The sequence below is a fragment of the Anopheles gambiae genome, chromosome 3, assembly GCF_943734735.2.
Source record: "Anopheles gambiae chromosome 3, idAnoGambNW_F1_1, whole genome shotgun sequence".
NCBI classification, from domain to species: Eukaryota; Metazoa; Arthropoda; class Insecta; order Diptera; family Culicidae; genus Anopheles; species Anopheles gambiae.
Window position 1 is genome coordinate 71,597,906 of NC_064602.1, and position 72,089 is coordinate 71,669,994.

The window sequence follows — 72,089 nt, forward strand, 5'->3', positions numbered from 1 at the left end:
GGCCAGCGGACCGGCCGGTGCCCTATTTTCCATTGGACTTTAACTTACGATACGATACCAGACGGTATGTGTGTGTGTTACATAAATAATTGCTGATGGCTCTTCTCCGGCTCTTCTTTTTTGCTGCTGCAGTTTGCAAGATGCAAAACTGAAGCTTAATATTCGATACGAAATTAAACACCGTTTTGGTTATAAGGCAGCTTGTGCCACGCTAATGAATTAAGCCATAAATATGTGAATGTCATTAAATTAAACCGAAATTTAATTTCTACCACCAAACCTATCCACAGAGAGCTACCTTCCCGCATTATCTAGTTAATTTACGTATCCAAAATTACTAGATTATGCTGGAGAATGTAAATTTCATGGTTCAAGTTTTCGATGTCCTTTCGAGGTTGCATTTCATCATCCCGTTCAAGGTCAAACGTGCCAGCACACAGGCCGAGCTTTCCATAAACCGTCCGCGCGCTAATATTTTTTGGGGCGTGCATAATCATCAGTATGCGGCGAAGATTATCATACATAATTTGTATTCCAAGGCAAACTAAAACACACACCCCACATTATCAGAACGCCACACACACAGCAATGCAAAACTTGCTGCGAAAAGGGTAAACAATGGCAGCAGCATCGTTGTGGCCCAAGGATTCACTAGCTCAATCTCGTAATAGACTCACAGCAATGGTCCATCGTGTTATCGACGCCAAACGCACCTGAAACCGGGCGTGGTGGAAGCTTGAATTTGTATCAGTTTGTTGTACCGCTACGCAGAACCCGCCGTGGCAGCACGTGGCGACGTATCGCGCCATTAGGGCGCGCACGTACGCACCCTACAGAGGCCGCTGGGTAGGAAGATTCGTGACTTCAGGAAGAACTCATCATCAGCTTCGGTCGGCCTATCGGTCCTTGGCCTGTCGGTGGCTCCCAAGCTCATTGAGCCAGTACCGGCGGCCTAGCATTGCGTATCTAATCGGGCACCTCTTCCAAACGCATGCCCTACTCCCAGTGTCAGCCCGTCATGATGGGTCATGATGGGTGTTAATTAAAATGTACTGCCCCGTCTTGTGTGCGGCTTCGCGATGACCTACCCCCAGCGTGAAACAATAAACCGGCAAAGGGGGCGCATGTGTTTACATATTTGCAATATCTGGTGCGTTACACGATAAGAATTCGCTCGCGGATGAGGAGAACAACTGCGCGCGCACAGGCACCGCCGATCGTAGACAAGCAGCGGAACGAAGATGGACGGCTGGCTGACAGTTTGTTGCCTTCCACTTTCCGATTGCTTGTTTTTTTTTTATTTGGGATGGAGTGTGTATGTTATCATGCGTGTACATACACACATGCGCATATCGGACAGAGTGATACTTTCGGTAACGGTTTGCTTCTGATTGAGCATCTCCGAATGGGATTGCATCATTCGAATGTTGAATTGCTTTGCGTTGCTGTTAACATTTGAAAAAGAGCATGATTGCTCATTAAGTCTAGTTTGAGGAACAGTTGCAGATTTAGAAGTAAGATATTAATATCTCGAAACTCTAAAGTCAGAGTTCTTAGAGAGTCTTGGGATATTCAGAATTCATCATGTTTTGTATTCCAATTATCTGCTGGTATTCTTCAAAGCAGGAACTTGGATGAAAGAGATCGAAGTGTAAGGGATCTTAGCTGTTGGGATCTTAACTGTTGCAGAGACCGTAAGACTTCGGAGCATCTCTAAGGCTTGAACTTTGTACCTAGTTGTTAGTACAACGCAGAGGTCTTGTCTAGATGTGGCTAGTGTTGGAATTGTGATCTTAGCCTCTCTTAGACACTACCAATGAAACTGATTAACAGCCCTTTGACTCTCTTTACATTTGGAAGACATCTATGATGCGATCATGGGACGATGTCAGACATTATTAGTACCTCTGAGAGATAGTCGACTTGTGTTAATCCGACGAGATACTTTTCATAGCCCTGTAACCGAGCCAAACTAACTCGCTGATACGCAAAAAAAAACCTCGGGCGCAATAAGGAAATGCCAACGGAACTGCGCTTTCTTCAAGCTGACAGAGAGAAAAAGTTCATTGAAAAGTCTGAACTCTCACCCTCCTTGACTTCGGAGCCTTCTCCCCGTTACTGTTCCCCTTTCTACCCTCTTGCAACACACCAGATTGATAAGGAAACCCCTTCCCTCCTAGAGCTGCCCAGGCTGCCCCATCAGCTCACACCAGCAGCGCTGCCGCTATTGCGCTGCTGCCATTATGACCTGAAAATGTCCAGTACGCGCCTAGTCACGGCTGTTGTATAACAAGCGAGTTAATGACGCGACCCTCTGATAAGACGGACGCGCTCGCGCGCGTGTGTGTGTGTGTGTTTGATCTGCCTCAGTCATATCATGCCGGCAAAATGAGCGCTTGCCAGTGCCAAGGCTCTTCACACAACACCAACCAGCACCCCATGCCTCCCATACTCCGGGGAAGATAAGAACCGTTTGTTTAACTTTTGTAAACGTCAACGATTCCGAGCGATCCGAGAGACAGGGAGAGGGACAGGGCATCATCATGAGGCTCAGCGAACGCCACAATCAGCAACGCTCAGAGGCCACCAAAGGTTCTGCGCGACGGAATTTGGTTGCATGTTTTTTGTTATACTTTTGTGGCTGGGGATGGGATTTACTTAACATTTTGGTGCCGGTTTTTTGGTTTGGATGTCCGTTCTTCATCCGTGCTCAAGGAAGGTCAGGCCGTTTTTTGTTCGCCCGTCTCGGGGTCTAACCTTTCGTCTAAGTTAAAGCGGCTTCCTATTTGGAGATGGCGGTACAGAGACGTTGTGCTTCTTTTTTGCGTGTGTGTACAATTGGATTGAAACATGTGTCAAGTGGATTTTGGTTTTGAAAAGTTCGGCTTGCTGAAAGATAGGGAGATGGTAGAACCTCGCATGGGTCGGCTCGGTAGGTCAGCCGACGGAAATGGTCGATAGTGCAGCACGGGAAGAGCTGAGAGTGCATCGGAAGGTATTAATCATTTCATTTGCGTCATTTCACCAAACCGAACACTGTGGCATAGGGGTTTACTATCAGACACGGTGAACTACAGAAAAGTACTCTTAATCGAGTGAAATGATTCAATAAGACATCTGGAAGTACTGAAGCTAGACTAATTAAAAATCAAAACCAAAACCAACTACACTGTCGTCAAAATCGTCATCGCAAGCATTAAATACATAGCGATACGACCGAAGCGACTAACAAACACGTTCAATCACCCACAACCCATCTCTCTCTAAACCATCTTTTACTCCACTTTTACTACAACATAAAACCCAACACAACTGCTGGCCCATAAAATCCACCACTAATTAATTGTCTTTAACATAGCCCAACACCTAAAACAGATCAATTGCATGGCGGGTTTTATAGCCTGGGGCGGACTTTAATGGCGCTCTTTTGCAATCAATTATCTCTACACGTTCTCTACACGCCAAAACGCCCATGCTCCCGTGTCCCGCCAGTCGTTAATGTCGAAACTAGCACCAGCAGCAGCACCTTTCGCGAACAACAAATCAAAGCTTTGTCTAATTATTTAAACATCTTCCCCTTTCCCATTAGGGTAAGGGTGTGCCTTAGAGGGCCGTCTTGCCATCCCTCTTTGCGCATCTTTTTTTGTTTACAAAATCACCCGTAAGGACACGTTTTGGTTCCACGAAAACGTAAACACGACACGGAGAGACATAGTGGTTGCTGATCATCAGAAGGCGCAAGGTGTGCAGGGGGATGCGATTTCGAAAACAATGGCCCGTTTTTTTTTTGGGGGGAGAAGGTATAAGGGCTGTGGCCCTGTACTTTTCAAAACAAAGCAAAAAAAAGCCTGAACACAACAATCTCATCTCTATACAACATCAAATTCTGCGCATATAGATTAAGTTCCACCGAGCCCCCAAAACACAACCCTTCCGTAAGGGAAAAGGAAAAACAAAAACTACATGAATCAGATCGCACAGACCAGGGCTCCGCAGAAAAGAATCTCCAGCGTTGGTTGGGTTCTTCTCCGTTTCGCCCATCGAAATGCATAGTCCTCCCCCCCGCCCTCTCTTCTTCTGTGCAGGCCAAAACAGGACACGTCCACGCAAACAGGGAACGCGCAAACGTAAACGTAAAGCTGTGGAAGCTATCCACCAGCAGGGAAGGTAGTTGGCTGAAGAGAGCTGAAGGAATTATATAAACGAAACACGGCACACAGCCGAAAATACGATACAAACACACCAACCAAAAAAGCCAACTAACAAGCAAAGCTTGAAACAAGTTGCAGGAAGAAAGCAAACACACACATTTGGACAGAGCCTTAAGAACGGCGAAAGAAAACAGTGGACGAAACAAACAACCAAAGGAAAAAAGGAACATTTCAGAACCATAAAATCCTATACCTCTCCTGCCACAAACCTTGGTTCTCGGAGATGGTCGGCAGGGAGTGGATGAGTGAGGGTGTTGCCTCGCAGGACGATGGGAGAGAGAGGGTAGAAAAGAATCCTTTTTCCACTTTTTGAAAACTTGTTTCAATGCGAGTTTTGTGTGTGCTGCCGTTCCCCGTGTTCCGCCGTCCCATTCCGTGGTCCCCTGGTTTTTTCGGGACCGTTCCTTCCTTCGCCGCGGGTTTTCGATGGGTTCCGATTACATTGCGTCTCTCGCTTAATGGTAATGGTCCGCCATTGACTTTGGTTCTACAGGGATGTTTTTTTTTGTTTTGTTTTTTTTTTTACCAAGCTCTCCTCCTCTCTCCTTTCTACCCATTCTACTCACCCGTAATGGACCTGGCGTGTCATGAGTCCTGTTTGGGGGGAGGGGGGCGCACACAGGGCTGGATGGATGGTGGAATGCCAAAAAAAAGGAAGCCAATAACCGATCTTCGAACCGATCACCAACCGGATCACGAGAATGTGTGTGTATGTGTTGCTTTATTCCTCTTTTTTCATCCTAAAAACAAAAAAAAAACGTGCATAAGAAAGTTTTCGTGTTTCGGTTCGTTTTATGTAATCCACCATGCCAGTACCTTACGAGGGGGAAGTTTGTCAGCCCGGTTCGGGGATCATCTGATCTGACGCCTTTGCTCGTGCGTCACGGTTATGCAAACGAGCCAAAAGGATCATCAGGGCTTTTACTCCCAGTGGTTTGGAAGGTTTCCTCTGTGATTCTGCTCCCTCGGCAATGATTTTCTTCCAAGGTACCATCGTTTTCATTGTTATCCTGCGGGATACCTAAGCTAAAACGAAACAGGTAGAATTTTTGGAGTAAAAAAAAACTAATTTAAAGCTTTTTCGCTTTTGTGTTTTTGTGATAAAAAATTAACAATAATAACAGGGTAGAGTCCGTAAAAGACAGTGCCAGTACCTATACCACACGCCTACAAAACGACAAATGTCCTATTAGGTAATCTGCACTGCGTACTGCGTTGTGGAATGGGGTGGTGGTTCACAAGGCCCTCTTGGACCTAGCAGGTATGTAATAGGGACAAAGGGAACATACTCACAAGCAAAAGCACGGAAGGAAAATCGCTTACCTTACCAGTGTCGTGTACAAGGAATATGGCAAGTTGGCAAGACTTCTCTTTCTGCCAGTGCGGCCTCCATTTATCAGGTGTCAAAGGTAATAATTTAAAAAAAAATGTATCCTATTTCTATTACGATGGCACACAGGTACACACATCCACACACACACACACGCTCGTACCGAGGAGTGAAGAAATCGTTTCGACAGGGTGTCAATTAGTGGTGGGAGTCGGCTCCGGAATCGATTCCGGGATCGGAATCAGCTCCGTAATTAGAATCGGCTCCGGAATCGGAATCGACCTTAGAAACGCAATTCGCTCCGGCAACGGAATCAGGTTGGACTCCAGAAATGTAATTTGCTCCGGAATGAGAATCAGTTCTTGAATTGAAATACGAAGTTTCTGAAGCGAAACCAGTTCGGGCATCTCCAGGAGAATGGATCGTTTACAAATAAATTTTGATTCTTTGCAGTTATTAATACGTAGCATCATTGGACCCAAACGCCTATTCTTATGGATATGTCGAATCCGAATCCGTTTCGAAGACGATTCTGATTTCAGAGTCAATTACCATTCCGGAGCCGATTTCGATTCCGGAACCGAGTCTATTCTGGAGCCAATTCCGGAACCAAACCCGATTTCAATTCCAAAGCCGATTCTGATTCCGGAGCCGATTCCGATTCCGGACACAGATTCTGGGCCTACTATCCTTAATCTATTCCAGAAAACTGCAGAGCTAGCCGGAATCGATTCCGACGAAAACTTCATTTTTCCCAGTCACTAGTGTCCTTTTTTTTCTTGTAAATTAATTTCTTCTTCTTCTTGTTCTAATGGTATTCAACAATCAACAGCCTTCTTTTCCACTTCCTTGACGATGCTAATTATCACACCCTGCAGGTTTAGTAATACGCTTAGATAATACACACGCTCCAGTCTAGTCATCCGCGGAAAGCGTCCGCATAATCAATTTCGTTCCGAATTATCCACACATCCAAGTGGTGTGCGCAGACCAGGGAGGGGGGAAAGGGAGCAGTAGGGAAAGACGAAGAAAGGAAAGAGAAGTGAACAAAAAATCTGCACATAGCACCACACACGCGCACTCACACACACACACGTAAACAACCCGCACGCATTTCGATGGTCTCGCGATGAGAAAGAAAGAAAGAGAATGAAAGCACAGTGAGCGAGATGCAACAGCAAACAGGCTCGAACGGTTCCACAAAATCCAAACAAAGAGCTAAACTGGTACCAAAGCAAACACACACACACACACACCGATACGGCGCAGCTCGAAAGACGCACACGCATGCACGCACGCACGCACCCGTAGTCGAGTCTCGTTGATGGCAGGGGAAGTTGCCTACTCATGCATGCTGTACTGCTCCCGCACGCCCTGCACATACGATGCGGTTTGTTCTCTCTTTCACACGCGAGCGCGCGCCTGTGTTGGACACTTGTTTTGTTTGTAACGCGCCCTGTCGCACTGCTCATTTCGTTTTCATCGCAGTGTGTGTAGCGCTCTGCGTTTAACGGGTCGAGTTGAGTACTGCACTGTGTTGCGGAAGGGTAACAAAAGTGGTATAAATACATATAAAACGTATTGTTATTGCTGTTTTGACTTGTCTTACGTAAGCAAAAATGTTTGGTTATTAACTCTTATTTGATTTTATATCATTTTTCTAAGAAAATAACACTAAAGCAAGCTAAAGTACATCCATCACAAAGTCGGCTTGAAACGACGCACCGTTCGCCGTTCTCCACACAGCTGGTTTCGCACACACACACACACACCCGCAAGCGCGCAACTAGTACGCTGTTCCACACTCTCGCTCTTTCTCTCTCTCTCTCACACACACACTCCTTATCTCTGTCACCCCGTTGCACGAGCGCGCGCGCACACACTTTCCCTCTCGTTGTGTGCGTGCGTGTGCGCGAGCGCTCAACGCGCGCGTTAGTATTGGTGTGCGTGTCTGTCTCTTCCATCATCCGCTGGCAGGCGGCGCAGGCTAGTGCGATCGGGCTCAGCACACCACCGCACAGAACTGAAACGAGCGGCGTCCAGTGCAGATCGTAGCGGACCAAGCGGCAGCAGCAGCAGCAGCAGTACAACGATATAGACACACCGACACAAGAGAGCGAATCTACCACACGCGCCCGAGGCAGAGCAGTGTAAACGTTACGTTTTCGGTGTCCAGAGTCGAATACAGAGCGGCAGCAGCACGCACAACATCTCTTTCAGCCTGTGCCTGTGTTCTAAGTTCTTAGCCTCTGCACGCGATTCGCACAAGAAGTGTATTTTACAGTAAAGTAAAGGTGACACAACAAGCGAGCGAACTTTCCGTGAACAGCGCAGCCACAGCAGTTTTTTGCCGTTTTCTTCCGCGAGTTTGTGTTGTTTCGATTCGTTGTGATAATTACGCGCGCGCGCGGCCGACAACTTCCGCGAATTCTGGTTTTCGATTCGTCGCGTGGAAATATCACCAAGTGTTGTACGTGTGTGTGCAATTCTTTGCGAAGTTGGTGGAATCAACCATACAGCTAGAATATGTAAGTTAAATTTTGAGAGTTTTTTATTGGTGAAAATTACTTCACTCAACAATATTACATTACTTTACCTTTATAAATAACCAATGATTTTTTTCCTATTTTCTAATATTTTTTTTTTAATTTTTTCTCATCCTTTTTAGCGCACCCCCACACCAGCAAATCACTCTCCCTCACACTCAAACAGAAAAAAAACTGTCTCTTTCGTCCTAAGTGTGTGCGCGCGAGCGTCATCCGCCTAAGTAGGAAAAGTGAATTGTTTGTTCTAAGTGCGGTGCGGTGTGTGTGTGTGTTTAGTGCACGGAGGAATCCATTTTCCTGAAAGAGCCCCCCTTAGCACACACGCATTTCGTAAAGATCCTTTTTTTTGCGCACAGCGCCTACTAAGAGAGAGAGAAAACGAGAAAAAAAGCTCCGCACACTGGTACGAGCCCCCGGTTTCGAGAACTGCCATTTCAGTAAAGAAAAATTAATATTCGTGAAATATTCGTCCACTACGAAAGAAACGTGTTCACGACGACGCCGACGACGACGAAAAGTGTGTTATCCGAGTGTGAAAATCATTATTTGATGCGCCTTGAAAATAGTGCATTTTTACTAGTAAAAGCAAAAGCGTGCGAAAGAAAGTCGAGTTTAAACACACCACGAGCCTCTCTGCCTGCGCCATATTGCCAAATTTTTTTGTCGCCGTAAATAGTGTGTGTTTGTGAGCAAATCGCGATTGGAAGTGTGGTGCGATTTTTTATATATTAGGAGCAATTTTAAATTGAGTGACGAGTGTTCTTTATGCATCGCGGCTAAGTGAAAAAATAGCAGCTTCATTTGTGTGAGAGTGCACGCGCGAAAGGATAAAGGAGAGAGAGAGTCCTTTCACCTCTTTTGCATATCGCGCGACCGTCGTGAGTGTGTTATCTCGATCGTTGTTCGCCTCTACGAGAGTAGTGTGTGCTTCGTTTCGATACGAGTGTGTGCGCAATCGCTAATATCCTGTTCCTGCGCGCGCTCCTGTGTGATACATATCCGTGTGTGCGTTTGTGTGAAATTGGCAGCATCGGTAGAGGAGATCCATCCGCGGCAAAACGTGTTTTAGCAAGCAACCACCATGTCTACTGCGATAATGCACCACAGCACGTCACTGTACGACTTTGGAGAGTACCCACGCAAGGTAAGAGAGGATTACAATTCCAAACGCACACACACATACACACACAAGAATCGATCCTCCAGCAAGGAGGTGCCATTTTATCGCTCGAGTGTGGGGTCAAGCTTGAAATATTGAAATATGGCGCCCAACAATCGAAACACATCGAGCGCGCCATCGTTCGTGTTTTTACTTGTGAATTTTATAGCATCAGGCCCCTCGAAACATGGAAAAGTTTCTCTTACAGTGCGAAACACTCTTTTCGTGTGCGAAACCAAACCATTTTGATTCGATTTCGTGAAGCTCCCTTGTCCGAGAGGACGCAAAGAGGACAACCCCTGCACACAACACCTTCCCCCCACAATGTTTCCCTTGATCGATCAAACCTCCCAATTTGGCCCAGGGAATCGGGGTTCGGTGTGGAGGCGCAGACCGATACCGAGAGAGTGAGAGTGAAACTGTCATTTGCATAAGGTTTATAGTTTTACGTTATGTGCTTGACGGTTTTGCGGTTTTTTTTTCTTCTGTGGGTTATTTTTGCCATATTTTTAAAAGGCCCCGAGTTGGACCGGAAGCTTGTGCAGCCAGCTCCCCGCAGACCCATACCCAGTGTTCGGATCGATTTGGAGTCCCCCCAACTCCTCCCCACACAATAAGCAGCAGCAGCAATAGGCAGCAAATAAGTCATAACTTTCACTACCACCCCGAGAGCTGGGGGGGGGAGTCTGTGCCACTAGAGAGACCTCTTCGACTACTACCACCTACCACCATCGTCATCTGTTTTCTTCCCTCCCTTCGGCTTGGTTGAATGGGAATAAGGAATCCGCGGGTGCACTGGCATCTCTCCCATGTACAAACGGTCGAGGGCTCTGCTACCTGATCTTTTCCTCCTTTGCATTGGAGTGTGTAAAATGCGCTTGGTGTAGTGGTTGGCTTGAGACAGGAGGAGGAAGGTCTTTTTGTGGTGGCTGATTGCCTGCCAACCAAACCCAATCCGCACACCCATGCGGAACGAAGGGTCACAGAGCTCTCTCAGAGAATCAATTGTTTGGGAAGAAACAAACCGCTCGACCTGAAAATCCACATGAAGTTTGCAAGCTTTTATAAATGCAAAACTCTGAAGTTCATAAAGCGATCATTCTGCTGCAGGTTGGAAGTATAAATTGATAGGCATCTAAGGACTAAGCTTTCAAAAATTGAAGATCTTTGATGGGATCTACTGGAATTCTGGGTAAGGCTTAAGTTAACGAACTATTGGAGAATCTTCTATCTTTCATAAAATCCTAATAGTATCTTAAAATGAGAGACATATTACAATGTGTGGTATAGAGTTGATTGTTCTATGTTGATCTTAGATTCTACATCTTGTCAATAGCTATTGAGTTGATATTGAGACAATGATATCAATTTCTAAGCAAAGATCCTGTGAAATCTTTCACTCTCCAACCTTCAGAATATCAATTGGGAGATGTTCTTTCCATTTCTGTTCTAGCGGCAGGTTCTGACCACAAATTTCAAGGTGTACCATCACCAACCAAGAGCCCCCCTTGGTGAACATTTCAAAACCACGAATATTCAATCCCCCTTCCTCTAACTTTGATTGTGTCACTTGATATGTTTACATCGAGCCAGACATTACGTCGAGTTACGACACTAAGATCTTGATAGTGCTTTGGGGTTAGAATGGCCACTCCAAAAACCATATCTGCCGGTGGAATCAAACTCGCGGTGTGTTGTGTAGACATCTCCAAACTCTTCAATGTGTAATTTGTTGGGAAATTGGGACTGTTCCCTTGGACCACGGTGGACATCTTCGCAGAAGTTAGTGAAACATCTCTCATTCGGCATAGCCAGTGTTGAGTCTGTTCTGATAGAAGTTCCCAAAACATTGCCAACTGACACTCACACACACAGGGGCAGATCTAAAGAAGATGCCACATATTTTGTGCTTCGTTGGACGCTCCAATGTACGCGTTCTCAGTTGTGTAGCTGCTGCTCGGCTCCCCTGTATGTCACACAAATTGGCTTCAATGAGAAGAAATTGAATACAACCAATTGAGTCAGAGTGTAGTAGAAGAGAAACCCGCCAGCAGCAAGAAAGAGGATGCAATATTGCGAGGGGTAAGATTGGTAGTAGGGCCTTGCCTTTTTGTTGTTCGTCTCCATAAACAAATACACACAACAACAGTGCACGGGGGGCATCAACCATCTGGAAAGAGGGAGGATGAGGAACAGGTCATTCTCTTTCTCTCGCTGTATTTTAATTGCTCTTGATTTAAAATCACCACAAATCATTTTTCTTCGCTATGAACCACACCAGCTCTCTGTGCCTGGTCAGTTTTTCGGGGGGACTCTTGTGTGTACTATTGCTGAAAACCGCCTATTGCTTTTGGCGCCACGTCGTCGTCGCCCTTCTTCGAGCTGCGTGTTTGCGATGTGTCTTTAATTCAATCAAAATGTCTGTCCCGGTGTGTGTTTGTGTATTTGTGTCCTGTATTATGACACACAAGAACTCGCCAGAACACTGTGCTGCGCGATCGAACGTCATAAGGCAGTCGATAAAGAAAGAAGTGTGTTGGTGAGTTTGCTGTGTGTTGTTTGGTTCCGCGATTTCGCGCTCTTCATTAGCATTGATTAGATTTTTTTCGTTCAACACCTCTTCCTCCTTCTGAACAGTGTAGCCAACAACACTTCTTCTGCTCGATAAAGTTTGCTTCACTTCACACACAGGAGGGTTGTGCTCTTCGTCGCGTGTTGTTGCGCTTTGCGGAAGTTCCGTAGCGCGCATTCTTAATCGCGCAACTTTGCGCTTCATTTTTGTGCCGTTTTTAGTGTGCGTGTGTGTGCTTATAAAAATGCGTTAATGCTTTCATTAACGGGGAGCAGCAGCAAAGTAGAGAGAGGGGGATCAAGGGTTGATGTTTCTGTTGGGCAGGTGAATCATCGCACGCCACGGACCGATCCAAAGAACGGTGTCTCTTTTTTGTTCGTGTGTCTTTTTCGACCGATGAGTAATGAAATTTTAAATAATTCACTCACCACCTGTCACTCCTCACAAAGGCTGCGCAAAATTGTGATGGTAAAAACATGCCATGTGGATGGTGGCGGCTCCCCTGGCGCACAACAAGCATCTCTCCACCAAGTTCCCCTTGCTGGCTGCTTCATGCATCGGTGACTACTCAGCACACCCTGTTCGTTTTATTTTCTGCAAATAATTCTGGACGTTTTTCACGAAGGGGAAGGGAAGTCAAGGGCATGCAGAATTGCACTCCGATGCAGCTCCCTTTCTCCTACCGTCGTTTTCATTCTATATTTGGCTCTAAAAAAGTTGTATAGAACAACAAACGCTTGTAATACACACACACAAGGTCGTCACGGTCATCGGGGACGCTTTTCTTCCCTCTCTTTCTTTTTCTACTGGGTGCTTTGATGGCTTTCCGGTTCCGATAATGTTCCTTTCTCCCGACCACCCCTTCTTCCCCACATGGTTCTCATATGGGTCCATAAAATGTAGCAAAATGCATGGGAAGGAAAAACAAAGCGCATTTTCATGCGGGCTCCTAGAATTTGGCTTTTTCCCATAGCTTGTGAGGGGGTGATGGGGGAGGGGGACCCCATATTTAGGCCTGATGGGTGGAATTATGCTGTTATGCTGGTAGGGCGGGCTTGCCTAAAAGCAAGTCACAATACAATAACAACGCTCTGTTGCCTTTAAGTGCAGTTATTTTTCCCTTGTGACCATTGATTTTTTGTTTTGTTTTTGGTCGGTTGCATTTTCCCAACCCAAAAAGAGGGTTGGGTGTGTTTGACGGGTTTCCCCGCTCAGAAAATTCAAATGTAGAGGAAAAAGGGCTCGTTTTAACTAAAAATTGGGCGTAACAACATGATATCCATGCTGTCGTGTGTCGCCTGTGTGTCTGTCGTGATAAGGTGTGCCGGCTCTTGAGGGTCCCCTTTTGCAATAAACCCTGTTACGTCTTTTCGTGTGGGAAATTACGAAGGCTTCTTCCTCTCTCAATCTCCCCACACACACCCAACAACAAGTGGTTGTTGTTTGGTTACGTCAAAGTAGGCGCAACAGACTAGAAATGCCATGCGTGTGTGTGTGTGTGGGGCTAGTGGAAAAAATGTGGGTTAAATGGGTGGTGTCTGTCTGTCTGTGTTGTGGGCCGCCACCGGAAGAGAAGAAAGCAAGCGCGCAGTGCTTTCTCGCGTGCCCACCCATTTGGTGAATAGTTTTTCCCGCCACACATTTCCAAACGAAAGGAAAATTGTGCTACAACGAAGAGGAAGGAAAGAAGAAGCACCGAGAGGTGTTGCACAACTCCCGCTCATCTTCATCATCATCATCATCGTTATTATGAGGCCTTTTCTCCGGCGCCTCGGAAGCGGGGCACGGATTATCTAATCGCTTGGAAAAAGAGAGGAGAAGAAAGAGAGGAAGCGAAAGAGTGGGAATTTAATTTTTCTTCCTTTTGCTGCTGCGCTGCTGCGTCTTCGTTTTGAGGTGGGGTGGTATGTTCGAGACTTCCTGGATCCACAACCACCTGTCCCCGTTGTCTCCTATTGGGTATTGGGGATGGTTTTGTTTGCTACGAGGGGATTTCCAATCGGATTTTTTCGTTGGATTTTGGCAATGGATGTTTCGGCATTCCTTTCAAAGTGAACAAATTGCAATGGTTCATGGTTATGGGTGGTGGTGAGTGTTACGTCGGTCATTTTTGGGCAAACCCCACTTCCACACTTCCACTGTACCACACTCACTTTCTTAGTAAGACTTCCTTTTTGTGTTTTGTGCTGAAAAAAGTAAGAGTTTTTCTCACTTTGGATGTTGCTTTGTTCCTTCTTCATATCATTTTTTTCCCTCATTTGAATGCCTTGTATGAAGTTCTGTTTCTTGGGGTACACTATTGTGTGTTTGGATAAATTCTGAAGATGAAAGGGAAGGAGAAGAGCGTCCCGAAGAAGCCAAACAACGCTGCTAGAATAATTGCATAAATTAATTGTTGGTAATTTCGCGTTTTTTAGGTGTTCTCCTTTCCCTTTTTTTTTTTGTTTTGCCTTCAGGCACATACACACCCTTTCCAACATACTCCTTCCTTCGTTTGAATGAGTTATTTTCCCCCCTCATACCATTTCTTTACCAGCGACGAAAGACTGCCTGGTTTTAATTCTTGCGTTAATGTACGGCGCACGATAAGTGCGCTTTTTTCCACATGATCTTCCAGCATGAGGCAGAGGGGGTTGAGAGGGGTTGGGCGGGTAATATTTTAACCACTTTTTCCGCATGCACGCGTGCGCTCGCGCAAACGCACGTTGTTTTGTTATCATTCCGGCGCTCTCTGCGCAAGCCGCCATGAATGTTTGTGTGTGTATGTTGTTCCCGCTTTTGCATAAATAGCATAAAAGTAGTAAGCAGCAGTGCGCTTTTAAACAGTTTTTGTTTTGCGCGTTTTTATCATCCTTTCCCCCTGTTTTGGGGTTTGTGTTTTGCGTCACACATATATACGCAAGAGATACAGGGGGGGGGGGGGGGGGGGGGGGGGGGGATTTAGTTGAGTGACTTAAAGCACCCAATTAAAGTGTCTACTAAGGCTACCCTCTCCATCTAGTTTCCTGTCTGCCTTTTTTCGTTGCTGTTGTTGCTAAAGATGCTACCCAGTTTTCAACACACAACCCAACTTTGTTTCGAAACGATCTCACACACTACTGGTTGGGTGACTGTTTATGGACCTGTGTCCGAACGGTGGGGAGGGTACGGGCAACAACCACCCACCCCATGCTCGTAGAATTGTAGAATTCTCTAATTTTATGGACAACAATTTATGCGTTGTGTGTGTGTCTGGGGGTTTTGTTGCGTGCGTGTGCTTGTGTGTCCGACTCCAGCACGAAACGAAGCATGTCGTCGAATGAAGGGGGTGATATAAAGAGTTATAGAGCTGTGCCCATAAAGAAACTGAAAGGAAGAGTGTAGTGTGTAGAGCAGAGAGAACGCAAGAGTTGCTAACCACCACCACCATCATAAAGCACAGTTTGTTGTGTTGTTGGTGGTTCGTCGTCTGCCGATGTGTAACGCTTCTTTTTGTGGTAATAACAGCCCTCGAGCGGGATGAAACGCGCGCGTATTGCTAATTGTTCTTCAACCTGCTGCTACGTTTAGGGTCGGTTACACTTATATGTTTACTGACCCAAGAGTTTCACTTCTGAAGAGCAATACACCATAGTTTGGGTTTTACTGGACCATAATTTTGAAAATTAACACGGAACATCTTCTGAATTGGTGGTACATAAACAGTGGGGTTGTAAGATATCATGCAAATGCATCGTTTCATGATGTCAAAGTATAATAAACATGAAATTCACCTTCTGCAGGTTATTCGAGCAGTTTCGAGTAGTTTTCGAGCAGTTGATTTTTTGAGGATAACCATAATTTCCATACGAAAAGCGAACAAATATCATGAAACAGAGTGCAGAGACTCCAAGTACAGCAAATGAAACTGCTCGAATTGCATTTTGAACTACCAACAATCCAGATACACACAGCGTGTGATTGAAATGTAAGTTTCAACATATGACCTAAATCCTAGGCAACGTTGAAAGCAAACTGATGAATTGCACTTATTCATTTGATTAATGGTTAATGCGCGCATGCAAATGCTTCTTTTTAGCTTTGCACGCTTATTGACTGCCCACGTAATATAAAATCGAGAGGTTCCTGTTCGATGACTGCGTTGAAGTTACCCCCAGAACGTCGAAAGGCGCGCGCTCCCTTGAAATGTATGCAACAAGTCCAACCCACCGTACCTATTTTCTCTCTCAATTTTTTATTTTTATGCCTTCATTTTACCATCACACCATGACAGACGAAAAAAGCATCACACCCCACATTTCACGCTGATGATTATGCAGCATGTTAATAACACAACACCAAAAAAAAAAGGTTGTGGGGCGTTTAAGTTCCGCCTTGTGGCGCGCTGCTCTGTCTGTTGTGTTGGTGGTGGTAGTACTGGATGTATTATTGAACAGTCTTACTGCCATAAACGCTTACCCACTTCAGCAGCAAATCAGCTAAGAGTGTGTGCGAAACGATGAAAACTCCCCCATTTCCCCGCAACCCGTGAAACACACACACGCAGATACACACGGCCGCGTGATCTAATACCAATTCGGAACTACAGAGAAAGAAGAAAGAAGGTGGAAGTGTAAGTAGTACCAGCCAGCAGCATTACCAACACACCCCCACACGAATCGAGTTCCCTTTCCACCCAGTGTGGTGGCAAGTGCCTTTTCCGCCAATTACACAACTTTCCTTCTTCTCTTTCATCATCATCATCATCTTCACTATCATCGCGCGGCCCATTATTGGCGGGCGCTAAGCTACGAGCCCGCCGCATCGCGCCGCGCGTGTATTATTGAAAGCGAAATCACACCACGGCAAAGATGATGATGCTCCCATGCCTCTCTCTATTATGCTGTTGTGGGGGGATAGGGTGACCGTCACTACCACGTTACGAGTGCGGAACCACTCCCCAACCCCCATGTGGGTCCAAACGCAGGAAGAGCGAAACAAAAAATTGAACCACCATTGAACGCCAACCCAACACACAAACGAAGCATTATCTTCTTCCTTCCGAGAGACACACTCTCCATTCCGGGTCACTTCGGAGAAGGTTTTGTCTCATCGTTGTCTCATCGCCACGATCACGCGATCTTTGCTTGCCCGAGAGAAAGAGGGCAAGATCATGCGACGCGAGTCTGTGCGTCTCTGCGTGAAGTACGTCCGGGAGCACACACCCCGCGAAGGGCGAATGGTGTGAGATGGTGTGCAGCTTGTGCGAAACACTCTGCGTCTTTGCGTGTGCGTGTGTCATCTCGCGGCCCTGGAGTGGAGAGGTGCGCGTAGCTAACACGTTTTGTTATTCGACTGGGCTGCGTGCGTGCGTGTCTTTCCACGTCCTCAACCATACGCGCGACGTTGGTCGTAGATTTTCTGGGCGCTTCATTGAGTTATGACAGACCCGTCCACACTTCTTCCACCCGTGGTTGGGTGGTTGTGTAATAGTGCGTGCGCGGAGAGGAGCAGGGCAGGGATTACGTGTGCTTTTCTTTTCTTTTGGAGAAAATTTACACCACGACCTCCAAAGATTTTGAATATGTTTTGTATGAATAGATAGGTGAAACAACAACTTCACTTGAATTCACACAATTTTTTCATTAGTTATCGGAAATAGCAAAAATATGATATATTTTCAGAACTAAGATAAGAATTCCATGTTAAAAACTGTAAAACAATCGTTTCAGTTTATATCATAATCGATACAGTTGAGATCACATTCGATTCAGTTGATAACACAATCGATGCAGTTGATATCACATTCGATTCAGTTGATATCATAATCGATGCAGTTGATATCACATTCGATTCAGTTGATATCACAATCAATGCAGTTGATGTCACAAATTTGTTCCTTTGAATTCAAAATCCTTTTTGAATGTTCAATATTTTTCCAACCAATTATAATTAGATGAAGCCTTTTGTCCACTTCTCCTTCAAAAGTGTGTACACTTCGACTGTATCTGTGCCCACCTTTGCTTTCTTTTACACATTCATATTGCAAAACGCGTTCAATAGTTTTCTCTCTTGGCGCACTGCAAACACACACAGCCTCCTCTTTCCTCCTTCAGAGTGTCGTTGCTTCATTTCGCTTTGAAATCACTTGAAACAAACAAATCCCCATTGCGTGTGTGCGTGGGGCGAGGTTGTTGGGTGGCGCAAACCACTGTGTGGCGTGAAAAAAGGCGCGAAATCACCTCCCTCCTTGTGTTCGCGGAGGAGGAAGAGGGGAAGGAGATAGGATTGTATGATTTTTGCTCACTTTTGCCGGCCCGGATGTAAAGAGTGCTGCTTGGTGGTGTGTTGTGTGTTGCCCAATAACGAAAAAACCGGTCGTGCGATGACGGGCCGAGGGCGAGAGTTAAATTTGCCCTCAGCGGTGCGGGGGTGGTGGTGCGACTTTTACATAATCAAGTCGGGTTTTTTTTTGCGCGCGGGATATATTGTGTGTTTCTTTATCCTTTATCCCTGTTGTGTTTGCATTCCCTATTTGGACTTTTTTTTTTATACTTGCAAGAAGGTTAAAATCAATCGCGCGAGAGGAAGTTGTTTGTTTTTTCCCCCGCCTCTAGCCGAGAGAAATGTACAGAAGAAAGAAAGTGTGTGTAGTTTTGCTGTGGAGAGGTTGTACGAGGATTGTGTATGTTGCCCAAATTAGGTGACAGTTCGTGTGGAGCAGCAAAAAATAAATATAAAAATTAATATGTGCACATCCGGTTTGATCACTTACACAGCGCTGTCAATTAGCAGGGGAAAAAATAACTGGGGAAAGATTAGCTCATTAACAGCCACTTCCTTAAACTTCCACGGAGAGAGAGAGAGACGCACACGAAAGCTCGGCGGCGGCGGCGGCGTCGGAGTAATCAAACCGGAAGTGCAGCGCACGATTATCTCGGTTGCCCTCCGCGCTCTGTCTTTCGCTGTTTTGTCGCTGTGAGTAATCTCGGTGGAAAAACGAGCATCATGTCTCACCACACACACACACAGCTCCTCGTTGTTTGTCACATGCCAGAAATTGCATCTCTTCCACATTTCACACAACAGTAAAACCGTGTGTGGGAGGAGGCTCACACTCACAGTTTGTTCGCGGAAATGTGTGCACGAGCGGCGGATTTATTCCAGTTCATAATTAAGTGAAGCTGTGGCTGCCTGTTCCGGTGCCTGTTGGAGCCCTTCTGGTACGGCCCACGCCGTTTTTGGTTGAACTCTCGGCATTACACTTATGCTCCCTGCGTGCTTTCAACAAAACCCACACTACTCACACGCGACGGGGAGAGGACCGTAACGAGATGAAAATTTATCACAACGATTCAGTTGCAACTGTTGTGTGTACTCCTCTAAGAGCTAGTTGATCGCCTCTCGTCATGTGATACACAGGCGCGCGCGGCTGGGGGGGGGGGGGGGGGGGATTTCCTTTACTTTCTTCTCCGCGCGCAGATAATGTAGGCGTTTGCGCTGCTGCTGCTGCTGCTCTGTCAATGCACTCGCCGCCTGCCGCCAACGATTGCTTTCCTTGTCTTTCAGCACCAAAAGGGAGGGCTGCGTACGCCAAACACAAACATAGTTCCCTAATGTGTCAAAAAAAGAAGGTGGACACAATAGCAATGCGCTGCTCCTTCTTTTCCCGATGCCGGGCACGTCCGGCAAATAACTCAAGCCCTTGTACAGAGTGTGCGCAAATAATTAATTGAAATCTTAATGGACGAGAGTTGCTAATTTGAGACAATTAATTGTTGCTCAAGCTTCAAATGGAATCGTGTCCCGGTGGTGGTGGTGGTGTTGTTGTCCGCATGAGTGTGTAACGTTGCATTGTTCCATTGCTGTAACGTAACTCAAAAATTTCACTTTAATGCTACTTACAATTATTGAATTTGTATTAAGCTTTCCACAAATAATGTTGAAAGATGATCTTTTATATCAACATAATTTTGAACTATTGACATAATGTGCTCTTTCTAAAAAAAATGAATCAAAATAACGTGTAGAGCACTAGATTGTGATATCTCCCGATGATTGCTACTCAATGTGAGTGATCTACCATCTATACTACTCTCCGTTCGATGGTTGGATTCCAATTCACACAGGGCATACTGCTTCATCGGAGCCTTACGCTCTCCAAACCATCACTTCTCCAACTCCAATTCATATCATACTCTCCGGTCATCGTGGTCGTCATTTTGGCTAGTGTGTTATTCTTCCATTGTCCGTAGGGCCATAGCACCGACTCTGCTCCAACTTCACACTCTAGCTTCAAGTGCGTCTTGGAAGTGTAACTCCCTGCGCGAAATAATTATCCGTAGTCACGCAACCGGTGGTAAAAACCCCGCGCAACGTTGTCCCAAGTGACTACCGCACATGTGTGTGTCTACTACGTCCGACACCTTAAGTAAAAACCCAGCCGCTCTTGAGACACTTCGGTTGCAACAATGAATTATAGTGCGGCCTGCCTGCCCCTGGTGGCGGGCAGCACGTTTCATTGTTACTTTTTTGCAAGCGAAAGACGGCTGTGTAAGCTATTAGAGAGAGAGAAAGAGGATATTGAAGGGAGGAAATTAATTCGCGCGTTACTATTTTCGCACCACCCCCCAGGGTGATGTGTGGGTGTTGAAAGTGAATTTTTGCATTCCTTTTTGTTTTTGCCACCCTTAAGACACAGGACCGGGGCGGGGGAAGGCTTATCTAAATATCAAAAGATCACTTGATGTTAATGCTGCTACTATTTCACACAGAAATTCGCCTCGCACACACACACACAAACGACGGTGCACAATACGCAAGCGGAACTTAAGGCATAACGAGGGAAGGAGGGTCGCTGTGCCCCTCTTCGACATTATTTCCGCTCCGGTGTGCGCTCATTCATTATTCAGCAGTTAGCTAACGCGATCGCGATTAGCCGTCCTCCTTCTTCTCCTCCAGCTATCGTGGAAGCGAAAGAGGAAGTGATCGGTGGTGCAAGAGGTGTGTGGTGTCAGTGGCCTAAATCACCCAACTACCAGTACACCAACAATCGATTGCAGAAAGAGACACCACAACGACGCCGACGACTTTGTCTAGGTTATTTTTGGGTGGTGCGTGTGTGCCCCCGGTTGCTTGAAGTCTTTCTGCTTTTATAATAAACCTTCCCATGAAGGTGTGGAGATAGTTTCAGAGTCTTGAGACTTACGAATGTTGATGTGTGTGTGTGTTTGTACCAGAGTTGTCCCCACCGTTTAGTTTTTGGAGGTACTTTAAGCGTTTGACCTTGAGCTACTCCAAAGTAAAAGCGTATCAGAAGACGCGCGCTCGCGCGTACACACGGATCGAAAACGTCCGAAACCTTAATTCCACGTGCCTCTCTGACATTGACCAAAGTCGTCGCCAGTAATGGGGAATTAAAACAGTGTGAGTTCGCGGTCTCTACCAATGTGCCCGTAACTTCTGTGTGGAGACATCCAATGTTGAGGAATAGAGTCATTAGGTCATCTGGACTTCCTGGACACAACATTGAAACATGGATTGAAACGTGGACATAGAAATAGTCTTCACAAAAGCCTGATAGTGTCTTGGACTTCTTGAAGTATTTGTTCAGGGGTTTTGATTAGATCTGCTTGGAATATCGCTTCTCTGGTAATCAACAAGAGAGAGCCTATCAAAGGGAGGCACTGTCTGATCGCGAAATGTATCATTAACACTCCGCTCTCCACTCTTCCACCCTAACCACATCTAATTCAATTTAATCTAATCACCTTTTGAGGTGGGAAGGAGGACCCTGCCAACTACCTTCTCCGCCACACACACACACACCGGCTCTTGAAGTGGACACTTCGGAGCTGTAAGAGGCCCTCCACTTTACTGCTTCCGCTGATTAATAAGTGAAAATCCACCCGAAGCGAAATTGCCTTTTTGTGTGATAGTGCGCGATGTGCTGCTCTGTGCTGGTGGAGGGGGTGGCGTTGGTGCCCTTTAATTCACGCCTCATCTACTGGCGGGGGTGGGAAGTTGTGAGGAGCGCGAAGAAATTTACTGCAACCTCTCTTTATCGCCCGCACTCTGCTGCACGATGTGCTGTGCATGCCGCCTAACGCCCGACTTTAGTGCACTTGTTGAGCCATATTTTTGCTCCAGGAAGCGAGAAAGGGCGCACAAACGGGCGCGAGCGCGCACTCGATTTCTTTTGGAGCTGCCTCATCGGTCGTCCCACACACTCTCTGGCGGAGCTTTAATAGTTTTAGTGCTGCTCAGTCTAGCGCAAAAAGTGAAGGTAAGAAAAATCAATCTCCTGTCAAGAGGAGAGAGAGAGAGGTGGGAACGAGACTCGTGTAGTTTTGCACCTCAAAGACCCGGGCCATGCTATACACGGGGGATGTGTCACGAGAGACGAGACCCCTCTTTTCACTTTCGATTTCACTGCTCTACGGCTGACAGAGCGGGAATCATGTCGCTGCACCGCTTTTTTTAGTTCGCAAATCGCTAAAACTAGAGCTTGTTGCGCTCGTGGACACTGTCATGGCAGCAGGGGCTGGATTTGCATGGAAGAAATTATAAGTGAGTGCCTTCCCTTATCTTCTATTCGCCATCTCTCGTACACACGACGTAGGCGAGCGTTGCTATGCCCTAAAGCAAGAAAAAAACTGATTGCATTTGTAGAGCAGTGTACTAACAGCTCCGGGAGGCGATATACAGAGAGTAGCAGCAGGACCTCTGTTAGCCACTCTCCGTCATCATTTCAAAGGCCCCCGAGGAAGAGAGTGTTCCAAGTAAATTGCAGACCAGCAGAGTGTGCTGTAAATTGCATCTTCTGAGTGTGTCTCTATGTGTATGCACAAAACGCTCTTCTCCTCGGGCACAAAATTAATAGAAAAACAGCTCCACCACACACTACTTCCTTGTTTCTTCTCGGGACCACAAAGTGTTGCTGTTGTTGCGGTTTTTACTCACTCCTGCTCTCGTCTAAGATATCACAGATTACCCTGGAGCGCACGCTGCATGATGCTGTTGTGGTAGTAGTGCACCGAATGAAATGGAAAGGTGCGCCAATTATTAGCATGTTGGGGACGGGCGGGGTGGTAGTGCCTGCGTCCCTCGATCGGATTTGCCTTGATCGATTCGGTTCAAAGAGACCGGTTTGATGTTGTGTTGTGTTGGCTTTAGCTCTCTGATGTGTCTGCTTGGGTGTGGAGTTTCATTTGCACGATTTAACGGGCAACCGACAACTCGCCGCTAAATGTCTGAGGTACTGTTAGCGGTAGAGGGGCGACTGTTGGCATCGGTTCGTGCATCAAGGGTGTCTCTCTGTAACAGGAAAAGAACCCCGATAGCATCTCAAGGTGCCAGTTTGTTTCGAGACACAGCTAAGAGGTCGTAAAGTGTGAGGAACGTAAAAATAGACTCCAGAATTGTGGACGACCTCCCTGGAAATAGCTAACCTAGAACCCAGAGATATCAGATCACTCTACAGAAAATTCGCAACTGTGGCGCGCCTCACACAAACACGCGGAAAGAAACTGATATCTGAAATCGAACCGGTGTTGGAGGAGCCCCTTCTGAACTCCAACAAAAACACGTTCACTTTCGAAACGGAAGCTCTTTGGCGCGTTGGGTCGTGTTGGGTCTCTCGTGCGCCGGTACGGTACTGTGTACTGTATGTTTTTGCGGTAGTCGTCTCTGTCTACTTTACCACAAGTTCTTCATGCTGTGTGTCTGTCCGTTCAAGACATCAACACGAAAACGTACTTCCTCCCACTTGGTGTTACCATCTCCCACCATGATTGCTATGCTCGCAGAACCGGTTTTTGAAGAAACAACGGTGGATTTTTTCCTCCCCTTCTGGTGTAGTCTTCTATGCGCCACAGTGTGTACCACACACAGTTACGGAAAAAGGGTGTCTGATGACTCCTCACTCGCTAGCATCACCACCCTTTCGGTGCTCTAATCTCCTATCCACCACCCGCAAACCCTCCGGGGTTTAAAGCCGGTTTATCCGGCGCCTCAAGCACACAGTGACCTCCAACTGCGCGCTGTGTGACTTGGTGTGCTTGTTTGACGGTTGAATAAATCAAACATTGCGGGCTTCGCCAACAAGCATTACGGAAATCGCAACTCATACCAAGGCACAAACACATAGCGAGAGAGACGACGCGATCGGCTCTTGGAGTTGGTAGTGTTTAAGATCTTTAAATTCTCTAGTTTGTTTGTGTGCTCTATTGAACGTAAACGTATGATAATACTTCAACAGACGGAGGTCTCTCTGGGGAGGAGGACGCAGCAAAGCATGTACAGGAAACATCTATTGGCGTTATATGCTACACCAAAGTTTTGGAGGACACACACACCAAAGACAATGCAAACTCTTTGACTGACAACTTCCAGCTGCCTCAAAGTGTACTTCCCAAACCTTACGAGACTTGAGCGTAGGGCGCGCGTGGGAAATGCCACCGCCGGTGGTACACGACGCGCGCGCAACACACAATGCATCGAAGTTGACATTTTGCGCGCCTTGCCGTTTGTGCGTTGCTGAACAGCCTTACATTGTGAGGCCTCTCCGGGGTGGAAATGGAAAAACGTTTTTTTGGCTCCCACATTTAAGCCGCTCCCACCACCAGGTTTTGCAAAAGTTCCGTTCCGCGATGTCTTCATTCTTGGGACCTCATTCTGTGGGTTTGCGCTGCCCGTGTTTTCAGTGGGAAATTGTTTGCTAACAAAACACAATTTCTGTGTGGTGCTATTATTGTTGGCAACAACACCTGCGGATATCGTGAGGGTTCTTATTATCATGTGATATGCATGCCACCACCGTTGCTTACTTCTTGCTCGTTGGCGGAAGTTGGGTGGGAAGTCGTCGCACCGTTTTCCAAGTGTTTCCAAAATAATGTTATAACGCTTCAAAGTCAATAAATTGTCGAGAAATTCAAGAATACATAACAAACAGCCTGAAAATGATGCTATATATTCGAATATCTGAGAGACACATACTCCAACTCCAACAGTCCAACTCCAATGTCCTAATGTATCAAAATCATTGGTCCAGACATCTTCAATGCATATATTCCCAACATTCAATAAACATCTCTAAGTACCCAAGAGCTCTACGGACTGAGCACCACACCAACTCCCCAGACATGGGGAGGATTTTGTTTCGCTTTCATTTCTGGAATGAAACACTTCTTTTCTTCCCTGCTGGATTACACACCGTCGTCGCTCACGCAACCAACCACCGGACACACGGTGGAGAGCAGTGTGTTGTGCTGTAACGGTTTTTTTTCGGACCGCTTTTTCTGCTGTCTCTCTGCTGTTCGTTCCTTCGTCCACCTTTCCATTTCATTGGCCTTCCATCCAGAGATATGATGGTGGATACCCCACCGCTGCTGCTGCTGCACGTTGCATAATCGTAGACACCTTTTCTTGAGATCTCCTTACACGCACGTGTTGGCCCTCGGCTAGGAGAGAGAGCGAGAGAGAGAGCACCTCCTAGACACACACGAACTTCGATTATCGATGCTCTTGTGCTGTCTGGCCCTCTGCGTACGATTATGTGTTGCACCCGCGGGGTGGAAAGTATGTTATACGCCTCTGTGGTGTTGCGGCCCCCGATCTGCCAGACCGGCCACAATTCCGGTTTTTTTTGTTGTTGTTTCGATCTATCCGATCGGTAGCTATTTGGAAAGGAAGAAGAAAAACTGGCGCTCGCGCAACCGTTTGAGGTTGTTGTGTGTCATTGGTCTTCAATTATGAGGAAGAAAAGGAACGGGACTGATGTAAAAAACAAAATACATTCCCCAAACTTTTAGTGTCCAATGTGTGGCGCCCCGGCAATCCGCACAGACACAAAGTCGTCTGGTTTTTGTGTGTGTGTTGTGCTTCTGCTTCTTAACGACCGCGCGTGGCGACCACATTGGGCTGAGAAATTAGGACACTTTCACTTTCGCGTTGGATGCCATATGCAACAATTTACGCGAACTCCCTCTCCTTATGGCGGGTTGGTGTTTGGAGAAGCGGAGAAGAGGAGGAGAGAATTATGACACAACAAAAACTACCCCCAAAAAAACTGACCGTGCCTTCTACGGGGACCCCCGGAGTGTGTGTAAACCTGTCCTCTGGAGGAGGAGTTGTCTTGTGATCAAAACCATCAGAGCACTTGTAGGAGTTGTCTGGAGGTGTTTGGGGGAGAAAGAGAGGGTTTGTAATCAAAACACAACTCTCTCCCTCCAACTCCTCCACTAAAAATAATAAACCAACACCCCTCCTCCTCCTCACACGTGAAAGGGAGAAAACAATGCAAAACAATAATAAATACTGTCCATGTGTCATGTGCACGACGGATGTCCGACTCGTGCTGCGCGATCAGTCGGCAAGACGTCCTTCGGGCAAGGTTGTGAAAGTTGTGTCGTCTTGCATGGGAATATTTGGGCTTGTTGTTTGGTGTGTTGGGCCGTTTTTTTTTTCGGCTCACCCCATAAAACGGGATTCCCGGGGTGTCATTTTGGCGCGCACGCGAAAGCTGCAATTAATGTCAGGGCGCAAGGGAAGAAATGGGTAGTTACGGCGCCCAGGCTAACGTGTTATGCAACTGTAGGAGGAGCAAGGGTCCTAGGGCTGTGTCGGTTGGTGCTGTACTGCAATCTTCCATCTGTCCTTGTTTTTTAGTCTCGTAATTTCACGCTCAACGATGGTCACATTTCGATACACGCACACGCGGCGGCAGTCTTCTAGTCCGGGAGCATTTTTCCACATATCTGATGGAACTCCGTCCCCTTTTGTGGTGGCACGCATGTGGCGTGGTTTGGTGTGCCATTATCGATTCCCCCCGTTCACGACGAACTGGTGTGAACTGCCGGCAACATTCCGCGACAAGCTTTTGCACAAATTGTGTGTGTGTGTGTGCCTGTGCGACCGATAATATACAGGCAGGAGGGCAGAAGGGTACAAGGGTGAGATGCGAATATTTCTTTGCCACTCAACAACAACACACATCATCGGGCAGCGGTGGGGACGAGACACGTCAAGCAGCCAGTCCTGCCTGCTGTGGGTCTCTTATCTTTCCAACTGAGCGCATTTTCGCCCCGCCACGACTCGCTCGGGGTGGGAAAGCAGGGCGTTGTAAGGGTTCAAGTGAAGGGAGTGTGTTTGATAAGATAGACGACGCAGCAGAACATTTGCAACGGCTGTGTCGGTTGCCTCTCAACGTGTGTGTTCCCTAGGTTCGAGTGGGTTCTTTCATCCCCGCTCCACTCCGTCGGGTGTGTTTTGCAAAAGTATTATTTTTCCATCGCACAATGACGCGTAGATCAGTACAGTCATCAGAAAATACTGATCCAAACTAGGGATGGGTATTTCTGATTCAGATCTTTAAATGTGCGTTTATCTTCTGAGTGAATCAATGAACCTGAATTCAAATTTTGAAGATGCAAAGAATTACGAATCACAAAAGATTCGATAATGGAATATATACTCATCCAAACCCCAGAATTTTGGGTATCGCTGACTCTGAATTTAAGAATATAAACGAATCTAAATCTCAAATATTGTGATCGAAACATTCATGAATCGTGAAAGATTTAAGAACTACTAACGATTCCAAAATTGCCAAAGAATCGTGAATCGTGAAAGATTTAATAAAATTACAAATGATTCATAGTTCTCCAAAGAATCAAGAAGATGATTTAATCCTCATAATGAATCATTGAATCAATCAATCTGAATCAAATTTGTCTAGGAAGATTCATGTATATCCGAAGATGATTGATTCATGAATGGTTCAAGAGTCTCAAAGGAATCATGAGCCTCTTTTGCTACAGATTGTTTCTTCTTTTTCGCCTCGTCGGTTCCATTTATTACGCATACATAGTTTGAACTGATCTAAAATTCGCCTAAGCACTCGTATCTCACATCTACTCTTGCGATAAATACTGCAGATTCATATGAATACATGTTCTCTAAAATATTTATAAATCACCAAACTAATCAAAACTCCCCTTTTTTCTGTCTCTCCCCTCTCTCTCTCTCTCCAGAACCAAACCAACACTTCCCGAGGCAACACACAGGCGACCATTGGCAGTGGTGGTGTTGGCGCCGGTAACAACAACGTACACAACGGCGGTACCTCCAGCAGCAGCAGCAACAACAGCCAACAGATGCTGCTGTCGCAAAGTTTCAGCGTGGCCGCTGCGCTCGCTGCCACCTCCAACAACAGCAACGGCAGCAACGGTGGAAATTTGCTGAGCGCTCAGCAATCGCTTAGCGGCAGCAACCATCACATCCAGCATCAGCAGCAGCAGCTCCAGTACCAGCAGCAGCAGTACTCTTACAATCTGCAGAAAACTGGCGGTGCCTCCCAGCACAAGCACCACGGTGGGCATCATGCCGCACTGCATCGTACCGCGTCGCAACCGGCCGCCCGCCACATGGTGGAAAACATCCTGGAGATGTTCACGCTCAACAAGGCGATGGAGGACGCGGCCCTAGCCGGGCTGACCGGGACCACCGCCGCAACCGTCGCCGCCACGATCAGCTCGAGCAGCAGCAGCGCCAGCTCGATCAACAGCAACCACGGCAACAACGGTAGCCACAACCAGCAGCACGCCACTAGCAACACTTCCTCCTCCTCCGGTCACCGGAAGTTGGAACGAACGCAGTCCGAACCGCTGCCACAGCAAGTAAATACCTCGAGGTAGGTGTCGGCTTCACAATTTTCTATTGAATTTCCGTATTTCTTTAACGCTTTAGATAGGATTTTTGTTAATATTTGTGAAGTGTTAATCATTTATTTGTATCCTCTCCCTTTCCCCGCTACACAGATACAAAACCGAGCTCTGCCGACCGTACGAGGAGGCGGGAGAGTGCAAGTACGGCGACAAGTGCCAGTTCGCGCACGGCATGCAGGAGCTGCGCAACCTGCAGCGCCACCCGAAGTACAAGACGGAGCTGTGCCGCACGTTCCACAGCGTCGGCTTCTGTCCGTACGGGCCGCGCTGCCACTTTGTGCACAACGCGGAGGAGGCGCGCAACCACAACCGCAACGTGGCCGCCTACCACGCGCGGCTGGCAGCGGCAAATGCGGCTGCCGCCGCCGCCGCCGCCAACGGCAACTCATCCCAGTCAGCGCAGGGCGCGGCCAAGAGCAACCAAAACGGTCCCAGTATGATCGCCAGTAACAACAATTCGTCGCAGCAGCAGCACGGTCATCACCAGCAGCAGCAGCACAGTGCCCTAAAGTCACTGTCCGTCGCACAGCAGCTGCAAACGGCGGCCGCCGCCGCTGCCATTCTGCAGCAGCAGCAGCAGCTTCAGCATCATCACCACCAGCAGCAGCAGCATCAGCACTTGCATCAGCTGCCGCTCAGCCCGGCCCTGTCGATGTCGACCGGGTCTGATCGGGCCTCCCCGATCGGGTCGCTGTCCCTCAGCCCGACCACCTCGATGGCCAACTTCTTCCCGGAGGCGATCAGCCCGACGCTCCAGCAGGGCGGCGCCATCCCGCAGCCCTTCCTGTTCCCGAACAGCCCGCCGGCCAGCCCGATCGAGGGCCTGTCGCCGATGGCCAGCCCGCCGCCGTCGTCGCCCTCGCTTACCACCATGAAGCTGGGCGGTGGGGCGGCCGGTGGCTGCAATGGCGGTTCGGTCGAGGACCGGCTGCCCGTGTTCAACCGGCTCAGCTCCGCCCTGGAACCCTTCGTCGTCAATCTCAACCTGTAATCGGGGAAACTGCGGCGGCGGCGGTGGTGAGAGAAAGGGAGGGAGCGCTTACTTTATTCCGTTTGATGAGACGAGGGAAAAGAGAGATAAAGAGAGAGAGAGACAGTGGGACAAAGAGACGCTTCATTTGTGTCTTTTCACACCGAGCGCTTTTTCGTTGTGCTCTCGTGTAACACGCACAAGTAAGGATGAATTTGCCCAAACCGAGCGTTTTCTATGTTTATTTTTCCGGCTTCTTTTTGGGCTCATTTGTGTAAAGAATCTAAACCGAACTTGTGCCGCACTCGTTTCATCTGCAATAGTGTGTAGGGGGGGAGGGGACACCTGGGTGTGTTTGTGGGTCCTTTGGGAGGACATAGGGAAAGGGTAAGCGTCGTGCGTGTGTGTATGTGTGTGAGCGATTGATAATGGGAATTACTTTACTCTGAACTCTTCTGACATGTATTTATATTTAAATTAATTCGAACGAGAAAAGATTGCTTTTGTATACTTTTTTGTTTATTTTTGGATTTATCAATCTTGTACCTCACACACACACACACACACACACACACACGAACGCGCGCAAATACTTTAATGGATAGAAGGAAATATTTATTGATTTTTGCACTATAATATTTACAACACAACAACAAAACATCGTCATACACACTCACACACATACATAGAAACAGATGAAAACTCGCTGTTTCTCGTTGTGTTTGATTCAATTTCTCTTACATGTGATTTGCAAACAAACAAACAAACAAAAAATGCAAGAACTACTACGGTACGCGATAGTAATATTATTTGAATACTTTAATAATTATTCTTAGGTTGCGAGATGTGTAATTATCAATTTATTTACCTTTTTTCTTCGATGACTTCATTCGCTAACGGGCGAACGAATGAAGCGCGACACGAATTGAACATATAATGGGGCGAGGGAGCGGTGGTGTGGGTGACAACGATTAAAATAAAGCGATATAAAAGGGCCTGTAATCATCCTACACAACGGTTGTCTCAGACACTTGATAGAAACGCAATTCTCCTTCGGGAGAGAGAGAGAGAGAGACAGTTTGCCTCTTCCGAGGAAGTTGCGACGCGCTTGTTTTTGATCACTTAGGCACTGCAGATATATAGTAGAAGCAAATGCGCTTAGAATGTATGTTACGGGGCTTTCAATGGAGAGAAGAACGCCTCCCAGAGGAGTCTGTTTGCCAAATAGTAAGGATTGCGCTCTCCCAAACCCACCCAATCGACTGTGTTCTGTATGCCATCATGCGATCACTCTATTTCTTTACCTTCGAAAACCCCCTCCCTCCCAGTTCACTCTTTATTAACACCCTTTTTACACCCTGCTGTTCGTGCGGATATATGAACATATATGATATAGTCAGTTGAACTCAGTTGTTTATTTAATTATTTAATTTATTACATCCACACATAAGGCTCTCGCTCCAGGGTTTAGGTGTTTCATGAGCTTTTCTTTTTTCTTTCTTCTATTCTACCGCAAGTTGTTTGTGCGTACATTACTACACTAATCTTTTTTTGCATTATTATGGTTATTATTATTATTTGTACTTCCATTTTTACCGAACTGAAAAATGAATCATATATGCAACACCCCCCGATACGTTATTTATAAACTTTGTGAACTGTAGTTGTTATGAAGAAATAGCACAACATGCCAACTTATTAATTATTATTAGGATATGAAGAAGAAAGGGTTCGTCTCTTCCATCTCTATTTAATCTACAGCCACCACATGCACACCAGTTGTCTCTCTTTCTCTCACTCGCTCTTTCTCTCTCTCGCTCTACCGGTCTCTCCCTGTGCCCGTTCAACTTGGGAGTCTTATTGGTAACTGATTTCGTATTTTATACAACAATACAATTAATGTGCTATACATTTATATATATATATACATGCAACAACAAAAAAAAACACACATACACATTAATATATCTGCTGCGAGAATATTTTTGCTGCGTGTTTGAAAATATGGGTGATGATAAACGATATATATATTATATAATAGTGCATAGGGTTTACTTATATAGACAGCGTAAAGTGAAGCAAAACAGAACGAGCACAATATGTCCGCACCGATAGAAATGTCCCCTTTTTAATTTATTTTATTTATTCTCAAAACTCTCCTGTTAAAAGAAAAATGCACGCACGAAAGCGTTCAATACCGCACACAGCACAAATACTATGCACAATCAAACACCTTATGTGTGCTGCACTCATCAAAGTCGATCACTTGCCACCACCACCACCACCACCAAACAACAGTTTACTTTTTTTTTCTTGCGTAGATAGTCCACCGATTGGGAAACAAAGGAACTGAAAAATCTGACGTTAATTTGAACTCTTCCGCATCATGGTACAAACTGCTCTTAATATGTGTGTTTGAGGATTACGGATTACCATGAACCCCTCCCTCATCTCTCCTGAAACCACCCACCTAGACATTGCTTAGGATTATGCGAAAAATGAATCGAAGAAAAAAGACAAAGGGTGTAAAAGGTAATGCTTGTTTGGTGATGCCGATGAAAACCTAACGTACGTAATGTAATATTTTCAAATCCCACACAAACACCACTACTCGCCCCGTATATATCCCCCCTCTTTTATTATGTGTTTGCGCGGTAGGAGATTATTTATGTGAAATATGTGATGCCGAAGTAGAATGATGAGCTTTTCCTTTCATTTTTTTTTCGAAAACAAAAGATGAATTTAACTTATACGTACTTGTATGAACTGTTGCACAAAAAAAGACGAAACAAATATATGGGTAAAAATGCTGCACAAGTGGGATGCATGCAGGCGAACCCTGTACGTGTGTTTAGATGTTAAAAACGAGACAACGAAGTAAGGAAAAAAAGACGAGCGATCGATGTGAGGGGGTGTGCAGCAAAAGCGCGCGCGCGCAGCAAGTGAAAATCAAAACATACAAAATGCGATAATCTATAGTTCTTCCCTTTTTCGTATTTACGTCGAGTTAGTACACTGCAAAAAAAAAAAACAATGCGTACGCGAACGCTTTTACTATTTTTGTGTAATAACTACCTTACTACATGTGACTACTATTATTATTATATTATTATTATTATCTATTATCTTTATTATTTTATTATTATTATTATTTTATTATCATTCAATAATGCAAACGGATTTAACGATTAATTTTGCTACTTTGCGCGTGTGTGCGTGCGTGCGGCGCTCCTTTATTAAACGCTATTTCATTTGTACATTTGTAGTAATTTATATTTTTCCGTGATTTTTTTGCAAGCGAGTTCTTTTTTTTATACATATATTATATTATTTCCTATACTATACATAGCAAGCAAGCACACACACAAATCGAACTATACACCTCTTTTATGTACATGCATGTGTAATATTATAATTTTGGATTCACCAAGCGAGTGCCTTATTAAAAGAAATGGAATCAAAACAAATCGCACACACACGCGCACCACGTGCACATCTCATTATCGTTGCCCGTTGCATGCGAGTACTCGCGTAGCGTGTAAACCCACCCATGTAAATGCAAGCCACCTAGCACCGAGGGAGAGGTTGGTGGGTGGTGTATGATGTATCTGTCCTGTCCTTGGGGTGGAATTTGAGTTCTCTTTTCTGTCGCTGTTTTCTTCCATCATGCTCGGTACGTTGATTTTTCACTTGTGTCTTCCTTTGCTCTAACTACTACGAGCTTAACTCTCATGCTCTCATGCGTTTGAATTGAAGCACACGACGGTTCCGTTTAGTGTTGTTTCAATAAATGCACATGAGGCGAGTTTTTGCTTTAAAAAAAAGTGCTTCCAAAAAGTAAATCGTACCCAGCAGACTAGAGGGACAGATAAAGCGAATGCTCTCCACCAAAGGAAGACCAGACGCATAAATGCCTTTCCCCATTTGTCCCGCGCTTCATATCTTGCGGTGGCTGCGCTCACGTGGTTACGCTGCTGCTCTTCGCGGTTGCGTTTGAGTGCTGCGCTCGGCTGTGCTCTGTGTGTGTAGATAAGTTTTCCTATCCAACCAACCAACCCGCAACTGTTCATTGTGTAAAGAGTGCGTAAGCAAAACTTATATTCGTAAGGAAAGATGCAGCGCAGTAGAAGGAGCGCGTGTGTGTGTGAATGTAGGTGGGTGCAGTTGCACCTGAATAATGATATAAAAAAAAACAGCAGTAGCAGCAGCTGCGGTAATCATAATAGCGAGTTAAGCGTTTTGTCCGTTAAAAAGGAAAACAAAATAAAACAGTAATGATTGCTAGGAAAAGGGCAAGCATTAAAAAATAAGCAAAAAAAAACATATATAAAAAATAAAACCCAAAATCGTGATCATATAAATACTGCAAGACGTGTTAAAAACTGTAGTCCACAAACTGAACGCGCGCGCTCTCAGTGTGATGTGTGGCGACGTGTGGCGTGTTTGGTGCCTGCTCAGCGTGAAAAAGACGAACGGCAATGTTTAAACATTAAAATGAAAACGAAAGGAAAAATAATACACAAAACTATATTTAAAAAAAAATTGAATCCAATTGTCTACATATTTTATTTTCTAGTTTTGAGAGAAATAATCCTCCCGGTAGTAGATTTGATTTTGTTTAGGCGTCCTTTTGCATGGTCGATAATGGAAGATCGCGTTAATGTGATACTGCTCGTAAGAAGTACGAAATATGAGTGGAAGGTAAAACACTATTTTTGCACATTTATTTTTAATTGTTAATTTTTAATACTAATCACTGCTAAAGCCTAACAAAGAACACTGACTGATGGTCAGTGAAAAGGAACGATTAAAATTTGCCCTTCACCGATTGACACCTGGATCGATCGCTCGAGGAAGGAATAATTTAACCTCCTTACGCACGTAACATTTGAATGAATGATAACAAAGTAAACAGTAAACAAATAAGTACAATTCATATCTAATATACGCTATTAAAATGTTTCCAATCGCAAATAATCCTGGTACTTGCAAAAATTATTAAAAATAATGCAAAAAAGGGAAGAACACTGCAACACGACGATCTCCCACGCAGAAAGCAAATCTTTCCGATTGTCACTCAGTCTCTGGCTTCTGGCACTTAATTTATTCCCATTTTCTGCTATAAAATAACTTATTTTATTTATTAAAATAATAATAACATAAAGTCAAAAGACGAACACACACACACTCACTCACTCCGTTTGCGTACTTAGTTGCGCAAGAAGCGTTTGCAAAACCGTAAAATCACGTTTGCATTAAAGCCAAATACAGGGTTTCCCACGATTTATTGGTCAGTTCCCATGATTTTTTGGTGCGTTCCCACGATTTTTTGGTTGTATCCCATAGATTTTTGGTTCGATCCTATAATTTATTGGTATTTTCCGATTGGATATCAATACAATTAGACCAAAAAATTCTGGGAAACGACCAAAAAATCGTGGGAACGCACCAAAAAAATATGGGAATCCACCAAAAATTGATGGGAACCAACCAATATATCGTGGGAAACCCTGTAAAACAACTTCTTTTGGAGGTGCGGCAGATTATGGAACCACCACCACCCAACAAGCATACCAGGCATGCCTGCCTTGCTCTGTTGCTGCCTGTTCAAACAAACTAATATGCGACGATGTGTGGGATGTGAAGTGTTAACAGGCAAAGAGATGACAGCACAAATATCAATAAAACACTTCTTGCAATGCGTATAAAACCGCCTGAACCGTCGATAGTGCTCAAATCGTACATTTAAAATTGGAGGGTAAAAAAAGGTGTAAAGAGTTGTAAAACTCATCTTACCAAACAAGAAAAGAGAAGAGCGGCCGGGTGACGCGGCTCCGTTCGTGTTAAGGACAAACGAATCGAGGATGCGGTGAAGCGTGTGAAAAGGGATAAGCAAAAAAAAACGGATTGTGAAAAGTCAATTTAAATATTGCTAAGAACAAATAAAACAGTTTATGATGCAATTTCGTACCTAATGGAACCGTTCGCATCGTGTTTTCCTTCATTTATTTGGTTGGTTCACTGATTCCGAAACCGCTCAAACTTGTGTAAAAGTTTTGTATCGTAAAAATTTGCGTGTCTCATTGCCGGTGTGGAATAAATTTCAATACGAAGGCGTCTTGCCATAGTCTCCTTACCGGCTCCTTCCCACTACCAAAATACACAACCCAGTCTCATTACATCAAAGTCCCGTGGTCCGGGTTTGTTGAACACAGCAACACTTTCACAATCTGCTGGCGAGTGTCTGCTGTTGAGGTTCGTTGCGGTTTTTTAAGGTTATCACCGAAAAGCTCAACTTCCAACAACACACAACAGAGCGAGCAGTGCAGCGGCGCACAAGCCGCACGCGATCATTGTGTTGTGGGAATCCGGGCAATAGGTGGTAGGAGGATCAGCGGAGGTGCCCAGAAGTGAACGGCGGAACTACTCTAGTTCCGGTTTGGTGCTCCGTAGTGCTCCCACCGGGAAACGGGGGGGAGATGTCTCGTTTCGTTTTAGGGGGTGCGTGTGGGGTTTTTACCTCTTTGTGGGAGGGTTTGCGGGGGGTTTTGAATAGGTGTGCATGACGTTGCTTACTTTCTTCTTTGAAGTGTTCTTCCTAGGCGGATGAGCTTGCTGTTTTAGGTTCGATATTAAAAAAGAGTAATTAGAAGAAAATGTAATGAGATATCACAATTTAATCTGATATGCTGAGGTTATTTCCTTAATTCAAGTATGTTAAAGATCAGCTTACAAACTCTAGGTTCTAGTCTTCTGGATATGTGGACACGAGACATCTTTGAACGTTATGTTGACTCTAGCATGTCATGAGAATATCGAAGGTATCAAATTCTTCAAAAAAGGTAGCTCTTATTCTTATTTTCGAAATCGTTCTCCAGGATACTTAGCCCAAGAGAACATTGCTCCAATCCCAATATCCGATAGGTCCAGTCTCTACCTGATTTAGCCACCAATTCACCTTCTTGGTGAGTCATGAATTTTCCAATCTCTACCTTGGCCCCATCTAATATAGCTTATCGGCTTGTTCCCGAAATATTCTGAAGATCATTTGGCAAACATCGTAGTGGGCAGGTTTTCTTCAAGATTGCGTCTAGAGGGATAGATGATGTCATCTTCCAAAGTTACTATCATTCCAAAATAGTAGAACTCCTGCCCGACTTCCCGGTCGTCACCGTTAACTAATAGCAGCTATTTCCAAATAGTAATCCTCTTTAAACCCAAATCTAAGAATGCAGGCAAGAATGAAGAGTTGCAGCCTACAATAGAAAATCTTGAAGAATTATTCGCGTTATCCATATAAGAAGAGATCTTGATACAACTTGATCTTCCTCAGTATTGCTGACCTGGTGTTAATGTCTTCTAAAACATATAGTTCATATATTAGCGACCTTAGTCCCATAATCAATCGACCGATACACCATAATTCCAATCTCAAAGCCTTGTAGCGATTGCAGCCAATATGTGTTAATAGCTGCATTCCCAACAGCCAAAGAATGACCACTATCTGAGCGACTACAGTGTATACAAACCCTTTTGGGGCGGCCACCGATTAGTCACAGGCCGTACGTGTGCGTTCGCTTCAGCTATCCCCGCGTGCCACCGCGATGGCTCTCAATAAGGAGTTATGTTCTCTCCCTGATCTGGGCATGGCGTCCCACTCGCAGAGTATAGTTACCACCGCGGAATATCCACTGTATCACCTTAAAACGTGATCTTCCAGCCATCCTGCCAGCAGCAGTGCCGAGATCTGGAGTGGGAAGAGTAGGCACGTGAGCTGCTTGTGGCGTCTTGTGCCAAACGAATCGTACCATCGTACACCAGTGTGTGACACAATACGTAAGATATCGGGATGGACACCGCGTGGAGTTCTCGAGTTAGGCACGTACGCAGTAGTAGTGGTGCACTTAGCTTGTTGATTGTTTTGATGACTTTGCTTTGTCTCGGTGAGTCACTTGTCCGGTCTGCCAGCTTTGTGCCTGGGTGAAGAGGGGACCCCATTAAAGCAGCCCCTCTGTGTTCAGCTGGACAATTGTCGTCGGTGGTGGACTCTTGTAACGGTCCACAGGTACACCACTTGAGGTGTAAAGCCACTGCGTCATGCTTCCTGGTATGTGAGTTAGTGGCGATTGGGTAAAAGGTGGATTCCCTTTTGTTTTATAACTTATTGGCAGCTTGCTAGTTTGCATTTCAATGAAGCTTAGGACCGTTTGTAGTGAATTGAGTCACTACAATAGTTTCTGATTCAATATAAGTGTTTCAAAATAATGTAAAAAGGTTAATCAAAATACCGCATTGTAAACAGTTGATTGCTGTCAGGCAGAACAATAGTAGTAACAAAATCAGACAACAACAGAGTTGTTATCGTAGACACGGAAAATTCTAGATTGATCTATTAATTTCACATCGCGATCCACATTTTGTTGTATGCTCCTCATCGGAAGCATGTGCACGAGATTTGATGGGATGGCCTCCATGCACCATGGGGTAATGTAATTTGTATGAGGTGTCCAAGGTTGCATTAAGTAAAACAAAATGCCTCACAATGCTCACATGTTTGACTCGTAACATTAATTGATATTTCCTTCTTTTTGTTCATATTTTAAACCTAGTCAAGAAGGAAGTTACACGTTAGCTAAATAAATAAATTTCAATCAAATGAGCTAACATCTTTATGTACCTAAATCCATAATTCATTTGAAAAAAAAAACTCCAATGAAACTTCCTATTTCACAGCAAAAAGCATCGTTTTTTTCACACAATAGTTAAACTTTTTGCCCAACTGCAGCTTGTTAGCCTTGCCGTTTAGGAACCGATCGCGATCGTGTGTCGTCGAATTCAATAACTGAAGGGAATATGTATATGTCACAGCAGCACACATAAAAACGCCCCTTACCACACTCAAGGATTGAATTCATTACGCAATCTGTGCCGGGTTGCGCTGCCTGTGCCGAACCGTGCCGATCGTCCATCTGCCATAGCACAGGGCTAAACGATGGGGCCGAAATGGGGCTGCTAAATTGTTAGCTAAATAGATGGAACTGCACATCAGCGCCTCAGCTTTTGGCACCGGCTTTGGCCACCTCTTCTGAGAGAGAGAGCCATGGTGGGAAGGGGATTGGTGAGGAAGGTGTGCGCCACGCTCGTGTTGAGTAATCGAGCGTAAAAGGATGGTCCACGTTTGGAAGGGCTTCGCCGGTGTGAATGCATTTACCAATCGATCGATTGCGTGACGCACTGGGACGACGGCGGGGTTGGCGAGTGCTTCGCTGACCGCTACTGTGTGTACTGGGAAGCTTCTGTGCGCACTTCTTTTTTTTTTCGTTTGGGCAGAAGGCTCGTGTTTACAAAACGTTTACACCATCGCATCGGCCGGATCGGGTGGATCGGGGCGCAGAAGAAGAGAGTGATGGATGGTCGGCGAGTATATTCAATTTTATGTTTCTATTATTAAATGAATCTACACTTTTTTCCTACCGGTCATTAAAATGCGTTGCTCAATGCTGTGTAACGAGAAGCGCTTGAACTCGGTTCGTTGAAGCTTCAAGCTCGTTCGGTTGTGAAGGGTTGTTCATTTCCTGGCTTTATTTAGTTTTTTAATGTATAATTTTGTTCAAATCATTTGCGGCAGGGTTTTAAAATAGTATATTGGAAAAATAAACAATTATTTTAATATGATTAACGATCTTCACGAAATGTTGCTTATTTCTAATTACCAATTAATAATATTAGGTGTACAAAACAGTGCTAACCGATTTTCTCTCATATATCGTTCTTCTTACAACACGTCGTAGACTGACATTTAAGCTAAAATTGTAAACTCTGAGTGTCATATGAATTGGTTAGGTCGGCTTATAGGAAACGATCGCGTTCGTACTAGTGATGTGCTGTATGGAGCGCACCCACGGCTCCGATCCGACTCCGACTATTGTTAGTTCGATTCCGACTCCGGCAAAATGGAACCACTAGATCCGCCCGGAGTCGGAGTCGACCGGAGTCGTCCGGAGTCGACGACTCCGAACGACTCCGAACGACTCCGAACGACTCCGAACGACTCCGACTCCGAACGACTACGGACAACTCCGGACGACTCCGAACGACTCCGAACGACTCCGAACGACTCCGACTCCGGGCGACTCCGGGGACTCCGGACGACTCCGGACGACTCCGAACGACTCCGAACGACTCCGACTCCGAACGACTCCGGGCGACTCCGACTCCGGGCGACTCCGGACGACTCCGGACGACTCCGAACGACTCCGACGACTCCGACGACTCCGACGACTCCGAAAGATTCCGAACGACTCCGAACGACTCCGGACGACTCCGACTCCGGGCGACTCCGGACGACTCCGGACGACTCCGAACGACTCCGGACGACTCCGAACGACTCCGAACGACTTCGGATGACTCCGGATGACTCCGACTCCGGGCGACTCCGGGCGACTCCGTACGACTCCGGACGATTCCGAACGACTCCGGATATTGCAGCGCGGACCTACCTTCCGGAGTCGATTCCGAATTTATCGGAGTCGGATCGGAGTCGACTCCGGATTTTTGCCAACTTTACCCATCACTAGTTCGTACGATGGCTATATGCTGTTGAACATTTGTGACTGATTCTGGCGGTCATCAAAGACGGTCATTTGGGGGCGCTTGTCAAGAAGAAACCCCTTAAGATGCAAATTTGAATGTCACTAATGTCATCGATGATGAGGTGAGTAATTGCATGAATTCGAATTTATTTAAAAATCATCATCATGAGAAGCGCTTTACAGTGAATTTGAGAGTTGTTATTTTTACGACAAAACTTTGACAAAGAGTAAACACGCATTCTTGTGATTTCTGATGATATTTAGAGGAACCAACGAATAATATTTCTCATGCAGACTCTGCCTGAATATCACTAATAACACTCAAGATTGAATTGGTTGCAATCATATGCAGATTTAAGAAAATGATATGACGTCACTATTTGAATGATCTAGACACTGACACTTTCAAAATTATGTTCATGTTATTATGGTACGTTTTTTTTCGAAAAACATTCATAGAGTAATATATAAACAGCAATAATTACAATTTTTACGTACCGTTTGTGGAAAAACATCATTTTATGTTATTTAAATGCTTTTATTTACCCATGATCTTAAATTTCTGAAACCACCAATTAAACTCTCTTTAACTTACATGAGCATTATACATCTCTTATTATAGAGCCTCCATTATAAGGATCATATGAATAAAAAGGAATCCCTAAATCCCTATTTATTTGTCACTTTTATTCATATTTAAATAACCCTTGTGAATATTTTACTATCGGTTTTGCATTCCATTTGCATTCGATTTGAAGATTTCTCACCGTCTTAAAGCGTCATCACGAGAATCGCTCTTTACCATGAATGGCACTGGGCTCGTAACGTGAGCACACCGGGAAGAACTAAAACCGGGCTCATCAATTTAAAGCAGACCTTTTAAACTTTACATCCGTATCAGTGGTTTACCTTGGAGAGTTCCAGTGTACTAAAACCAACCGCAGCTCGAATTGGAAGACGCTGAAGATGGTTAAGTTCTGGCTAAACGTTAATTCATTCGTCTATGTTCTTAATAATTAAGCCTCAAATCGAAAAATGAGCTGGAATCATTTGTCTGCCGTTTAGAATTTTGTCAAACATCCATTTTTTGCCATTTTGAGGACTAATTTTAGACCATCTAAAATTCACAATCTACTCTGTGGATGACTTCGGAGCCAACAATCAAACAAACCCGGCCCGGAACGCGGAAAGATTCCACGGCTGTCAACAACAACTTCACCCGGGCAGCGCCAAGGACTACCGCCTGCCGCCAGCACGTCATTGGAACCGGATCCGGTTGAAGTCGAAGCAAAATCCGGGTTCGAAACGTCGATTGGACACCCCTTGTGTAGTGCCTCCGCTCACAACAAAGCACCGGGCGCCTGGTGCTTTATTTGGTATCATGATCGAGAGAGGAGAGAGAGGTTGAGAGGAGAAGCGATATAAATAGAGACAGGAGCTAAAAAATGGTTGTTATAAAATATACCATTTATTACTTATCTGTTTTTGTCTGCCTTCACCTCCTGCTCCTTAGCCTTTAATGGTTGTTTTTCTTCTTTTAATCACTTCAAAAAAGCTATTTTTAGGCAACAAAAACACGACCCCTGGCCAAAATATGCCACAAAACTCCCCGCGAACGAATACGTTTCGCGTCACAAAAACACAGCGTCGCAGCTCGCTGATGCGACAATAATGGCTCGTAATCAAAGCCTCAGCCCTCTACCCCGCGGGTACAGTAAACACCGATTCGATGCACCCAACGCGGCATCGCGGCTGCCATGTGTGACTTTGGACTCTGGGAAGAGGCGCGCGCTAATCAACGTCTACCATCCTCCTTCTTTTTCCAGCAAGCACATCGATTAATTGATCGGCTTGAAGTCAATTGGCTTCTCCCCCAAGCGTGTGTGTAGAGATGGGTGAACGGTTTGGTTTGGTTAGATTTGTCAATATTTGATCTAACTGGGAGCGGGATGGTCGCTTGCTGGTTGCGGACCGAGCGATTGAGTCCAAAAAATTTCCTCAATAAATTTCCAGTTTATTGAGTGCCAAATTGGGTTTGATTGTTGGTTTTATTGGGTTAAGAACGGCATGGTGCACGGTACTGTACTGTGAGCGTGGGATTAATTTGCATCTGGTAGCGAAGTCATACCGCTCCGTTGTGTGATTTGATTTATGAGTTTTGATATTTGTTTAACAACTACTTGACCAATCGATCTTACATCTTTGGAATACGATATGGATACGTTTGCCATAGCTGTAAATCTTGAAGGAATGACTTGAGATCAAGCCTTCAAGTTCACATCTCCAAGATTTTTGAAAATACTCTCCAAAGAAGTAATAACTTACCAAGCTATTGAACCATAAGATTTAAAAAAAAGTACCACAAAGGCCCACAAACTTACGCCGAAAGTTCTCAGATCATGTGGAAATAATAGAGTTCATGTCTTCAATTCCTTAAACGATCGGCTCTGAACATTTGGGTACTGTCCTGAAATTATTGAAGCTCTAGTTTCTCATTTTAATATAGATTGCTGGAGTTCCTGGAGGAAAAATACCAAAACATCAAACGATAGAAATGATTGTTGTGATTGTTTATTTCTCGTTCAATGGATAACAGAGATCCCTGTGAATGTTCTTAAGTCTAGTCTAACTATTAAATTAAAATATATTGAGCAACTTGATAACTCGTTTTTGAAGAGTTTTAAAAGATTTTTAATGAGGCTCTAAAATCGAACAAATGACATGCTTCATTAAATTTCCAAATTATGGATTTGTGGGGATCCCCAGAGCCGTATTCAGTGCGACTACGGCTAAAAGCAAAGCCAATTATGAAAAAAGCATCTTCTACAGTATCTGTGAATTCCAAAGAGCTATTTCATTCATTTTGCCGTCGTCAACTTCATCGATATCTTTTTAGGGTAATGTCGGCAATCCTCCATCAAATCGATATATTTCAGGACACTCCAAAAAGCTTGATCATTAACAGAATTAATCTTAATGAAGAGTACTTCTTTATCTTACGAATCTTACAAAAACTCCATTTTTTTAATCTATTCTTAATTTTACCAGTTGTTGTCATTAAATATTCTAGCAACCCTGTCATGAGACATGACAGATTACCAAAATCTAGTCACTTTTTTATGTCAATTTGTCCGTAAAGATACAAAAGCTAGTCTAAGCTATCGTCCCGCGATTGCACGACACTACAAACTACCATACCATAGGAGCTGTAGCTCGTCCAGCTGCCCAGGAGCTTAGAAGTACAGCTTGACACCTAGCACGAACTATCGATCAACCGTTATCTACACACCTTGGCCCAGGCAAACCTGTATGCAGATTGACCATTCCACACTGCTTACTACATTGTACAGAGAGGTGCAAACGAATCCCATCGGGCACTGGCTGATAAAGTCATTCTGAAACCCTTTGCTTTTCCCGTCGCTTCACGAACGATCGATGGTTTGATTTAACATTTAAATGTTACTTTGTGCAAATGCACGAATGGTAGTGGTCTAACGTGAGTCCGTGTGACGTCAACTTAACAGCAGCAAAGCAGTGGGAGCGGAGGTTCGAAGGACGTTCACTTTTTTGTTTTATTTTAATCCGGATGTTTGCACGTTCCTTTCCTTGTTGACAATAAAGGAATACGGTGGCGTTGTTTTGCTGGAGCTCAGAAGATGCCTGATTCCAGTGTGTTTGGCAGTTGAACTATCAAACTACAAGCGTTTGAACCTCCCACCCAACAAGATCTGAAGGTCAACGGTCTCCTCCGGGGGAGGTAGAACCGACAAGAAAACGTTAGACGACCAACACACACACACCGAAATCATCAAAATGCCATTTCAGTTTATTCTAACGGATTTCTCATGATCGAAAGATTAATGGAAACGACCTGCGCCTGCACGCGGAGCAGCACGCCAAACCTCGTTTGCTTCTCCAAAAACCCGTCAACTCCGCTTCTCCCCCCTGCACGCGATCGACGAGAGTGACGCGCCTTCAAATTTGTAAATCCGATAAGCATCTCGATGATGCGGAAAAGGCGGCTTTGTAGGGAACTACAACCCCACAGCAGAGGTCTGGAAAGAAGGACTGTCCAGGGGATCATCAAGAACCTTCTGACAGCAGGTTGTTGCTCCGATCGTCGTCACTCACTCGTCATCAAACAAAAAAAAGATCGATTGTTGATTTGTCCAACGTCCAATGATCGATCGAGCTGTGCTGTGCGATAAACGCTTTCGCTGGCATTTCTCGTTGACTCGGGGACACAAGGCTTTCCAGAGCGGCGTTGTTTGCACGAGGGTTTTTGTTTTTATTGTGGCTAGAAAGCTTAAGGTCTTAACACGGATGCTTCCGCAGTTACGACACGGGTGCAATAACCATATCTCGCCTGCATCTAAGGAAGGACCTTCTGTCGAACGGGGACGAACTTCCTGCCCTATGCAAAAAAGGAAGAAACCACCCGTAGTGCGAACCCGGGCAATAAAAACACCATAAATGCCCTCGTGCCCCGAACGACCCTGAACGATGCTTCCCCGTCGATGTAACATGACCCGCAGAGAATCGAGAACCATTAACGGTTTCCGTGCTGGGCCCATAGATTGAACGGTGCAAGGTAGAAACGTAAATGGGATAAAATGAGATCTTAGCTGCGGCAAGACCTTCCAAGAATTGGGCATTCGCTTACCTGGCTCAGCTCGCTCAGGTAGAATGGGCGCACAGACCACGGGGGGATGATCCGTGCGCTGCTTTACCGTCCGCTGCGGGATATCCATCCGATCGATAGCACAGCCAGTAAGTCGGTTCGGGAGGACTGAGCCTTCAAGGAAGCATAACTAATGCCCGAATCGGGATGTTACGATAGGATAGGACACGCTACAGGACGTGTCGGGGTGTTTTCGCGTGTCTCATCTCCATTCTCAGAAGCTGCAGGGCCCAGTGTTTGGCAATTCGTTTTGGGTTTTTGTTTTAAACCTTTTCAGGCTCGGTTTTTTTTATTCGGGAAATGACTATGCTGGTGTTTCGGAACCAACGGAACCAAGGGGTAATCTATTGCTTCGATACGCGCAGATCTGTAGGTGCTGAGAGGATCAACTTGGACCTCGTCATTCTACGTTGCTACTTTTGTTTGATCGGTTTGAAATGGAGGTTTAGGAATCGGTTCATTATTTTAGAAAATTAAGTTAAATCGTACAAGAAAGCAATCACCATGAGCTATAGGGCTTTTGTTTCTTTACTGCTTTTGTGCGGTGATGTTTGAAAAATTTTGTTCTACAAAAACAAAACAAAATCAACTTCGAGATACCAATACCCATACAATACAACCAATTCAATACCCATTTTATTGCCGGTGCTGACTATGTAGACCAACTAAATCCTTTAATTTCAAGCTTTATTGCATTTTTTGAGTTTATATCTATATAATGATTTTAATTAATTATATAATAATCAAATGCTTTTGGAGATTGTATTTACGAAAGACGTTTCTTATCTCTGAAGAAACTGGTACTAAGTTGTTTCTAACTGGAATTCTAATCTATGAGGTCGTTACAACAGTATTTAAAGCCCATGTAGCAAACTCTAACATGCTTACCCAAAAAGAACATTTGTCGATTCCTACTACATTATAATATGTTTTTTAACATTATAGGGTACTTAATTCTATAATATTGTCTAAAGTAGCTATAAAAGTAGTGATACAATAAGTCTTATTTGGAAGTTGTGTCCGATTCAATAATGCTTATCAGGAATGCGAATGGTATCGTAAGTATTCACATGTTATGATCTATGTATCACTTGACAAACGTTATTACCATGTTTAGTCAAGAGTTCTGAGATAATGATGATTAAATACGTAACTTTAAATGCCCTAGCTAAGGATAATTTCAGGAAAGATTAATTGTGCTTTGAATTTTTAAGCAATACGGCAAAGCCGTCCCTACTGAATAAAAAAAATTATACTTTGAAGCATAACACATCAAGACACAAACATTTATAAAAACGAATGCTAGGTTTTTATAAATGTTTGTATCACAGATCAAAGTGACTGATCGGAAGTTCTAGAACAAATTTAATGATTGGATCAAAATCATATTTAATCTATTTAAACTTTCTGAAATTTCGTTTTTTTTTTTCATTTTGGGTTTACCTTTTCTACCTAGAAGAGTACAGAGCCAAGTTATTTCTAAAATCAAATATTACGCAATGTCGCTTTCAATAAGAAAGGCATTATGAAATCAGTAGCGATGCAAACAGTAAACACACTCCTTACTTTCAACAAAATTACCAATTACAAGCATTAAAAACATGTTGAAAAACAACACGATAAGAAATACACTACATCCCAGCACTACAATCGATCTCTATTGCACCAGAAGCATCTCGCACCCTTCCCCACTGAAACTCCAAAACTACTCTCGCACATGCGTTGGGGTGGGCAAAACGCAACCACTAATCGCCCATCAAATGCGATGTCGAACGCGCATTTATTTTCTGTTTTACTCTACATCGGTTTTTTTGTTTGTGGGTCACTGACGATACGGGGCGCGCGAGAGAGCTTATCTTATCGCGGGGCACTGGCGTGTTGCGAGCAGGGCCGAACCAGCTTACGAGAAAAGCACTCCAACGCACCACTATCGCTATCGAGAGCCGCTGATTAGTGGATGGTGGAGGAGTAGATGAAGGGTGGCCACCACACTGCGTAGCGTGCGAGCGATGGCAGCAAATCCGGAGCCAAGCGCGTGCTTAAAGGGTACTTCGCCGGAGTGGCCTTCCCTTCCTTGCCGCCTATCTTACCGCACTCTGGCAGGGGACTACCCAAGGCGGGGGACTGTTTTGTTAGCGCTGGGACACGTTCTCGGAGTGATAGGATTTTTGTTTTTTGCGAGTTTGTAGTAAATTACGTAGTTTAACAATTGACAAAACGGTCGTTGGCGCAACGATAGCTTCTTACTGTGTGTGACGCGTTTGGCTGTGGTCGGTGATGATGGTTCGTGGCTCTTGCAGGTTTGTGTTCTCATCGGGTTGAGAGAGACAGAGGGAGTGAGAGACAGTATATACCGTTTGTCACTGCGCGTTTGCCGTTTGGTCATTGCCATTTGGGTGGCGAAGCTGTCACGAACGACTGTTGAACTTGCAAATGGCAATGAACTTTGGAGACGCCATACTTTGGAAAGGTGATCTTTATTGTCTTTAAAAAAAACAAAGGTTGAAATCATGATATTGATGATTTCATATACTGTACTAAGTAATAAGGTACTGGAAAGTTGAAAATATCGATAAAACGATATTTTGGGCCATTTTCCAGCAGACGAAAGCAGAACAGATCATACAATTTTGATTTCAAAGTTGAGTTAAGTTGCTCAAGTTATCTAAATGAAATAATTCTTTAGATAGCTAAATATTCCAGGTGAGTATCATTAAGCATTAAATAAATGCACTTCATTTTCTACAGCTGCAACTTGAACTTAGATAGCACTCAATACATACTTTACACAGCGGAAATAAGGACTTGATGGATTTCCGATGAAGTGTTGAGTTGAATATCTCTAAAGTTAGTACTAAATTATTTAGTACTTAGTTCCAAATCATTTCAAAATCGATAATCGATCAATTATTTTGGACACTTTGGAAGAAATTGAACAAAATCTGATCTTGGATAGTTGGATTGCTGAAGTCGAGACTACTAGTAGCACCTTAACTACAAGCTCTTTGGAGGATCTAACCTATGGTTCTAAACTCATGTTGATATCGTTGAACTTTCTGCTAAAATGAAGTTCAGAATATATTTGTATTCATATATTCTGTAAACTTTGATAGAAATTGAGACTAATCTATGATAGTTAGTTTGCAGACGTGGAAAGTCCCAAGTAGTACTCTAACCTTGACCTTTTTTAGGTTCCAGTCAATGTTTCTAGACACATGTGAATATCTCTAAACTAAACACTACAAATCATACTAGGTTGTATAACTATTTTATCATTTTGGACAGTTTTCAAAAATAAAGGATGAAGATCTTCTATAGGATTACAAATTACAGAGTCTTCTAATAGCATAGTATCATAGTTGCTGGCAATGAAGATCATTGGTGACATTCTAGTCACGTCAAGAATACTGCACGAATGGCTGCAGTATGAGGCATTGAAGCTCTTTCTCCTTACCGTGTCTACATTAGCTCGAATTCTTCTTTTGACAGGAGTTCAACCTATCAAAACAAGTGTGGAACAGTGTGGACAAACGGACCCAAAGATCACTCTTAAAGTCTGGTAAAAACCTTAGAAATAAGATCGTAATGTAAGCAGTGAGTAATTTCATGTAGTACATGTATTTCGATAACACAAGCTACGCTTAAATGAGGGTTTAACAAATGCCTATTTCTCAAGACACTTCAACTCCATTCGAACATAGATTGGCAGCATCTCAGCGCACAAAAAAAAAGTTCTCCCATCGGTGCTGACCAGAACATGGAATGTAACTGTTAAGCTTGTAGTATGCAAATTGCCTACACGAATGGCGCCTCCCTAAGGTGAAGGTGTCTGGCGTGTTTGCGTGAATTATTTATTGGCACAAAACTAAATGCCGCCTCGTCCGTGGATTTGTTACCGTGGCAGTTACTGCTCAAAAGATGACCGCGGGGATAAAATGTACCATTGCTTATTCAATTTTATCGCAATAAATTGTGCACACTAGAAGCCGGTCAGTCAGAGACTGGAAGATGTGCGCGAAACACAAAGCCAAGCGTCTCGCACAGTAAATATTGCACTTAGATCACGATTTTTTTTGTTTTGTTTGCCAACTGACTGATTGCACCACTTGCACCATGAACTTGTTGCACCGGGTGCGCTTGGGAGGGTGGTATGGGTCAGTCGTTAAGCCGTTGCGGGAGAATGAATGCTGCAGCTGCAGCTCCTCCCAGGAGAATGCAAATCATCGCCGCCCGGTTAATTAAATGGTAATGAAGTTGGTCGCTCGGTTTTTTCGCCCCTCCGCCGCGTTGTTGATGCCCGATGACGTCACGGTGCTTTTTGTTGGTGTGCCGGGCCACCCAATCTCCGGTGCATCGTACCGCGATCTCTATGCGATATTTAACGACGATAGGTTGGCGGCGCGCATCGCTCGGTCAGTAAACGCCACTGCCCTCCAAATGATCGCTTATTATACAAAACACTTGCATCTCGGTGTGCACAAACCCAGCGCGGGCAAAGGGCAAGCAGCGCGAACGCCGTAAACGGTCGCGGATGATAGGTGAGCTAGCATAGGCTGAGGAATGTGCGCGTAATTAAGTGAAGCACGCTTGGCGGGCAGCTTGGGAAATTTGATGATTGAGCCAGATATACGGCATAGGTGTTGTGGATTTGTGGCTTCACGCCCGCCCGTGATAGTGTTCTATTTGCACTTGCATCGGGCATGGAGGGGGGGTGATGTAGCAATTGATTGCTTTATTATGGATGGTGGTTTGACATGGAAGTGGTGAATTTTTGCATAGTGATGTTATGTGTGTGTGAAGTGGATTTTATTTAACATAAACGCATTTATTAACTTAACGCATTTACTTTATTTAACATAAACGTATTCAGTACGCAAATTGAGTTAGTGCATGTTTGGTTGTAATATAGCAAATTTGAACTAACTATTGGTAATTGTACCACATTTAGTGGTAAAATCAAAATGATCATACACACAAATTAAAGTTTAACTCTGAATGAAAATATCGAAATATAAAAAGCATTAAACTTGAGAAGAGCCTTCACTAAGTACGTTGACTACATGAAAAATTAATGGATTTTTCATATCTTAATCATACCTATGAACCGAATAATTGTACAAAAAGACATCAGTAATTTTAACAAAACATCCAAAGGTATTATATTGCTTGCGTTATTTCATCCGCAGAAAGTAATTGGAACAATAGATATAAAAAGGTAAGATACTCGACCAATATGCTCAAATTAAAATATTAAGATAAACTATCGATATATATTCAAAAGAGCTTTAAAATATCTAACTTGGAATATGTATAATGTCAGAAGAGGTTTAATAAAAAGTTATTCAGCTTTTTTTCAATACCTGCAACAAAAGGATAGCATTTGCTGTATCTTTGTTACAGAAACAATATTCATGATCCTCCGAAACTTAGAGATACAGGATCCAAAATCTCCAAAAATGTACTAGCTAAGAATGTACTTCCAAGAAAATTTGATCAGCTATAGTTTACGACAAGCTTTCATAGACTTAAGAACATCTTTAATATGAACTGAAGGCCTAAACAACACATACATAGGCTATTATTTTTTTAACATTTGCTCAGATACGTTCATACTGTCGATCCATTGCCAGCATCCAATATCGTCAAAATCATAATTAAGTTCATCTCATTTTGAATTAAATGTACAGGCGTCCCCCGCCTTACGACCCCTTCGAGTTACGACGATTCGCAGATACGACGATTTGATTTTGACGGTTTAAAGTTGTCATTGAAATTCCCCAACTATCTGATCTTGAATGTGTATCTATATTGAATAGGTGTAAACGGCTTTTAGAGTAAAATTAATACATTATCGAACATTGTTTTAAATAGAATACAAGATATCATTAATTTTGACTCTCCAATTTCGGTTATTAACTTGATATTCAAGGATATTTGACATACGACTATTTCGACTTACGCCTTGCTTTAGGACATTTTTTCGGTCCCAAATACAGTCGTATCTCGGGGGTCGCCTGTATTAAATTAAATTAAATGTAAATGAGTACCTCAAACAATACTAAAGACTCCTTTACAAACTTCAAACTTTACGAACGTGTTTAAAATGTAATTTAATTTGATAATCGAATTACCTATGATATTCGTCTTCTATCTAGAAACGACTTTAGAATTATGTGGAATAGCCCTTAATCAGTTTTAAATGTCAAGTCCTTAAAAATACGATATCGCTCAATATCTGACGTAAGGTCGGTGTATTCTTCAATAAAAACGAGCTTAGAATAGTATTGATATTCATCTCTTCCACTCATTAAACGACTCTTTAAACCTGTTTCATCACACACACAACTATGTATTAATTTGCACCATAAATTTTAATTACCACCAACGCCATCATTATCTCAAAACCATTATCGCGTAGCTTAGCTTTTCGATAAAAAAACAAACGCATACACACATCCCGATAATCACACTATTATATCACCCTTTCGGTAACAGTCGTTTAATAAAATACACCATTAAATCCCTCAAAAACCCTCTCCCCACCAGCCGCTGTATCGGTCTAGTTCAATGTTTATTCATTTATCGAACCCTCTCTCCGCTTCGCACGAGACATCTATGCCGGCGTGTGAAACGAATCGGAGTTTTTTGGGAGTTTTTTTTTTTGCTGTTGTTGAATATTTTAACATCGTGAATGGTGATTTCCTATGCGATTTCGATTCGCACATTTCATCATCAATCGATGATCCATATTTCATTGAAATGGTTTCCCATATTTTTTCTTCCACCCTATGATTTAGTAATCGCCACCACCCGTCAATGGAGGCTAGGCACGGTGCGCCACGAAACACGTGTGAAAGCGTTGACCAAAGCGTTGTTGTATAGAGATTGTCAAAGTGTGATAAGATCGATGCAGAGAGCGGGTTTTGGGGTTTTATTTTAATTGTTGGACCCCTTCCTTTTTTGGTCGTTAATTAATTTTTTAAAATTTCCATTTTATGCAATATTTGTTTATGGTTGGTTTGCATCTTTTTGGCTATATTTTATGCTATGTTTTTATTTTATGTTTATTTTTTGCACCCAAAGTAACAACCCATGACACTTAACGAAAGCTTTACGATTTGTCACTTTTCAGCTGCGTTGTGCAATTGATACAGAAAACGCGGGTTTCGTGATTGTTTTTGCCTTCTAACACCAATAAAACCCCTCGTCATTCAGCCCGCATCCTAAGCGGTTTTGGCCATTTTTTTTTTGCACGCGCAGGCTCGCTTGCACCATAAAGATATAGCAATGCTTGCTTTTTTTCCTGCGCACCGAACATTTCACACCAAAACTCGCCCCGTTTGGGGGCTAGGTCCTTGCGTATTCAATCGACCGGATAACTGATTCGCACCTGGACACACGAAGCCACCAAACGAAGAAGGAAAAAAACCCCAACACGGCGACGTTACGAGATACAGCAAAACGGCTCTCGGACTCTCGGGGCCGTTTAATAAATACAGCTGATTTTTTATGCTAATCCAATAAGCCGTCGAGCAAGTTTCGATTGCTGCTGCTACGACGACTGCTGTGTTGCTGCTGCCGTCTACCCCGTCCAGGCTTGGTGGTTGAGTGAAATTTGCATTTTATTGGGTACCTCTCCTTGCATCGTGATCCTCCTCCAGCTGTCATAGGTCTCGAGCTCCATCAGCACACGGGGAGGATCGAACCCGCCCGATTAAGGATGCACGGATGATAAAACTGCAACTTTATGGCACATATTTAGAAAACGCGATCCCTGGCCTGCAGAGGAGAGCATACGAACCGTTTTGCTTGTGAGGTTGTTGCGAAGTAACCCCGACGGAGATATGGTTTCGGACAGTTTTATGTCCTCCGAAAAGGCCCCGGTATGTTTGACTGCCGATGTAAATTGCGAACGCTTCGTTCGGGTTCGATGTGTTACCTAATCGCTGTCTCTTACCGGGGTTTTTTTTCCGCCCGATCATGCAACGGTTTGATGGTTACTGGTTGGTTTGCCGGCTTACCATCCCATTTGTTCGAATGAGTTTTGAGCGTTTCTGATCGGGTCTGATGATGAGGATGCACATCAACTGACGTGCCTGTCATTGTCGCATTAACGCTGGTTCATAAAAGATATTACGTGGACATAAATGTGTGCAGGAGATAAATCAGTCGCAAGACTGTTAAATAAACAAAGAGCTATTACAGGCTTACACACTGACCAACAAAAGGGTATAAAGGAATGAATATCTTTCAAAGAATAAATCGATTGTAAATTGCGTGAGAATCATATGAATATTTTACTATGTCTGCTATGAAGTCATTTTTCAATTGTATTAACTTGCTATTCTTCATCTTTTATACAATGCATAAGCTCTTAGAATTATGGGAATATTGTCAGCCATCGATCCTTAAACAATCTGCAATGAAACCCAAGGCCGAAGTTGAATTTCTAAAACTTTCTTTAGTTAACAGACATTTGTTATTTGCGAAGCGGCAAGAATTGTCTGTATCGTGTCTAGAAATCAATGTCCTATACATCTATTCTTGCTTAAATTTGTCAAAATAACTTATAAATTATCGTTACTTTGTATACAAGTTTCTACTAGCATTTAAGTGAAAGAGAAAAATGGGACTACACTTGTTTATTATACATTTTGAAATCTGAACTGGACAGTTTAGTTTAGCAGGATATCGAGGACTAATCTACGAGCTAGAACATAATTGGTTCGCTGGAAAACTTTTTGAAGCTATGCATGGTTTACGGCCATCTTCTGCTAATGTCCACTACCCATATTGGCTGACGGGATCCCTCGGTTCTATGTGAGTAACATGACAGATCAACTAAAGCCTAGCGCTCTTCCACATATTCGAGCGAAAGCATACCAATTCAAGAGGCAATATCGCTTCATACAGCTCCTTTACGGAGATCTGCTCTAATCTTCAATTAGAAGTAAGTCAACAAACGAAGTCCTTTCATCTGAACAATCCACTTTTAGACTTCACATATATAAAAACAACTGATTCCAATGTTGCAATGTTCTAATGGCCGTTATTAAAGTTCCATTAGGTTCAGCACTGTGATTAGTGGCAGAAGATAGCGGAATTTGGGGCAAGTGTACCATCTTAAGCATTTTAAGTTATAACTCACTAAAACGTGTTTTTCAAAAGCCGATTTAAATCTCATAACCATTTTACATCTATTTCCTCACTTAAAAATGAGTTTCGCTTGAAAAAAGTGCAAACAAAACAGTTTTTGAAGCGTTTTAAAAAGGGTCCAAAAAGACGTTGTTTTTTGGGCTATGGGGCAAGAGTGCCACTCGTATGGGGCAAGACGGCCACCTGGTTAAAATAACCGTATTTCTTAGATAATTGGAAATTATTACGTTTGTACCACTAGTTTATGTATTCCTACATGTCTTGAGTCACCAATGAACCCTTTTTGACCACCAACTGTACCACAATATGGTTTGTTACTGTTCTGTTTTTCTGGCGTGGAATCCGCTCACAATAGCGCACCATTCCGCAGCACGCTACAACAATGTTTACATTTTTGACAGCTCGCGCCTATGAAAGATGGTGGCACACTTGCCCCAAACAGAGATGGCACACTTGCCCCAAAAGTTGTAACTTTTTTGAAATTGAATTTTTAAGTGACAAAAAAAAAGTTTTTTTCAACCAACCCCACAAAAAATTTCACGTTTTCTCAGCTATACGGTGGTGTAAATATTTTCTCGGTTGATTGTTCGCATGATTTTTGAGAGCTTATTTGGTTGGATTAAAAAATTATAATATTCTGCTCAATTTTGAAACTCAACATAAATCAGTTCAAAACAATGGAAAATATCGATTGGTCTATATGAAATCCGGCTCAGTATACCTAGTCATTGGAAAGCAACCAACTGTATACACAATTGATCATTTAACTAAAGTTTTTAAGGAAAAATGCTTGGTGGCACTCTTGCCCCGTATGGCACACTTGCCCCAAATTCCGCTATAATGAGTGCATAAGACTCCACACAAGTTTAGGTTAAGTTTAGTTAGGAGCTCATTATACCTATGTATAAGAATCAGATGAAGCCAGGTCAATTCGGAATTGGAGTAAGATGAGCCATTACTAGTTTATATCATCAGCGATTTGAGTTGCCTCTTAACAGACGACTGTGTGAGATGTCAAAGTCTCTATTCCGGACTTACGGATCTTTTTTTGGCTCAACTACCGTTGTCGGTCAAGACCGTTGTGGGGTTGGCTTTCAGTGACTTTTGGATTACCCTCCATAGCAGGATAATCAGTCCTACGTATGGCGGCACGGTCTATTTGGGGCTTGAACCCTGACTTATGGATCACGGTTTTTAATGTGTCTACCTCTTTGGCCTAATACTTGTTGGGACTTAGTTCTGAGAAGCATAGCTATTAACATATATCAACATTTGGGATTTTGTATCAATACTATACACTAACTTCAGGAATACATCTAATCATCGAAACAGTTCAATCTATTTACGTTCTTGTTTGTTCTGACGAATATGGAATGTTCAATTATTAGCTTCTGATAACAAAATGGCAAACAAATAGGAATACAGATGTCTCTGCAGAACTAAAAGACAAAGTAAAGATCGTTCCGGATCTGATCGAGCGAAAGCGTGACCATGAACAACATAGCCTTGGGGTTATGTCATCGATTTCTTCATGAGCGAGAGTGTCTATAGGCAAGGTTTAAGATCTAAAATTACCTTTTCAATAAACAACTGTTAAACAAATAGACCATAAATTAATAATTTCATGTTTTCGATCCCTTTTTCCATCCTTCCATACTAACTCCTCAACATCCACGTGGCTAATCGAGCGAAGGAAACCATCCGTCCGCTTCCAAACAACCGCACCGGAATTGGGTGTGAAAACCTCGACATTGCATTACGCTGTTTACTTCCTATTTTGTTCCCGCCTCGCGCAGCCCACCGCCCGGGGGGAAAACCGGAATCCATTCCAACCATGCTTTCATCGACAGAAGATATCGACAAAATGCTTTTGCCACTTTTCCTCTTCACCGCATGTGCGCGCATGCTAGAGACAAGGGCTAGCAAAGCTAATTGGATCGGTGCTTTTACCTTGTCAGGGCGGGCGCGCCGATGCAACATTCACTCTTCACTCGGATTTTCCTCCTCGAAGGAGGAGAAGGCGAAACTCATCCGACCGGAAGCGAGGAAACGAGCTTTTCCAAGCGTACCAAGGGCCCACCCCGCAAGCCAATTTCAAAGTCAAGTTGATTGAAAGGGAAGGTGTGAGTGTGTCCAGTTTCCGGGTTTGCGTTGGTTTTCAAGCGGATGGGGCCGGTTTTCCTGGTGATGGATTGTCTTTCTTTGTGTGACGGAAGTGCCACGACTGGATGGGAGGGGGGCCCATATTTAGTGCTTCACCGTACTGTCGCGTCATCCTGCACCGTCGGGTGTAAGTAACGGAGCGGCATCACGCTGACATTGAACGGCATTGAACGGGCGTTGGGGAGAAGATCGGGTCGGGTTGAATGGCACACCGCACACTCACCGGCGTGTGTTCGTAGTGATGGAAAGATCACACGGCTCGTACAGGTTATGGACCAGCTCTTGTCGCCCGAGGTCGTCCGGCGTTGGCAACCCTGGAGGAGAGGGCCACAAAAAACCGACATCGACCGCAATTGGAGAGCTCAACTCGGCGGTGGCGGCGCGAGACCGTGAAAATAGTACCAAACGCCGCTCGGGGTTTCACCGAAATAAACAGTGCCTTCCTCCGCTACACACTCCGCCACACCGGACGGGTGCTAAAATTAGTCAAATTCCTTGTCGTCCCTCCACCGGCACTGTGCGGGAGATGTGCGCTCTTTCCGTGCGTTTCTGTGCAACGGGCACCCGGGCGCACTCACTGGTCTGCACTTTATTTTGATGTTTCTATCCACACAAATAGAAATAATAACAGATGAGGTTTTGGGTTGCAGTTGCACTGGAGGACACACAAACACACACGTCAGATGCACACGCATGCAGATGGGTTGAAGGTGCAACGCAATGCGGTAGCAATGCACTAGCGATATTGGTGCAGTGAGTGTTTCGCCCTTTTCGAAGGCGAATGCTGGTGCTCTTTGTTTACATTTAAAGCGGTTTAATAATTTTGAACCAAATGTGGCCAGAGGTAGTACCATGCGCAATGGGAATAAACTATTTTTTTAAGTGTATGAACTATACTTGTTTGTTCTTTGTTTTTACAGTTGAAGTTATAAGTTCAGATTGTTCTTTGGTTTTGAGCGACTTTTGTGTAAAGCTTAACAGTTACACGTTTTCAACTTTTTCATTTATTCCTTTAAATTTCTAATTATTTTGTAACAATCATTTTCCTTTTTTGAGTTTTTAGTTAATCTTCTATATATGATTTGTTATAATGTTATTTATATGTTTTGAATCATTTGTTTTCGTTGTGGTTTTTTTGTGTGTTTATTTTCATATTTGTGGTTATCTGCAATTATTTAATCTTTTGTCTTGTTTCGTATTTCTTCGAAAAGTACAACTACTACAATCGTTTTTTGACGTTTGACGTAATAGTCGCATTCATATAGCGCTCCGTGTTTTTGTCAAAAATTCACGCTATTCATCATATAAGTTTTAGTTTTTGTGAATACCATTGCATCCATAAACATCATCGCGATATTGGAATAAAGTTCAACCGTTCCAACTCTCGATAATCTCGTGCTAATTTCGCTTTCCAACCTGGTCGCGCCTTCGCGCATCCCTGCCGCCATCGATACAATCAACATTGCTGTCATCATAGCCAAGATACATCGTTCCCTAATAATGGCAAACATCTGCAACTCTTGCACCACGGAAATCACGGAAGCATTCATTAGCTGTTGCTTATGCAACTCTCCATTCCATCGGCGCTGCTCTTCTATACCCGCAGACTTACTCCAGCGCATCTCTGAATACAAACAAATTCACTGGTGCTGCAGTGGCTGTAATAACGTTTTGTTGAATCCGCGCACCAAATTTGTTAAGAACGCAGCCATTCAATCTGGTTTCCAGACGGCTTTAACAACAGTTGCTGAGAGCATTAAATCCGTAATCGAACCATTAACAAACGAGATTAGAACTGGATTCGCACGTATGACTCAGCTCGATCATAATACGCCACGAAGTAGTCACCCACCCGCAAAAATACGCCGCACAAATCCATCGAAACGATTGTTTTCTGATGTCATCAACGACAACCGTTCAATGTTTACATTTCGTGCTACTTCCATCAACAACCTAAACAATAATTGCCAATTCAAAACTACACAGCCTATCAATGAACCCAACCGTAAGATTCGCCCACCACCCACAATCACTGGCACAAAAAAAGACACCGCATCATTCGCGATCAAAATAGTTCCTGCTCAATCTTCGGTGCAGAAATGTGCTTTGTACATTTCCCGACTTTCTCCGGATACCACCACTGACCAAATTGTTCAAATGGTCAAGCAAGCTTTATCCATCGAAGACGTCACAGCATATTGCCTTGTACGCCGGGGCACAAACACAGCAACACTCTCATTCCTGTCATTCAAAGTGTTAGTGCCTGCTTCTATAAGAGAATGTGCACTCTCCCCGGACACCTGGCCAATTGGTCTATCGGTGCGTGAATTTGTTGATTACCGATTGCAACAACCAACTGCAAATTTTCGCCTACACCCACCTACGGGACTTTCATCCCCTACAACCTTTTCTGCGACACAAAATACGCGATCTCCGCAATCGCCGAACCGAACAATCCTGTCGGCACACACTCCACGAGCCTCACCCACACCGCAAACGAACTAAGTAGTGCTTGTGTGCGTGCACATTCTGCTCCACCGAATCCTGCACTAATCTCTAACGTCACGCACACACACACGCATATTTATCAAACGAGGACGGCACTTGAACACAAGAACACGGAATCCGGCTCACCTTTCATTAATAGTGATTGCTCTCACCTGAATATTACTCCTCCATCAACGAATGAATGCGCTCATGTTCTTACCCAAATTCACCCAAATGATCACGAATCCGTAACAAATTATGAGCAGAACGATCAAAATGATGCCGATCCAACACTCACACAAATACGTGGCGCTAATGTCAACCCAGCAGGGTTTGCCTCCACTATTTTTCGACAAAATTATTCTTGCATATCTGAGCTTTCCGTGTATTACCAAAACACCCGAGGTCTACGGACAAAACTCTCGAGTTTCTTCAGTGCATCTTCAAGCTGTTCTTTTGATATCATCGCGATCACAGAAACCTGGCTCAAGGATGACATTGCCTCGTCTGCACTCTTCGATGACCGATATGATGTTTTCCGAATGGACCGTAACTCCTCAAATAGCCAGAAAACCCGAGGGGGAGGGGTACTGATTGCGGCTAAAACCATGCATCGTCCCTCAGTAATCACTGTTGCGACCTCATCAACCGAAAGTATCTGGATCCGCATCCGTGTTGGCACTTCATTCGTAATAATCGGTACCGTTTACTTTCCACCGATTCTTAGTAATAATACCGAATATGTTGCCGCTTACTGTTCATCACTTATGGAAATTTCTGAGAAATATCCACAAGTCACGATCCTCGTGTTGGGAGACTTCAATCAACCAGGCCTTTCTTGGCTATGTGACACTCACGGTTCTCTACATGTCAACATTCAGAGATCCCGTGTATCCCCAGCCTGCTCCCAACTGCTTGATACTCTCAGCTTTGTGGGACTATCTCAGGTCAATAATAATGTAAACAATCATGGGTCTTTACTTGATCTTATATTCGTAAGCCCGCGTATAATTGAGAATGGTATGAGAATTTTCCGTTCCATAGATTGTTTAACTGAGGAAGACCGATATCATCCGAGCTTGCTGGTCAATATTACACTTCCATCAACAACCCAGACTGCTACGGAAGCCACTGGATCGAACAGCTTGAGACATCTCGATTTTAGAAAAGCTGATTTCCCAAAAATGATTGACGCTTTTGCCAATACTGACTGGTCATTCCTTAATTATGATAGCAATCCCACCTTATCAATCGATTCGGCAATCGACTCCTTTCAAATTAAGGTTGGTCTAGTCCTTCAAAAATGCTGCCCTACTTTACAAGAGCGTGCAGCTTCCGGTCCCCCGTGGGGCAATAGAGAGTTAAAAAGACTTAAATCTGCGAAAAATAGAGCTTTACATTGTCTCATAAAGTCTAATCTTCACTCCGACAGACTATTGTTTAACACTGTTAGTGGCAACTATAGAAGATTCAACAGGCATCTGTATAGAATCTATATCAACAAACTTCAACGAAGTATATCCAACGATCCGACTAAAATATTTTCTTTCGTTAACCGTAAGAGGAAAAATGCAAAAATCCCGTCAGTAATGTCACTAGACACCGAGAAAGCCACAAGTGAACTTGAAATCAGTCAGCTCTTTGCCAAAAAATTTAGTTCAGTTTTCGACCTTCAATCTTCGTCACCAATTAATATTGCAACTGCCCTGCAGCACACACCCGCGGATGTTCTAGATATGTCTATAAATGATATTGTCATCACAAATGAATCGGTAGAAAATGCAATCAAACAAATTAAACCCTCATTTATCCCGGGTCCGGACGGGATCCCAGCAATAGTCTTACAGAAGTGCTCAACTTATCTTTCAGAGCCACTGGTTCATCTGTTTAAGCTTTCTCTGCACAGTTCTACATATCCTACTATGTGGAAGTCTTCGTGGATGACACCCGTTCATAAAAAAGGTCCGAGACATGTTATATCTAATTATCGTGGCGTAACTTCCCTATGTGCATCAGCAAAAATACTCGAAATTCTTGTCCAGGAAGCGTTAGTCAGGGGTGGCTTGAATTATATCAGTCCAAGCCAGCACGGATTTGTTCCCAAACGATCGGTGTCGACCAATCTCGTTCAATTCGTGTCTGAATGCCTTACGGCAATGGACGGCAAGTCACAGATTGATGCAATTTATACTGATTTCATGTCAGCATTTGATCGGATTAACCATGACATACTCCTTGCGAAACTGAGCCGGCTTGGCTTTCATAATAATCTAGTCATATGGTTAAAATCATATTTAAACCAAAGATCATACTGTGTTAAAATCAATAAGTGCTTGTCCAACGTGTTCGTTAGTTCGTCCGGTGTCCCACAGGGAAGTAACATTGGCCCAGTATTGTTTATCCTATTTATTAATGATGTTGTATTTGCGCTCCCAAATCAATGTTTGCTTATGTATGCGGACGATATCAAGATTTATGCGACCATTAGAAATGATTCGGACAGCTCGACTCTCCAGCACAGCCTAGACGTATTTAGCAATTGGTGCTCTGCGAACTCGCTATCCTTGTGTGTCAATAAGTGTTGCGTGATTAGTTTTACTCGTAAAAAAGACCCTATCAAGCGAGACTATAATCTTGACTCGTGTATAATCCCACGTAACATAGAAACTAAGGACCTCGGCACTATTCTTGACTCAGCACTCTCCTTCCGTCAACAATATTCGTACGTCATCGACAAAGCATATCGGCAGCTTGGTTTTATTCATCGTCTGACATCTGATTTTAATGACCCTTTCTGTTTAAAACAACTGTTTGTCGCGTTAGTCCGGTCCGTACTTGAATTTAATGTTGTAACATGGTCTCCGCACACTAACAACTGGTCCACACGAATTGAGCGAATTCAGAAAAAATTCACAAAAATAGCTATAAGAACCTTACGGTGGAACATGGACCAGCCTCTAACCTATCAAACTAGACGGCTTCTTCTAGGATTGCAGTCCTTAGAGAGACGTAGGGAGGTAGCACAAGCAGTTTTTGTAGCAAAATTAATAAAAGGCGAAATTGATGCTCCCGAGCTTCTTCTTAAAATAAATTTGTACGCCCCTGACCACGCGCTACGTCCTCGAAATTTTCTTATCAAAATAGACCGGGCCCGTACTTCCAGAGGAGCTCATGATCCAATTATTTCAATGTGTAAAGCTTTCAATAAGTTCTACTGCTTTTTTGACTTCAACATTACAGTTGCCACGTTTAAATGTTCATGTCTGTTTTCAAATATATAGCAAGTAAGGTTATTTTAAGTATTACTTTATTTTAATATTGCAAAGGCCCCTGCGCGCGCCACGCAATTATCTTCAATAAATAAACTACGTAATATGGGTACATAAATTATATACATTAAATCTGAATTCTGTTTTAATTTCTGTTATCTTAGTTAGTTTTCTATTTTATTTTCTTTTGTTTTCTGTTGTTTTAGTATTTAGTACTTCGTTTTTTTTAATTAATTTTCAGGTTGAAATCCTCATCTGATCTGATCAAATTTGTGTTTATCTGTAATTTATTATTCTTATGTCTTGTCCTCTCATTTGTGGTTATCTGCAATTATTTAATCTTTTGTCTTGTTTCGTACTTCTTCGAAAAGTACAACTACGTAATATGGGTACATAAATTATATACATTAAACCTGAATTCTGTTTTAATTTCTCTTATCTTAGTTAGTTTTATATTTTATTTTCTTTTGTTTTCTGTTGTTTTAGTATTTAGTACTTCGTTTTTTTTAAATTAATTTTCAGGTTGAAATCCTCATCTGATCTGAACAAATTTGTGTTTATCTGTAATTTACTATTCTTTTGTCTTGTCCCCTCTTCTTTTAAAATTACGAACACGTAATAAATATTGAACGAACCTGAATGCTATTTTGTTTTCTTATGTATTAAATAGTTTTCTATTTAAGATTTTGTTTTCAGTTTTTTTAATATTTAGTGGTTCGTTTTTTCAATTATTTCAAGGTTTAAAACAGCTTTTTGAAACTCTAGTATATGTTTTTTCTGTTACTTTTTCATATTTTTATTTACTCTATCTTTTCTCTTACCCCTTACAAAGAGTAGCCCTTGTGATGAGTTTTTCGCATAACTAGCAATAACATTTGTGGGCCTGGTACATTTTCCGGTGCCGATCTGAAAACGAAATCACAAGCGGTAAACATTGAGCATTACTTTAATTTAAAATTTCACTAAGGCAAATAAGAGTTTTGATAGCATCATTTTATATAAAACTATTGCCTGGTGGAAAAGTGTCATGTGTGGTATACTCGCAACAGTGTGTGGTATATTAACGACTGTTTCTTGGACGCTTTTCTGCATATACTTGTTCATGAAGGCGAGAGTTTCCCCTGCCGATTACTGCCACTTGGGGGGCTTTCTTTAACTACAGATGGGGTGTGTAAGTGTTGTGGATTTGATGCCAATCTTTAATCTCTTTAATCTTCAATTTTTAATAACCTTATTTGTACTGAAACATATTCACCATACATTTTGTTTCATTTGTGACGAAACTGGTTCGTTTGGTTTAAAAAGTCTTGCAGGTACCAACACAAACCAATGAAAAATCTTTCTAAAACATGTTTTGGAACAAAAAAAAACTAAAAAAGTCGACCTCTTTTGCGAGAAAATGGATCAAGAATAATGACAAGGAGAGAGTGAACTGAAAATGTATCTCATTTATTAGTATTATGAAGACATTATTCATATATGCAGATGCGCATAGGCCAATTTTACCAGCACAGTTGCGGTCCTGGAACCAATTATTTCCCTTTTGAATACAAATCATATGGAAAAGAGCCTCTCGCATAAGTTTTAAGTACTGTTTAGGTTTTGATTGCTCTATCAAAAGCTATACATAACTGTCTTGTCGCGAAATGTCAGGTACACTCTATAGAAAGGTGGTATTAAATTTCCCTGTCAGTTAGCAATAAATATATTTTGCCCAAAAAACACAAAAATAAACGAAAAATGTCACTTTTCCAAAAACAGGCAGACAACGAAAGCCAACTGTTTACGAAAGATACAGCGACTGAGATCGACCCGAATACATCGCGCATCGCATTGTTCGATCGGTCATTGATATTTCCTTTACATCGATTCCAAATTCAACAGCAAACAAACGCGTCCCGTCCCGTCGGCATCAAGAATGAGATGCGGGCTGCACAGGAAGCCGGCCCGGCCCCGAACGTTTGCACCGACTTCAATTGACCTCCGGCCAGCCAGCCAGCCAGCGCATCCAAAGCCGAGGCATAAACACATCCACGAGCAGTCGCCAGCGTCGCCAGCGTCGAGTTGCAGCTGCATTATTTACAATAAATCACACGACGACGACGACCATCGCTAAAAATATTCTTCTAGTTTAGCCGTTCCGTGCCGTGCCGGGCAGGAAGCGCACCGATACATTATTGTTGCGTTCCCGATTCCGTGCGCTATAAAAGATGGAAGATCTATTTTCGTAGCCCCGTACCCCGTTCTTCTGCAGCACTTTTCTCACCTTTCTCTCTCACTCTCGATGCTCTTGTTGGGTCTCGTCGGGTTGGTCGGGCGTGCCATGGGGACCAATGGCGATCATGCCCGGCACCTCAAACACTCGTCTGACCGTGAAATGGTCCTCGTGCTCGCTTTTCTCCACAAGCTGCTTCCTTCTCGCCTCCCAATAGTTCGCTTTGTTCGACGCGATCGCGTCGAGGTTTTACTAATTTGTTGTGAGGAAGCAAAGGCAGGGCGTCGTCATCGTCTTTGTTTGGTAAACAATTTTGACCACAGCGTTGGTGCGCCACCGGCACCCGCATCGCCTCCCCTACTCGAGCGAAGAAGCTCACGTGAGGTGAGTTTCATTCACGTTTCCAAGCCGGGGGGGTGTTTATGCTGTACCGTACCGTCTAGGCACGCGCACCGACATGCCGCACCGTGGCAATTTGGCGGCATCTGCGCGCGCGCCTAGCACGCGGATGACGGCGAAAGTATTCGCTGATGCTGCAGGTGCGAACGTGCATGCTGCTGTTGGGTGATGCTGGCTCAGTGTTTTGCTTTGCCGCGCACTCTTAAGCGATCGGATTTCTTTCTCGCATCGTCCTTTGTCCCGGTGATGATGATCATCGGCGGATCAGTCTTCGCCAATCTGTCAACAGAGGGGGACCACTGGGAAACTGGGTCAGGGACAAAGGTTTCAGATGATTGGGTGCGATTCTGCAGTGGACGTTTTTGCTGCTGTGATGGCATGCGCGCTACTTTCCACGGTGTGGCAGATGGTGGTCTGATTTGATTTTTTTTTTGCGGTGCCGTTTGGTTTTGTTTTGCATATCAATCATGCATGTGAAATGCAAAGAAATGAGGGTATGAGAATGGGGACATTATCGGTTACGAATTGCAACATTACCGTACAGCTACAAGAAACAATCGGTTATGAATCAACACGTTACTTAGACGCTTTTATATTTAATTATATTATATTTAAACTAAACCTAACAATCTATGAAGATGACTGTTGACATATGAAATATTAAAGCATAATAGGCATAGACATAAAAGAATAATAAAATCTCTGAAATACCCTATCTCTATACCAGTGGCGGATTAAGGGTATCGTGGGCCCTAGGCGGTAAAACGAGTTGAGGCCCCCTGTAAATGGTAAATGGAGTTGGGGGGGGGGGGGGGGTGGTACTGGCACTTGGGTTGGGAGATTGAACAGTAAACTTGAAGCCCCTACGATACGTCACAAGCTCTATTTTTTGCTGGCGGAGGGGAGGGGGGGGGGGGGTACAAATGACTCGCCAGCCTCGGGACTCCATCCTTCCGGGGGCCCTTGTCGCTAGTACTCTGTCCATACGGAATACTATAGACTAGCGATCTACGGGGCTCCTAAGTCGGCGGGGCCCCAGGCGACCGCCTAGTCCGCCTACCTTTAGATCCGCCACTTCTCTATACTGACCATAATTGAATAATTCTAAAGAACAATTTATTGCAATTTTCTTGTGTTGTACATCAGGAATGAGTGATCCTGGATCCATACCGGTCATGAAACTAATTGTGAACAACAAAGCCGTCATGAAACTAATCTAGAACTGATTAAAAACCCGTTACAGTCCTGAAGCATATCCCCAAACCTTGGAACTGATCCTAAACGCATACCAATTCTGGAATTGATTCCGTCTTGAATCTCGGTCCCAAACGGATTTTCGAACTAATGTTGATCCCATAACGGTCCAGGTACTATTCCTGAACATATACCGGTACTGAATTTAATCTTGAATTCATTGTTACCCTGTGTTCAATCCTGAACCTTTAACGATTTTGGAAAAGATTCTGGTTCCAGTATCGATACTGAAACTGATCCTGAATATATAACAGTCCTGAAATTCATCCTTATATCATATCAGTTCTGGAACTGATCCAGGTCTTGGAATCGATCCTGGAACTAATCTTGATCTCATAACGGTACTTGCACTAATTCTGCACACATACCGGTATTGGAACATATACTGCACGTATACCTAATCCTGAATCTGATACTCTTCTTCTTCTTTGGCCCAACAACGTTTGTCGGTAATATGGCCAGCCTGTACCACTAATGGGTAAGGCTTTCAGTGACTTTATTTATTACCATAGCAGGATAATCAGTCCGACGTATGGCGGCACAGTCTAGTTGGGGCTTGAACCCTTGACGGGCATGTCGTTAATTCGTATGAGTTGACGACTGTACCGCCAGACCGGCCCCATATTGGTCGAATAATTTATCCTGAACCCATACCGACCCAAGAACTGTATCAAGAATGTGTCTCAGTCGAGGAACGAATCGTGAATCCCTCTCGGTAGAGTCATTGGTACAGTAGCTATTCCGATCCAATGATTGAATTTGCTATCATACTGGTCAACAAACCGTTGTCGTCAACCAATTTTTTGAAACCAACATCAGCGTAGAAGCATAGCGTAGCCAAAAAATGACAAATATAAAGCGCTTTTACTCCTTACTAGAACCCTAATGCTCTCTATTGCTATTTTTGGATTCTGTTACGATTCTAGATTATATTTCTAGTGATTATTCGCAAAGTACCTAAGGACCTAAGGTCAAAAAATTTCCAAGCTATGTGAAAAACTTTCATTGATTCTGCTTCTTCTGGATTTAGTGAATTGGATTTTAGTTCCTGATGTGTTCGATGGAGTTGACCTGTTTTTTCTTGATGAAACTACGTCGGTCGTCTTGGGTGTGTGTATGACTTAGTGGATTCTTTCGAATGACGTCCGATGCCACCACTTGCTCGTAAATTTTTATTTTTTCAAAAACTACCTTAGAGTAATATTATCGTAAAGATACTTCCGTCCTTCTCAAACCTGTGTTGGGGTAAGAGGTGGGACTTATCATCATCCTCTTTTTGGTCCACATTTTTGCTACGATGAAAGAAGCAATAATATCTGAAACGTTCGGAAAATTAAATTAAAAAAGTTCAACTATCTATTCAACTACAAAAAAATATGGAAATTCTTTTCGATACAGTTATTCTTTTTCATAGTGGAACAAATCTCAACTCTCACTTTAGCTTAAGCAATTGACACCCATCAAATACATTCCCCAGCACAAAAATACACCCTTTTCCGATCTACACCCAAACTTTGATCGATGATCTACACCCTTCTCACAGTGCGACAGGAGTGGCGCTCTCGATGGATCATTTACATGCAGCAAAAAAAGGGTGTCGTTCCCCTTTTCAACCTCGTTAACAATTTCTTCCATTGTTGTATCAAAGGGCAAAGAAGCTACACCTTCTTTGGATTTTAAAAGTGGTCCCACCCAACCGAGCCTTCGCCTGAGACGGAAAAGAGTGACGAGCGACCAAAAAAAAAAAGGAAAAGTGCTTGATAAAGCGATTCTATATGCTCAGAGTGGGCTCAACGCACCGCATGGTAAGGAAATACCAATAGCAAGCAGGAATAGCGCCTCTCGCCCCTCGCGGGAAGGAGTACAATCACTCATCTATCATCCTGGCTGCGTCCGATAAGCGAACCCTCTCGGGGCGGGTAAGGAACGATTCTAAATCAACTTCCTGATAAGACGTAAGTACCTTCCCAGCACTGGCAGCACCAGCAGCAGCAGCAGCAACCACACATTTATGGCACCTCTTCGCTTCGCTTTATCAAACCCCGGCCGGGAACGGGCGCACACGGTCGGTCACCCAAATCTTAGGCCCCAACCGGTATCACTTGTGGCACTAAATAAAATATGACGGAGTCTTCCGTGTAAGCCTTCCGGTGACTTAAATATTGACCCACCCCGATAGGACGCTGCCTGCGCGTGTGTCTGTGTCTGTGTTTGCTCTCGTTCCAAGGAGAGAGGGTCCCAAGGAGAGAGAGGGTTTCTTTTCGGTGGACTGGGAGCTTCAAGAAGTGAGGAAAATACACACACAAAACACTCTCTTATTTGCTCGTTTACTTCACAAGATGCCCAACGCTTCGTACATATCTTCGTCCATCCCGGGACGAAGCAGTTTTATGGCGCGCGCGTTCGTATCAGTCACGGTTCCGTCTTTGGGACCCCGTTCTGTTGACATTTTCGACGCTTATCGGAGGGGCGCACGGCGTCGTCTTCAGATAGAGCAGAACAGACTTTCTTTCAGAGTTTTCCAGTTACGCGGGTCTTTCCATTTCCATTGCGCTTCTCAAACCAAGTTCCCGAAACTATTTCCTGCAAGGGTCTTGGAGGGAAGTTTGAGAACAAACAAGCGCAAAACCCTCTTGGGACCTTCTCCAGGGATTGAACTAGAAAGCAAAAAAAAGTCTGGAGTATAATCCAGGGAGCAATATATTTTTTTCGGGAGACCTCTTATCGCACGAGGGTTTGCACCCGATAACGCTCATGCCTCCTCACAACCATGTGCACGCTTGCAGCCCAGCTGACACATTTGAAGATAGTGAGTGGTCACCAGCCCAAAAAACGGCCAACCCTTCGGGACATAGGCCCTTCGGGCTTGGCCCTTGCTCTATCCCGATTTTGCTGGCCACACACATACGCACACACACACATTTTTATTGTATTCTGTGTGTGGCGTATTGGGTGGCGTGTATGTTTGAATTTGATAGCAATAAATGGACTGCAAGCGGGGTTCTTTATCGTCCTGGTAACTGTGGTGCGCCGCCAACGGGGCAGCTGAAGCAACTCGGCAGCATGGGCAGCACAATCTGAGCGGGTTTGTGCAAAGTTATTGCACAACTTGCCACACACATTGGTCGTGAGAAATTACGCATCGGCTTAAGGCGATTGGAGGTGGGGGTGGTCGGTCAAACGTGACACAAGCACAAGAAAGCAAAACCCAGCTGCTTGTGGAGGGAGTCATCTTTCTTTGTCGGAGCGTTGTTGTTGGTTTTATCGCTCGCTTCAGCAGTGATTTTGCATTAAAGGTTGCAACGGTGCAATTAATTGTGTTTTGTATTGACTTTTTCTTCGATGTAAAGAATGGTAAGGAAATGCGCAAGATATGGATGACGATTTACTGAAGGTCTTAAATAAGCAATTAGCCAGAAGAAAGCATTACAGTACGGGAAGCTCAGACGATATTTACAAAGAACATAATAAAAAAAAACAAGCATATTATCTGAGATTATCAATTTTAACAGCAATCTCGTTCCAGAAACTGGCAATTTTCTTTATGTTTACAACAATGTTGTTGTAACAATGTGTTGACTAGCGATTCAAACCGAGTGACTAAAATCATAAAAGAGTGAATTGACACGGAAAGTGAGTGAGTTGAATTGTACAATTGTCACTGCAAGCAACCTGTCAGTGCAATGAAGTGTTTACGTATCACAGAATTATGCACCTCAAAGGAGTTAGTAAAAGATTCGATTCTACAACTCCTCTTCAACTCTGACTCCGCTCACTCATTCAAAGTTCTTAATTTTATTTTGTTATCATTTGTAAATCTAATATAGGGACCTTTCACGATATTAGTCAGCTTTTTATACGGAGTTTGACAGTTGTCGGCTGAAATCATGTGAACACTTCATACAAAACCACACACAAAACTAGCCTGTGATTTTGCTGCCTAGATTATTTCAGTCACAAAGCTAGAATTAGATTCGATTAACAGCTCGAAAAAATGTCAAAACAAGGTCGTTTTGTCATTCATCCCAAGGTGCATTAAAGAGATCAAGAGGTGGAATCTAGAATCAAACTATTTAGGCCAGGTTGTCTCGTCGTATTTAGTTTGAAAACTAATTTCTGTATAACAAAAAACTCTATTTGACAGTACTGGGTGAAATGAATTTCCATAGGAACGGATCGTTTTTCATATCAGCACATACGTATCAGACATTGGTCTCCTCATCGAAGATGTTGTATCGAAACAAAGATGAATGTTAAGTCGTTCAGCTTTGATTTAGCTTACAATTAGTAGTATTTCACGTGTTTGAAGAACTTTAAAAAGAATAAGAATGTTAAGAGTGTTTTGCGTATTCATCAAGTTACCACAAAGCCTGTTCGAGCAACCCGTCCTGTCAAAAAGTGACTTTCAAATTTGGTTATAAAAAACAAGCTATGAGGCGACCTGGTCTACATAAACTTTGGAAATTTGTATACAAGGATTGACAAATGGTTCCCACAATGTCGCCAAGCAGAAGCAATAAAAATCAACCTTCTAAATACACCTTGGGATAAGCCCACCTGTATATTATACCCACTTTGATAAAAACCCCCACTCAAAAACTGCTATGCAATGAAATTTCAGCCTACGGTCATAAAGGGCCCATATCTATACTGGAAGAAGAAAGCTTAGTTATCAAAATAGTTGACTTGGTCCTGATACAGGATTCAGAATCTGACTAAGTCAATATATTAAAATATATTATATATTATATTATAATCAATATAGTCAACTGAAAGTTCAGGGTAGTTCAGGTTGCAAGTAAGTGAAATTTCCAGCTCCAAGAACCGTCCAACACTGTAGCTGAGACTGAGACAAAGGATACAAATAGAAAGATATGTTGCTAAATAGATCAGATTCAGGTCTTGAATTGCATATTTTTATTTATTTATTTTTATTTTATTAATTGCTCGGCCACGTTGGGTTACAGCAATAGTGCTTATTGACTATAGTATACAATTATTCACGAAGGAGTTGGAAGGAGTTTATGGTACGGAAAAGGAGCGAAGACAGGATCGGTAGACAGGATAGGATAGGTTGAAATCGAACAGATCTGAAGTACTATTAAAAGACGACATAGCTCTTACAAAAGGCTCATTGCGAGCAAAACGTGTACAACATATAGTTAACTGGAGACGAAAACGATTACGTAAGGTGGGACAAGGTGCATACAAATGTAAGCACGACAGAAGTGAAGGAGTATCAATCGTATTGAGCAATATGCCAGCAACGAAAGAAGCCTGAGCGACCGAGAGGCGGTGCTCCAACTTGGCAAGGCCTAATAGAGTGCATCTATCGTCATACGAAGGAAGCGGAATAGAGTGATGACCCAGCGACCTACGAAATACGATCCTTGTAAAACGTCTCTGGATCCTCTCAATCCTTTGGAGCAGAGATAGTTGGACAGGAGACCAGATGATACAGTCATATTCTAGTACGGAACGGACCCAACAACAATAAAGGGTCTTAAAACAAAAAGGATCACGAGTTTCAGTGGACATGCGACAAATATAACCAAGACTTTTGTTGGCCTTGTTGATGACATAGTCCGTGTGCTCCTTGAAAGAAAGACTCGGGTCAAAGAAGACGCCAAAATCCTTAGACAAGGACGCACGGGGAATAGGGGCATCACAGATACTATAAGCATGAGTTATACTTGTAGAGGATCGGAAGAAAGACAAGACAGAACATTTTTCAGGACACAGGACTAAACCGTTAGAAGCACACCATGTAGAGAATTTACAGAGCCAGGATTGAAGGACTAGGCAATCAGCTGTAGAAGATACAGGAAGAAAAATTTTAACGTCATCCACATATAGCAAGAAGCCGTTAGGAGGAAGGATCGAAGTACAGTCATTGAGGAAGAGAATGAACAGTAAGGGACTAAGGGCACTACCTTGTGGGACACCCGAAGTACTAAGAAAACATTCAGAGAAAGAGCCACAGATTTTAACTACATATGAACGATTCTCAAGATAGGAGTTGAACCACGGCAATATAGAGCCACCGAAACCTAGTTTTCGAAGCTTAGCAACAAGTAATGATAGAGGTATACTGTCAAAAGCCGCTTTGAAACACAGTACATTATGGTATGGTATCAGTACACTGTTATTGCAAGACAGACCTCTACTGTATCAGGTTAAGGTAGAAATAAGGAATGGAACGGTAATGTACTACTTGCTGCTTGCATTTCTGTCCTATAACATCAACAATAATTTGCTGCGTTTTTATCAACTTGAAGCCTCAATGTGCTGATTGCATACATTTCGCTTAGAAACTCCAAACGACCCGCGTCATTTGCCAGTGTCCTAAGTAAATACAACCGCAACCTGGGCTTGGTTAGGTACCGGTAAACCGAACCCAACT

The 72,089-nt window shown here is 43.7% G+C and overlaps 1 protein-coding gene and 2 long non-coding RNA genes across 3 annotated transcripts in view; 1 reads left to right on the plus strand and 2 right to left on the minus strand.

The window, feature by feature from the left end:
- Nucleotides 1-6,982, minus strand: part of LOC133393019 (uncharacterized) — an 8,988-nt gene extending 2,006 nt beyond the window's left edge. The window contains exons 1-3 of the long non-coding RNA XR_009765960.1: nucleotides 5,535-6,982; nucleotides 5,028-5,237; nucleotides 4,778-4,951 (exon numbers count right to left, since the gene is read on the minus strand). This is a non-coding gene — a long non-coding RNA (uncharacterized LOC133393019). The remainder of the gene's footprint in view (nucleotides 1-4,777; nucleotides 4,952-5,027; nucleotides 5,238-5,534) is intronic.
- Nucleotides 6,983-7,523: 541 nt separating this feature from the next.
- On the plus strand, nucleotides 7,524-34,738 carry LOC1271010 (protein TIS11). The gene is made up of 4 exons (XM_061655909.1): nucleotides 7,524-8,069; nucleotides 8,210-9,231; nucleotides 27,808-28,466; nucleotides 28,594-34,738. The coding sequence occupies exons 2-4, from the start codon at nucleotides 9,169-9,171 to the stop codon at nucleotides 29,489-29,491; spliced, it is 1,620 nt and encodes a 539-aa protein (XP_061511893.1). The 5' UTR covers nucleotides 7,524-8,069; nucleotides 8,210-9,168; the 3' UTR covers nucleotides 29,492-34,738.
- Nucleotides 34,739-40,728: 5,990 nt separating this feature from the next.
- Nucleotides 40,729-41,859, minus strand: LOC133393415 (uncharacterized). Its single transcript, XR_009766147.1, has 2 exons — nucleotides 41,538-41,859; nucleotides 40,729-41,429 (listed from the first exon to the last, which is right to left on the minus strand). It is a non-coding gene; the product is annotated as an uncharacterized LOC133393415 (long non-coding RNA).
- Nucleotides 41,860-72,089: the final 30,230 nt, after the last annotated feature.

Coding starts and splice junctions, on each gene's coding strand:
- LOC1271010 (XM_061655909.1), top strand. CDS start 9,169: ATGTCTACTGCGATAATGCACCACAGCACGTCACTGTACGACTTTGGA. Junction 9,232..27,807: donor TTGGAGAGTACCCACGCAAG/GTAAGAGAGGAT, acceptor CTCTCTCTCCAG/AACCAAACCAACACTTCCCG. Junction 28,467..28,593: donor CAGCAAGTAAATACCTCGAG/GTAGGTGTCGGC, acceptor CCCGCTACACAG/ATACAAAACCGAGCTCTGCC.